The following is a 72,089-nucleotide window of genomic DNA, read 5'->3' on the forward strand; positions in this document are numbered from 1 at the left end:
TTGAGAGCATACTAAAAATGCAAAATCCCAGACCCTTCCCTTCCGCAGCTGACTCAGCAACTCAACAGTAATCAGTATTTTAATAAGCTTCACCTGTGGCCGAAGACAATAGAGGCCTGTATCTAATAGAGGCTTTTTTATTTTGTCCCAGGCCCCAGTCCCAACCAGGGTCACAGAGTGAAGGCCTCAGAAGATTGCGTTCAGCTGCATAGAGGAGCCCTGACTGAACTTCCTGAGATGGAACGTACCACTGCGATGTGCACTTGTGCTATTTTGCATACCATGGCACTGTGTTTGGGTCCCTCCATAGATGCTGCTTGGAGATGATGATGATGATGATTACTTCAGAGCAGTCACGGCTTCGACTTGAAGCCAGTTCCATTACGAACCTTAATGAATCTTAATGGCCACATCACGGAGATGTGCGTGTAGATTTAATGTGTGAAAATCAGCTGTTCCGAACACTCAGTGACAGCAACAAGAGAAAACATGAATTTGTGCTCATTTGAGTTCTGGGAGCACAGTCAAGATGAAAATGGTGGAGGTACCCCCCTTCAAGTTTAGTGGCTCAGCCAAGAAAGCCATTATTTTGTTTGCAAATGCTGAGATGGGTTTTCTAGGCAGCGTGTTAAGTGGGAAAGTCAGGAAATGGCTGTTTCTTTCTGGAAGTACCTGTTGGAAGACTTGGCTCTAAAAACTGGGAAGTTTTGTTCCATTTGGCTATTCGCAGGGTAGGAGTGGGGCGTGCATATTAAATGTGATGTCAATAGAAGAATATAATTGTTCTCTCCGGGTTGGTCTTGGCTATTTGTAGCAATTCAGTATCACGGATTGGATACAGTCTGCTGACCGCACACCAGGAAGGCACATACTTTGTGCTGCTTCTCCAGGCTGCAGGGAGATTTGCTTTCCTCACCACATAGCAGGAACTCTCCTGGGTTGCAGTTCTGCCCCAACCCGAGGAAGATTCAGGGCAAACCTACGCCGAAGGTTTTACACTCCACTGGGTGCCTGTGACTTCATGGCTCTTAATGGTCCTAGGATATCCATTCTGGTCAGGATCACTTTTCAGAAGGAAAACTACTTTCTTGAAAATCTTCTACATAGTATTTTTGGGTATTTGCCTTAGAGACCCCAGTGTGAGGAGAGCTGAGATGAAACTAGGGTTCACGGATGGCTGCAAAGGCATCTGACGACAGAGAAAGCAATGACATGTACATGCGCAGAAGGAACATGCAAGGCCCCTGCAGTGGAACCAAGGATTCCTTAGGGAACTTGGCTTTGACCTGAGGGGTAAGCATTGGAGAGGAGGTGAAAGGGTGTTCCCTGGAGGTGAAATGGCACATGTGTGCGTGCTATGATGGGATGGTACACGTGTGCATGCTATGATGGAATGGTACATGTGTGCATGCTATGACACAATGGCACATGTGTGCGTGCTATGATGCAATAGCACATGTGTGCGTGCTATGATGGGATGTCACATGTGTGTGTTCTATGATGGGATGGCACATGTGTGTGTGTGCTATGATGGGATGGCACATGTGTGCATGCTATGATGGGATGGCACATGTGTGCGTGCTATGAGGGGATGGCACATGTGTGCGTGCTATGATGTTGAATAGCACACGTGTGCATGCTATGATGGGATGGCACATGTGTGCGTGCTATGAGGAGATGGCACACGTGTGCATGCTATGATGGGATGGCACATGTGTGCGTGCTATGATGTTGAATATACATGTATGCATGCTATGATGGAAGCAATTACAGCTGAGACAATGCAATCGAACGTGAAGAGAAGGCAGGTAAAGTGAAGGAGGGAACAGATGACGGGGAGATAGATGGGAACTATCGCCACCATAACAAGATCTCAGTCTTCAGTCTTAACTTAGGTACACGTTGCTGCTACCTGGCCAGCTTTAACACATGAAGTCTCAGTTCTCGGCTGACTATAACTGCTCAGGGCTATAGTCTGGGTGTTCAGATTTTAAAAAGTCAATGACTGGGTGGCTCTCCTATGGGAAAATCTGAGAGCCCAGGATTAAAATGTTTTGAGGCATGACTGTTGCCTGTTTTCCATGTCTGGTAACCTGTCTGGCTGTTGTGTGGAGACTAGATACGTAGAGCAGAGGGGAGGGGTCCAGTAGTAAAGGTAGGAAAGGGTTTGGTAGCACAGGGAGGGGCCCAGGAACAGGGGGAGGCAATACTCATTTTGTTTTGTTTTGTTTGAGACAGGGTTTCTCTGTGTAGCTTTGGAGCCTGTCCTGGAACTTTCTCTGTAGACCAGGCTAACCTCGAACTCACAGAGATCTGCCTACCTCTGCCTCCCAAGTGCTGGGCTTAAAGGTGTGCTCCACCACCGCCCAGTAGACTCCTTATTCAGGCCCTGCTGGGGCATCTCATTCTCTACCCCGGGGATGGGTAGTTAGTCTAGAACTTTTATGATCTTAAGAGAAATCCCCCATCTGCGTTTCTTCCTTTTCTTGTTTTTCTCCCCAACCATTAACATCCAAGTTCCTTTCTCAAAAGTGAAATTGGTCTATTTCTCTTTGGGACTGTGCAGAACCAACCTCCTTTCTCTCCCTCCTGCCAGTTTGGCAGGAGTGCAGCAGGAGAATTATGGGGCTTGCAGTTAATGTTCTGTTCTTAACTCCAGATGCTTGGATTCGTAAGCTATTTCTCATATATTCATACATCTCAGGGTTGAATATACCCTAATTTGTCACCAACTTGTCCCCTTAAAATCTACCACTTTCTTGCTCACAAAAGTCTCTTTTTTCTATTTTATTTTAGTAAGCCCTTTCAGTTGCTAAGTCACAATGCTAATAGAAAACACCGTGCCAAGTGCAAGGCTTTGGTTTTAAAATATGACCTGTGTGTTTTCTCTAACAAATGATATTTAAATAATATATATAAAAGGCTACTTAAAGTTTCCTGTTAGCCTTGAAAAGAAGCGAAGTCAGCACTTGAGAGTTGAACTTGCCTCTTTCCTCTCAAGGCTTAATAAATGGTACTTCTTTCTTTGCAAGAAAGCGGGAAGCCTTGGGGGATTCCCCCACCACCCCCCCCCACACACACGTCCCCTTTTTTTCCCTCAAAATCCTTTAAGTTCTTCCAGTTGAGAACTTACCCCAGCACAAAGGCGTCCTTTCTCTGTCACCAGGCCAGCAGAGGCACCAGGAAGTGGCATCCCAAAATTCACTGAGCTGTGCGTGCAGCCTCATCCGCTGGCCTGTTAGGTGCCTCCCTGACTCCCTAGTCAGTCGGCAGGGAAGCAGCCATATTGTCCCCAATCTACAAAGGAAGAAGGGGAAGCACTATTCACATTTCTAGTAAAAGTGTGCCCTTGAGATGCAGGTCTTCAAAATCAAGGTTATAGGTTATAGCTTGGTTAAAGAGCAAAGGTGAGTTTGGGTGCACATCCCTTCCTGGAACCTCCGGATGACCCAGCCTACATGACTACATTGTCTCCGAATGTCACAACAGAGCCCTGAATGTACGAGAAGAGGCCATTATGATGGGGTCAGGGCGCCTGCCTTGGTAAAACCTTATTAACCACTGAACTGTCAGTTAACTCTCAGTCTCTGTGTGGCTTTGTTCTTCTCCACCTTGGGGATAAGAACTGCAGCTATGAGTCTTTGGTTTCTCTCAGTATCTAGCACAGTCTCTCACAATAAGATGGTTGAATTAATGAATGCCAGTGGATGAGTCACCATCAGGTCTTCTGGCACACCTGGTGGATAAACCTCTAGAAAATCCTTTAACAAGCCAAGAGCAGCTGAAGGGACAGTACAAAGGGGCTGCAAACTTCTAGCCTCAGGTGCCAGCTCTGTCACTTGGCCATCCATGATCCTTGCACAGTGTCGGCCACCTTCACCTGTAAAACCATGAATGACCTAATGCCCAGCCCAGAAGAATCTTGTCAAGTGACCCCCCATAGCCATATTCCTTCAAGTGGTAGCTATCGTTGTTAGGCTAAAGACCCGAATCATGCTTTGCCGTTGAGTGAGTGCTTTGTAAACATCCTCACCTGTGATGATTGACAAACATTTACGGAATACTGTGCTACACTGAGCATGAGCTTGGTGAGCACACAACTGTGGTCTCTGATACCCCAGAGCCTGCCCCACACAAACATGAGGTCTGCAGGACAGCCACCGTTTCCCTCATCCTGCTGAGGAAGATAGAAGGGATGAAGGGTGTGTCTGGAATTGGCAACTTCTGGTAGTGCTCTGTGCCTGCTTCCCAGGATGCTCTCATCAGGGAAGCCAGGCGGGATGCGAGGACATTATCCTGCGGACATCCCTAATCAGGCAGGTAGTGTTCCACGGGAGGTGGCGTTCTGTTTAAGTACGCTCATGGGCACGGACGTTAACGTAGCCATAGCCATTAGCTCTGATTTGTTTGATGTTAAATAAGCTTGAACAAATATGACGCCGCAAAAATTAAGTACTGCTGAGTTCCTCTGTGTATTTACTATTAATGTGTAGCCGAATGCTAACTCACAGAGACTGCAGGTGTATTATTTCTCTGTTCATGCGTCAGTCAGGATTAATGGAAAGTATACGAACATAGTAACATTACTTAAGAAACACCTCAAAGAGAAATCCCACCACCATCCCGTCACCATCATCTGCCCATGGGGTATGCTGCCCATCTAATTTGTTTTCTGAATTTCAAAGTCTCATTTTAGGAAAAAGAAAAATCATATGCATTTTGGTTTCTTGTTTGGTTTGAGTTTTGATTCACGGTGGTGTCTCATGCTTATGACTTACATAATTTTGTAGATAACGCCTACCCATTCTGTCTCGAGTTATGTTTGATTTTGACAAATGGCCCCTTGAAAGAACTCTAAATTTAGATTCAGATATTCCCAAACTAGAGTCCCCTTTCTTTTAGCCCAGGTTCCAACAAGTACTGTTTGCCATTTCTCCAGAGGCACTGTGCACGTTGGGGCCTTGAAAATATGGATCAGTCTCTGGAGAGAGTATTCATTCTAGGGTCTTGGTGGCCGCTCATAAGTATATTCAAACTGTGGGTGTTTGCATCCTGCTGAGATGATGGTGAAAGGGGTTGGGAAGACTTTTGGAGTAAATTTTGCCACCCATTTTCTTGTAGCTGTGACCAAGTTTCAAAACCCATTGAGCTTCTGCTTCCTTGGTTTTGGTGTGATGGCCCTGGAGGGATCCCTGTGTGTGTCAGATGAATCCATCTCTGTAAATCAGGCCCTGATGTTCTGGAGCTGAGGACAGCAGTCAATAGGAAAAGCCCAAGGGGCTCCAAGGTAGGCAGGTGAGTGTGCAGGGCTATCGAGGATGGCCAGACTGGGTGCTATGCGCCGGTTACCACTGACCAGTCAGTTCTTATAAACTACCGTCACCTTGCTTTGTCCCCTTTTCAGATGGGGAAACTCCCAAGTAGCTAGACCACATTTGTTCCCAGAACAAGTGGCATGCTGTCTCTATCATAGATGCAGATTGATGGCTTCTGGAAAGAGGGGAGAACTGTCAGACCCAATGTCCAGCAAACAAAATCCAAATATCTGCCTGGGAAGGAAAATAATGTGAACAATAATCAGGAAAGAAAATGGCATCGATTTGAGATTATTCACCTCATAATTTTCACAGATTACAATGAACAACCAGTAAATACCCCAAGAACTACATCCTCCTCCTCCTTCATCTTTCTCTCAAATGTGGATTTGGCAGGGATTTGAGCATCTAAGAGGCTGGGCACTAGCATAATCAAGTCCCCGCTGGCCAAGCTCTGGCTTAGTTTTATGACAGTGGGAGGAGCAACAGTGAGGTTGGAGATCCAGTGGGAGGAGCAACAGTGAGGTTGGAGATTCAGTGGGAGGAGCAACAGTGAGGTTGGAGATTCAGTGGGAGGAGCAACAGTGAGGTTGGAGATTCAGTGGGAGGAGCAACAGTGAGGTTGGAGATTCAGTGGGAGGAGCAACAGTGAGGTGGAAGATCCAGTGGGAGGGGCAACAGTGAGGTGGAAGATCCAGTGGGAGGGGCAACAGTGAGGTTGGAGATTCAGTGGGAGGAGCAACAGTGAGGTTGGAGATCCAGTGGGAGCGGCAACAGTGAGGTTGGAGATTCAGTGGGAGGAGCAACAGTGAGGTTGGAGAGTCAGTGGGAGGAGCAACAGTGAGGTTGGAGAGTCAGTGGGAGGGGCAACAGTGAGGTTGGAGAGTCAGTGGGAGGAGCAACAGTGAGGTTGGAGAGTCAGTGGGAGGAGCAACAGTGAGGTGGAAGATCCAGTGGGAGGGGCAACAGTGAGGTTGGAGAGTCAGTGGGAGGAGCAACAGTGAGGTTGGAGATTCAGTGGGAGGAGCAACAGTGAGGTGGGATATCAAGGAAATGGTTCCTCTAAAACAGCTCACTGGGACATTCACTCACGGCACATCCTGCACCATGCTGGGCTAAGGTTGCACCAGGGGTGACACAGAGTGGGGCTGACCCTGACAAGCAAGGGCATCGACAGATCCAACCATCAAGAGCCTTCAGTCCTCATAGATGACATCTCTCTGGCGACAATCCAGAGTGAGGCTGAGGTCTATCTATGGCTCTCTTAGGCATCGCCCAGATGACATATATCTCAAAATTAATTCTTGGACCTCTTTTCCCCACAATATTTGAACACAAGGGTTGACAAGTTGTTCTTACAGAAGACAACTTGGACACTACAGAGAAGGAAACAGAACAACATTTGTATTAAATGTGTGTTAAACCTTTAGTGTGCTGTTCTGTTCGCTATCCCACCTTTAAAGTGTGCAGGCCTAGGTTTTAAAGCCAAGCTGGACGCACTGCATTTTCTGTTTTCTAGGCGGATATTTTTCTTGGTTGTCACTGTGTCATGAACATTCTTCTCCTCATCCATCACTTTTGAGAAGTAAGGTTTGTAATGCATTGCAGGATCTTACCGTGGCTCCAGCCAGTGGAGAATAGGAGGACTCTGTTATTTGGGCAATGGCAATTCCAAATGAGGGAAGTGAGGTGCAGCGAGAACAGTTGCGTGCATGCAAGCGCATCCACCCGAAGTCCCAATTTGCTCACTGAGCAGAATCCATTGTAGAAGGCATCGTTGCTAGTCATTTTTCAGTTGCTGGTCATTTTGATCCCTGCATGGTTTTCACAGCAAATAAGCACGGAGTGACAGAGCCAGGCCTCAAAGACTTCAAACTCCTGTTCTCTCTCTCTCTCAGTGGGGTATTGCTATTTATTGGATGCATATACCTGTAAGAGGCCACCAGAATCCTAGAATTCTGGACATGAGTTCATATTTCCAAGGGCTGATTGTGCAAGGAGGCCACAGAGAGGTAACAATGCTGCTGACTAGAGTCTGGGCTGGAACAAACAATCCAGTTTCATCCACATAAATCTTGACGTTTAGTTCTTTTCACCCCATTACCCTGTCTTCCCTCCCCTTCTTCTGATGAATTCCTTTCTTTCCAAGAAACTCCTTACTTTTATGTGCATGTTACACACTGAGTTTAAGTAGTGTGCCTGCATGTTCTTCCAGTATTGCTTGATGTTAATATATATATATATATATATATATATATATATATGTTTAACTATCATCTTTCTTACATAAGTAAAAAAAAAGTTACTGTAAATGGTGGAAATAAGGAAAGTCTAATAAAAATATGGGGATTCAGCACAGGGCTGGCGGTGTTAAAATTAATAGTAAGTCACAAATAAAGTTAAAATGTTTCTTCTAATACAGGGCTTCACTGTTCAGCCAAGGCTGACCTACAACATATAGCCCAGGCTGCCCTTAAAATCACAATCCTTCTTGCTCAGTCTTCCAAGTACAGGGATTGCAGGTGTGTTCCCCTATGAGTGGCTATTGAAGTTAAAATTTCACAGACTCTGTCTCAGCCATTCATTTGCAGGTCTGTGCACATGCAGGAGCTACACACACGTGTGTTCTATACAAACTTAATGAGCATCTACTGTGATTAAGGCATTAGGAATATAGCAATGGATGAACCAGGCAAAGTCATTATTCATAAGATCCAAAAGAGAAAAGACAAATAAATAAATAGCTAGGACGGGAGGAGTTAAAATGACCTGCAGAAAAATTAAACCAGACAAGAGGAGTGAGGAAGGCTGGTGTTTTACATAAAGGAGGCAGTTAGTGTCTGACCAATAAAGTCCACATAGGACACTGACATCCAGGTGTATACCTTACTCTTATGTAGCTGTGATTAATAGCTCCCATAGAAACTACTTGAAGGAGGGCAGACTTATCTTGCCTGGTAGTTTTGAGGGTTCAGGCTATGATTTCTTGAGCCCAAGTGCTTAAGTAAAGCAACATTGTAGTTGAGAACATGTAGCAGAAGAGGCTGTGGACCTCATGGTCATGAGGAAGAGGCCATATCCAGGCATAACCCTCAAGGAACAGCACCAGTTACTTGACTCTGTCTTCTAAAAGTTTGCAGACCCTTCCCGGCTATAGGCCAAGCCTTCCACACATGAGCATGTAGGAGACATTTCATATTCAAAGTATAACATCCTGTCCCTGGTCCTTCTTCAAAGGTTCACGAACATCTCATAATGCAAGCTGAATTTCTGAGAGTCCCCCCAAGTCTTCATAATTCAATGTGTCCCCTAAGTCCAAATTTGAGGTCTTCTAAGACTCGGGGAACACGCTAGCTGTGCTTTGCTGTAAAGTCAAAGCATGCTCCATGCCCCCAAATGGAACGGCACAGAGCAAGAATTTCAAAGGGGGGGATGGTGGAATATAATGGATGGATGAGAGCAAAACACGACAAAAGGGTAGCACAGTGAACACCGCAGCCTGTGGTCACACACCAGAGTCTGGACACATGATGCCGTGACAGGACTTTCAAAGGGCTTGGGTCTCTCTGTCTCTGTCTCTGTCTCTCTCTCTGTCTCTCTCTCTCTCTCTCTCTCTCTCTCTCTCTCTCTCTCTCTCTCTCTCTCTCTCTCTCTCTCTCTGGCCTTGCCGTTTGAATCCCACATGAGTGGTGAGTCACTGTATCTTTCTGTAGCATACATTCCAAGCTCCTGGCATCCCCAAGCTCCACTGTAACTTACCCTCACAGGTTTACCCATCATTCTCAGAGGCCGCCTACAGCAGCAGCATCCCTGCTGCACAGTTTGGTCCCCCACTCGCTCCTTCCTTTGAAATCTGAGTGGAAGCCCTATAAATTCACTCCTCGTGCCTAAAAAACAAAATCAAATCAAAACCAACCAAACAAAAACAGCATCACAGGGATGATGCTGTGGTCTGCTACCAGCTTGAGCTCTCCTGGACCATTGCTGCAGTGGCCTTTCTGGGCAACTGAACCCTGGGAAAATGCTTCCTTAGACACCCTGTGCACACACAATTCTAGAAGCCTCTTTTTAGAGGCTTCAAATGAGTTAAAACCTTTGCACCACAGATCCTGAGATACCCTCAAGGTGCTTTTCTTAGTGTCCTGAATTAGTTACTTCTGCACAGCTGTTATAATATACCCAAAACAAACAACTTCAGTCTTAACTCAGTTTTGGTGAGTTCGGTTCATGGTTGCTTGACCCCATGAGCTGGAGAGAACACCATGGTGGTGGTTGTATGAGGCATAGGAAACTTTTCACCTCAGAGTGGACAGAAAGAAAAAGGTGAACACGATAGTGTAGACTGGGTACCATCTTCAAGCTGTGCCCTGAGATGACCCACATTGTACAACTAGGAGTCACTTTCTGTGTCTCTAAAATCTCTCAAGTTGTCACCGGTTGAGAACCAAACATTCAGCAGAGGAGCCTGGGGGAGTCATTTCACATTCAAACTGTAACAGAGAGGAGTGGCTTCCTAGCAGAGAAAGCAACCTGGCCAGGCCTAAGGTGGGTTTATGTGGAAGGAGGTGACTGGGTCTCAGCAGTGATGGGGTGGGTATGAGATCAGAGACACCATTAGGGTCTAACCACAGAGGATCTTACAAGCAACATAAAAGGACTATGGCTTCTCTTCTGGAGAACATGAGGATCCATCAAGTTTTATTACCCCACATAAAATGATATTATCTTGCATCAAGTTGTACTTCTTGAGCTCCTGAGCGTTTTTTTTTTTTTACAAAGCACTTAGTACCACTTCCTATCACATGTGTTTCTTTATGTCTTCCTCCACATGTTTGCATGGAGAGCCCGGGCTTTTCCCATTTAATCCACTGCCGGAGTCCCAAGATGTAATTAATGGGCATTGCTGCACTCTGGGACAGCACCACTCAGTCTCGCTGTCATGTCAAGAGCAGCGCAGGGGCGCCCAAGGGCAAGAAGGCCATCCCAGAGACTGATGCCGTAGTCGGACTGTGCCAGCAAGCCTTCCATCACTGTGACAAACTCCTGAGCTAATCCAGCTTATAATGAGAGAAGGTCTGTTTGGGCTCCTGTTTCTTCAAGCTTCAGCCTGTGATCATTAAACCCCACTGTTTTGGACCTGCCCATTATAGCGGAGCAAAACTGGTTACTGCATAGTCGAGAGCAGCCATGATTTGCTTCAAGAGCATGGCCTCCATCACCTGAAGACCTGCTTCCACTGCTTCAAGGTTCTGGTGCCTTCGGTAATGGCATGGGAGGGGACCAGCCTTCAACACAGGGACTTAGGGGGTGAGAGGCATTCAGATTCAAATCATAGCACAAGGCTTGTGTTGGGGGCTCAAACCATGCTGCCGTGAATTTCATCTTGAGGGATATGATATCAAGTCAGGGGAGGTTGGTTTGGGAGTGACTTGACAGTCACACGAGGAAAGCAGACTTGGTGACAACTACTGTTTCACATTCCAAACATCCTCTTCCTTTTCCAGTCACTAGGCTGTGGCTGCACCTGAGATGGCCGCCGTTAGAAACAGAGCTGCTTCTACACAGGTGTTGCGCTGTGCCCCGCTCATCCTGCCCCGCTCACCCTGTCATGACAACTGTGTTCCTAGTTCTGACTCACACTGGCTGGATTTTGAGAAAAGCTAAGCCTTCATATTCATTAATTTCCTCACTGTCGTGAGAAAATACCTGAAAGTATTCACTGAAGACAGGGTGTATTCCAGTTCACTGGGTAAGGGTAGAATGCGTCCTAATGGGGAAGGCAGGGAGGCAGGGAGCACGAGGTAGCTGGGCGCACTGTATCTGAGTCAAGAAGCAGAGAGCTGGGCAGTAGTGGTGCACGCCTTTATTCCCAGCACTCGGAAGGCAGAGACAGGCAGATCTCTGTGAGTTCGAGGCCAGCCTGGTCTAAAAGAGCTAGTTCCAGAACAGGCTCCTAAGCTACAGAAAAACCCTGGAGAGAGAGAGAGAGAGAGGAGAGAGAGGGTAGAGAGAGAGGAGGAGAGAGAGAGAGAGAGAGGACGGCTGGGGGTAATTGACAATTGACTCCCTTTCTCATCTCTTCCTTCTTACTCAGTCCAGAGCCCCCAGTGAATACAGGATGCTACCTACATGCAAAGCAGATCTTCCGTCCTCAGTTCCACCTCTCTGGGATATGCCCAGCGGTGCATCTTCCAAGCAATTCTAATTGCGAGGCTAATGATGAAGATTAGCCATTGTGGACTTCATTTGAAAGTGGACTTCATTTTAAATCTCCATTGAGAAGGGAGAAATCCGTCTTGTCCCTCCGTCTGACCTCCAGCCCACAGAACCCTGCCGGGCACACAGTAGTCCACACGTGATAATTATCTGCTGAAGAACGAGTGCCTGTGAATGTCAGTTCAGCGGGTCTTCATTTTGGATGCATGCCTGTAAAACCTTCAATGACTTAATTTTTGAAAAGAACAAAGAGAGGTTCATTGTGTGCTGTGTGCATTGGAATCAAACTTGTCTGTGACCACTCCAAGAGTGGAGACAGTAGAAGCCGTTCTTTCATCCGCTCAGACAGGTTTTCCTATACTTCTTACTGCTGGTAACTGTCCCTTGCCACAGCTCACAGAAGTCCAAACCAGGTGTCTGTCCTGCTCTGTCTCCTGGGCTATTTATTGTTCTGCTTATCAAAGATGGCCTCAGGCAGGCTGCCCTCCACACAGGCAGTGGCTTCAGTTTGACATCTTTGCGTTCTGCATAAACAAGCTGCTTAACTCAGCACTGAGGCAGGTTTTAAGAGGACTGTCACCCCCAGAGGCAGCTGGGACCAGTCTCTCTGCTGTCTCTGAGAAGGACAAAAGCCAGCAGAAGATCTGGAAGTACACTTGATGCTTGCCTGGAGGCTCCTATGTGGAGCACTCAGTATAAGCAAAGGTTTGAAGGAGGGCCTGTGATCGCAGAGATGGATTTCCCTCTGGCCTGTGATCACGACACAGCTCCTAGCTCTTCCATGCCAAGGACAGGCTACCCTCTGCCCACAGTCTGAGATTTCCCGACTAGGCTCCAATGCGGGCATATCTAGCTGCCTTTTCTCCTCTGGGACTTTGGGAAAGACTGAGCACAGGAAATTAAATTCCACCCACTCAAATTTCACACATAACGGAGTCTGCACTTAAGGTAAACATTTCACCCCTCAATGCAAACCTTCACTATTGACATAACAGCAAGCTGCACCTAAAGCTAAAATGAATTAAAGCTAGATATAATTAGATTTGCTGATTTTTGTCTCTTAAACACCTACTAGGTCATTCATTATGCTCCTATGATCTATGAACATTCTCATGTAGGGACAGGTGTATGTTTGAATCTTTCTCATGCTGAGACAACAACCAAGCTGTATGATTGCTTCTAGTTACTCAAGTGCTGGCCCGCGCATGCTCTGACCTGCTCTCCGAAGCATGCTGCCCATTTCCTCACTTCTGTCTCTACCCCATAGCTACTCTTCTTTCTTCCCAGAGTCAAGCATGCCTCTTCAATTATGGCTTCAGTCTTGCTGTCTCCTCTTCATCCATTTGTTTTCTTCTCGCTACTAGATGGTCATCCGACACTTAGCTCTTATGCCCTTCCTGCCATGGTCCTGCTGCATCGTGAGTCCCTGCAAGACTCCCCCTCCCTCTCCAGCCTGGCTGAACTTGCACTGCTTGGGTTTTGCACTGTGCTCTCTCCTTCCCCCTTCATTTTCCATGCCACATTGTTTCACTGATCAACACCCTCTCTCCTTTGTTATCCCCATATCTCAGACTCAGTGCTCTTGCTCATGCTTCCAAGATGGGCAGAGGCTGGATGCTTCTCCAGTGTACGTCCCTGATAGCGTGGCCATCTTCCTGATAGATGACAGAATGTGACAGACCCACCTACTTTTACTCATCTTTATAGCTCTGTTACTTGGTTCAAAGCCTGGTGTGCCACTAGTGCTTAATATACGTATAGACTGAATGGTTATGAGAATGAACACACAAATGTGTCAGACATGGCCCCACAAAGTGTCAAAGCAGGCATTAAAGTTACTCTCAGGGTAGCCAGCAGCAGAAGGGGCCTTGCTGCACGTTACATAGCTTACAAAAAGCTGTAAAGCCACGGCTGGAAGTCTCCTTCCCACCCTCTTGGACCAGGTCTCAAGGAATAAGGGAACATTTCCATCCCCTCTTTTGTCTCAGCTGCTTCTTCCTTGCAAGGGGAGACAAGGGCACCAGAAATAGTTCTACCCTGCCCTGTAGCAAAAACATTGAAATTGTCAGGAGGCCAAACTCATATAACCTGTGGTTGCCCAGTGAATTTTCTCTACAACTTAAATAGAACCATCAACAATGAGGAACAAATTGCAGTTAATCACCATTGTGTGGGAGCAAGGCAGCACACCAAACCGGGGTCAGAATCTTATTTCTTATAACAGCGACGTCCCTTCCCATCTGTAAGACTTTTGTAAGCACTATGCCTTCCGCTTGAATTTCAAGGTTTTATTGTGTAGGCGGGACTGGTCTGAACTTTCTACATGGACCAGGCTGGTCTTGAACTCACAGAGATCCCCCTGCCCTTGCCTCCCAAGTGCTAGGATTACAGGAGTGCACCATCGTGTCTGCTGCTGGGGAGAATATGGAAGGCACTGGGATAGCTTTACCAACACATACTGGACATGTTAGAAGACAGGATCATTCCTTCACCAGAGGTTTCTAAAAATACCACTATTGAATACTAGTATGCCCATGGCATTGTGCTAGGAATTTCAAGATATAATTTCATTTGATTTATCCAATATCCAAGAAGGCAGATGGTAACCGATGAAGTAAAGTGGGGAAATTCTAAGGTTGATATCCTTTAAGTGGCAAAGCCTGAACTGGGTCCTGGCTCTGTTTGCATGAAATAATTTGTTAATCCACCACTATGATATATAATATAGCATGAAATTAAACAATGTAGACAATGTTCATATGTTAAGAAAAGAAATACAGAGAACACTTAAAACACAGCCCCCCTCCTTTACACACCATCTTTGGTAGGTCCATCATTCAACACATGATGATCCTAACTAGTTCTTTCTGAGACCAGAGCTCAGGGAGATTAAGGGGTTGGAACTCAGCACCTACTTTTGCTACTGGTGAGAAATTTCCTTTTTCCCCTTTCAGATTCTTCATAAGACCCCAAAAGGCTTGTGGGATTCTTCTGGTGTCAAAGTGTTGGAACTAAGAAAAAATTGGTTGTAGCATGTTGTTCATTGTAATTAATCAAACATTTTGTGAGAGAGATTGCAACAGAATTCAATTTGCTAACTTAGTAAGGATATCTGTAAATTCATTGTGTAGTCAGACAAGCTACTAGTTGGAGTGAATAATGCCCAGTGATCACCTATCTTCAAAATCCTATAAAGAATTATAGATATCTGCACCAAAAATATAATGAAAAATTTAACATGTATCTCAGGGGCAGGATTCAAATTCTTCCTGAAGTGCATACGTGGCCACAATGATAGTGTTTCTCAGTCTTGGCTATGGCCCCAAATCATCTGGGAAGCTGTATTTAAACCACACAATGCCAAGAGAGTGCTATGGGTAATGTAGTTAAATATGCCTAGTGTGGAGTCCAAGGTTAATGAGAAAGATACATCTTCATAGGGGATGCTGATAAGAAGCCAGCAAAAAGCAATTCAAAACCACATTCTTTGAGCTTATGGACCCATGTGGAGGGAAGTCTTTTGAAATTGGAGATCCACGAGTTCTGAGGATGCCTGCATCTCAGAGGCAGGTTAGAGCTGAGGCTTGTCGTATTTTTACCATGCAGATAAGAAGGGAAGGCATAAGCAAGATCCAAAGTTAGCAAAATGTGATCCTGAGCCAGAGGGCCAAGGGTTGAAGAGCAGACTCTCTAGGCTACAGAGGAGAATCTAGTCAGGGAGAAGTAGGTGCAAGAACTTCACGAATTGTTTTGTTTTTCTTTTCTTGTAAGAGTGTGCAGGATAGCCTAGAAACATGAGAAACTGAGACCAGCATTACCAGTTAGAATTCCCTCTACCTTTGTGGAGTGCGTGGGACAAGGGCCATGTGTAATGATGAGTGTCCTGCAAGGGGGAAGCAGCAGGACACAGTAGTGGGTTGGTTATACAGAGCCAATGGGTGGGAGCAGCCTGTGCCCTCTATCCTTCTAAAAGCTGCATGATTGTGAAGACCCGGTCAGTGAACATCACACAATGAACAACAATCTTGTTATTAGTGGAGAGATGTAGGGATAAATGTGAGCTCTCTCAGAGAGCTCCTAAGTCTCAAATGTGAGGGATGGGAATAATGGTAGTTCTGTTCGTTGAGAAACTGGGTGGAGGAAGGTGATGGGAAGCAGAGCTGACTTTGAGGAGAAATGCCAGAGTGCACAATATATGTGCATTTGATTTAGAAGGGCTTAGGTACTAGAGTCCAACATTGCCCTGCCATGTCAGGTAGGTCATGCTTAGATGCTTAGTATGACTCTTTGAGAGCAGGCAGGGGCTAGATATGTGACCACTTTGGCCACCAATAAATAGCAAAGGCAAGGCCTTGCCTTTCAGGACCATAGACAGCTCCCACCGAGGCAGGTCTCTGCCTGGGTAGCATAAGCCAATGAGCCCTGCAGACTGCAGATCCTGCTTGCTCTCCCCAGGTGTCTTCTGGAGGTGGGGTATTAATGGATGCTTTATACACATATCTTATGTTCAAATAAATTAGAAAAGCACTCAAATAAAGTTGAAAGATTTCTTTATTGCTGGTCTTTTTAGCAGTCCCTAATATGCCCATTTTCTCTCTGGGATACCAATGTACTGTGAATCTTTTGCTTCTTCCTTTTTATTTTTTTCTTTTAAAGGAAATTGTAATCAGGCAAGTCTCAGCATGTGGGACGGGGACAGCACCATAAGAGCCCTCGATGATGTCTTTTGATGGCATAGCTCTTGGTGGAGTCGTTGAGAAAGATCTGAACTGAAAGCCATTGTATTGTTCCCCCTCTCCCCCCAAGCACTCCTAAATAACTAAAGGGACCTGTCTGATGTGTACACCTTCTCTCTGTCCAGAGGAGGGATTTGTGTTGTGGGATACTTGATCATACTATGATACTCTAAGACTGTGTTACTAAAACTAACCTTAGTTCAGAGGGTAGAGCCAGCAACTAGTAGATAAGAATTAGCCATAGAGAGTATGGAGGACCCAGGAAGATGGACAGAGAGACACACAGGAAGGAGTAGGGAGAGACTTGGAGATTTAAGGGCCTTTTTGGTTTGGGACAGGTGGAGAGACACTCCCTTGCTGGGTTTTTTGGCCATAAAGAAGGTCAGCTGGTTGCTTCCCAGCTGCTCTGATCTAGCAGGTGTACACTCCAGCATCTGACTCCTGAGTCTATTGATGAATAGTGCAACTTAGGCAAAACCAGCAGATCTGGGCATGTGGTGTCCCAGCTCCAAGTGTGTCTGACTCTCCGTGAGGAAACGGTGTCAACTACTTACTTTCTTGCCCTCTATACTCGTATCCCCCTCCCTCTGCATCTGACCCTTTGTACATTTCCAGTTCAATGAGCGCTTAGATTTTTTTTTTATAGCTTAAAATAATGAAGACCCTGAGAACTACCAGCTCTAAAAGCTGGAATTTGTTTTAAAAGCTTGTCAACCAGGCAGCAAAATTCCTGTTAAGCAATTGCTGACCATTGACGTTCAGCCATGGGCGTGCTTGGGAAGTGGGTGTTCATGTTGCTCTCGCAGTAGGTGGAATGAGGCCGCTATAACCCACTTGCCCTTTGACTGCTGATGGTGTCACTGGTTCCTGCTCATTCCTGGGGCATGGGATGGATTGCTGTCGGTCAGAAGCTGCCCCAGGGAGAGATCCTCGATTAATCTGATCAATGAGCATGGGCCAAGTTTGTCTTAAAGAGAATCGAGAATCTCTCTCTCTCTCTCTCTCTCTCTCTCTCTCTCCCCCTCTCTCTCTCCCCCTCTCCCTCCCCCTCTCTCCCTCCCCCCCCTTTCCCTCTTTGAGAGACAAAATCCTTCCCTTAGCCCTCTCTACAAAAACTACTGGTAGAAATTACCATAGGATACTGAAAGAGGAACAGATCTTCAAGTGAAGGGCTTTCTGGGGTCGGGAGAGCAGAGAGCTTTTATAAAGCCCTTCACTTGAAGAACTTGGGAACTATGGAACTTTCCAAAAGAAGACCTTAATTGATTCATCTCTGTTTCTCTTAAGATTGCTACATATAGGTCAGCAAAAATATGAAACACTTACGACAGCTAATATTGTCAGGACACAGAAAAATGCAGGCAGGATCTAGAGTCACCTAGGAGATACATCTCTGGCATGTCTGTGAGGAACTTTCTAGATTAGATTGTTTCACGTTGGAAGGCAGAGCCCCTTCTATGGTTGGAGTACAGATGTTTTGAAAGGGAACACTGCCAGAAGTGTGCCTGTCGAAAGTGCTGGTGCACGAATTTATTCAGCTCTGATGTTGTACATTTTAAAGTTTAGTATTTCCATCAGGAAACATCAAAACAGATTAGACAAACATACTTCTGCCTTCAGATGTCTTGCTTGTCAGGTGGCTAATATCTCTCAAACCGCACAAACAACAAATTTGACAGAAAACACAGTATTACCAAGAAAGCTCCCCCTCCCGCTTCATTGTGCTGGAGGCCCTGTGAGGGCATTCCCAATTGGTGAATGGTACACTTTCTTTGTTGGTGGATTTCATTTGCCTCTGGGAGACAGCTCCTCCATATTTTTAAATTACTATTTTCAATAACACTTTGGGGTTGACTTTAGCTTTGTTTTGTTTCAGTAAGCAAGATTAACCTAAAAAAAAAACTGAAAAGATTTATTCTACTTTCAGTGATGCTTTAAGTTTAGGTCATTAGAACTTTTAATTAAGTCCTGTTGTTCAATCTCTACTTTTTATCAGTTTTTAAAAATTGAATGAAAGAGCTGGGCAGTGGTGGCACACGCCTTTAATCCCAGCACTCGGGAGGCAGAGGCAGGCGGATCTCTGTGAGTTCGAGACCAGCCTGGTCTACAAGAGCTAGTTCCAGGACAGGCTCTAAAGCTACAGAGAAACCCTGTCTCGAAAAACCAAAAAAAAAAAAAAAATTAAATGAAAGCACTTCCCCCTCTCTTTTCTCCCTTCAACCCCTCCTATGCCTGCTCACTCCTGCTCACATTAATAGCTTCTTTTCTTTAGTATTGTTTTACACACACACACACACACACACACACACACACAAATGCATAAACAGAACTTGCTGAGTCTATAGTGTTGCTTAGATGTATATGATTTCAGATCTGACTACTTTGTATTAGGGGCTCATCCCAAGGAAAGACTAATTCTTCCTCTCTCGGCAGTCATTAGTTACCTATGGACCTTTGTCTAGGGGTGGGGCCCCAGGAAATTTCCCCCTTCCCTGTTAGCTTGTCTGTCTGTTCTTCCATTTCCAAGCTTGCTTAGGCAGTCGTATTTTTGAGGTATCATGGATGTAGGCTGGGCACCCCGCAATCAGTTTGTCTCTGCATTGTGATCAGTTGTGGTTTTTCTATAATTGCCTTTGCTGCTGCCAAGAGAAGCTTCTTTGGTATGGTTGTGAGGGCTACATTTATATGCAGGTATAAGAATAAGTTTTCGGCCTGGCGGTGGTGGCGCATGCCTTTAATCCCAGCACTCGGGAGGCAGAGGCAGGCAGATCTGAGTTCGAGGCCAGCCTGGTTTACAAGAGCTAGTTCCAGGACAGGCTCTAGAAACTACAGGGAAATCCTATCTTGAAAAACCAAAAAGAAAAAGAATAAGTTTTCGGCTGGCAAGTGGTGGTACATGCCTTCAATCCCAGCACCGTGAGGCTGAGGCAAGTGGATCTCTGTGAGTTCGAGTCCAGCCTGGTCTACAGAGCGAGTTCCAGGATAGGCTCCAAAGCTACAAAAGAAAAGAATATGTTTTAGAATGAAGTTATGTCTAATAAAGTGGCAGTAGTAGTTTTTTCTCTAAGAGCTGTGACCTTACAAACTCGGTGGCTGCATTTCTGTCACTAGGCACCATTTCCCCTCTTGTAAGGGGATCTTAAGTCCAATTAGACAGTTACTGGTTACCACCTTTTGGGGACTGGAGAGATGGCTCAGCAGTTAAGAGCATTGCCTGCTGAGTTCAATTCTCAGCAACCACATGGTGTCTCACAACCATCTGTAATGAGATCTGATGCCCTCTTGAGGAAGAGACCTGGTCAGTTTGTCCTCAGCGACTTAGACCATGAAGCCCAATATGAACAAGTTCAACAGAACAGACATATACGGGCTGCTCCATGAGTGCTTCAGCATTGCCTGGGCTTATGTTCCATTTCATTCATTTCGGTTACCACCCAGATTCGAGTGGCATTATTGTACCTGTAAGGATGTCTTACCTTGCTGGTAACTGTGGTTTGTAGCATCCAGTTGAATAAACTATTGATCGCTTCCCACTCTTTGCAGCTTGTCTATCGAACAAAAAATCCCAGGGCTAGCCATAAGAAGCCTCTGTTCTGTTACCCTTGGTTGCATCTTAGAGACTGAAGGTAGGTCCTTAGTGCTGAAAGATGCCATAGGCTTTTCACATCTGACTCAGAAGATCCAAACTGGATCTAACCTGAAAACCTCCTTGCTGTCTAGCTTTCACAGTGCCAGGACTGTAATAAATCCCTTTTCTGCTGGAAAAACTAGTTAAATATTCACTAAGGCCCCAAAGATGTAATCATAAAGTGATAACCAGAGGCAATTCTTACACAGGTAAGACAAAGTAAGCCATTATGTGGCTTTGCCTTCTCCCTTTAAAGGACGGCAGCAGCAAAAAGCCCGCCCTAGGGTCAAAGTTTTCCATTAGTGTGACCTTCTGAGAGCTAGGGCTCTCTGTTCATTTCTGTGCAGCAATTTTAGTTTGGAGGACTAGAATGGTTTTGATACAAATATATCTCAGCACCTTAATTTTAGGGTTTGCATTTTGTCCTATCTCTGCTTCGAATGTATTTTGTTCAAGAAGATGCCATTGAAATGAGTTCAGCGCATTCATCTTCCAGGTGGGGGTATCTCTAGCGGAGCCATTGCATATTCACCGGGATTCAACGGCGTTCCATTGCCACCAGGAGCCTCTTCCACTTTGCTTGCAAAATGGGAAATACAAAATTGGTTATCTCAGTTCTGAGAACAGATAATGTGTTTTAAATTACAGAAAAGGTCTCTCAGGCCGGGGCATCCACTCTTGACAGCCACACAGGAACCACCCAAGGAAGGAGCCAGTTTCAGGTCCCTCACCATCACGGAGGGAAGCTGATTCCCTCTCTACCTCCCATCACCACCTTCCTCATGAAGATGAGCTGATGAACCTGAAGATACCATCATTCCAATCGGGCACTAGCCCCAAGACAAAACTAGCCAAAGAGAAAATAGGAACCAAGTGCACATTCTAGTTTGTAAACCAGTAAGAGATAGAAGTATTAAGCAGTGATTTATGTGGTTTTTTTTTTTTTAGAAGTGATAACCAGAAGCATGAAATAGGATAAAATAAAACTGGCTCGGAGGAGGCTGGTAAACGCCCCATCTCATAGTTATCACGTTGACAAATTGTATGTTACATATTCTGCCATAACAGTAGAAGCATTAGATGCCACCAGTTAGTCACGGGAAGTACCTGGCCGTCAATAAATAGTCTCTGGCCTCTTTAAGTAGGGACCATAATCAAATTCAATTTGATTTTTTTTTAACTAATTTTTTAAGATCTTGAGTGCAAATTTAGTAGCCATCTTTATCAGGCAGTGACACTTCCCCCATATTTCGGATTTCAAGGCATTCCGATGGTATATTATTAATCAAGAATGAACAACTACTCAGATTTCAAAGATAAAATGGCGAGGAGGAAACTAGCCATGCACGTATTCTACCCGCTCTCCCATGAAGCAGTGTAAGTCAGGATTGGGTGAGGACCGTGTCATTTTGTTAACTGACAGACATCTGAGCAGTTGCTGGTCCTTGCAAAACTGCGACATCTGTTCGGGAAGTGTAGAGAAAGTTAGTCCCATGTCCCAGCCTTCAAAGGTAGGATGTAGGATGGAGAATAAGTAGAGCTAATTAATCTGTGACACAGGAAAATTATTTGATCTAGAGCCAGGCATGATATTTAGTGACTAACGAACTGTGATAGCTTTAAATGTCAGCTTGCCACAATTTGGAGCCACCCAGGAAGACAGTCTCAATTGACCAGTTAGTTATCTTTACCAAGTTAGTGCATAGTCATATCTATGGGGCATTATCCTGATTGTTAACTGGCGGAGGAAGATCCATATTATAGGTGGCACCGTTCCCCCATGGAGGGAACCTGGACTTTACAGGACAGGAGAAAGCTAGATGAGACCTGGCAGGCAAAAGGGGAGCATTGGACTATTTCTGGTCCTGATGGTGGATGTGATGCCTTAAGTTCCTGCCTTGAATTCCTCAGGGCAATAGACTGCAACCCGGAACTGCAAGCCAGATAAAACTTCTCTTCCCTAAGTTGCTTATTGGTCAGGGCGTTTTATCGCAGCATCAGAAACAAAGCCACAATAGTAAGGTTTATTTTATGAGCTAAAGACATTGTATAGTCTAGGTTCATGAGTTTCATGGTTTGCTTCTGTTTTGTTTCTTTTATTTCTATAGCATGGGTCAAAGGTCACTGAAGAGTCCAAGAATAAATATGGATGTCCCAAAAAATGAGGAATATATATATAGTTGCAAGTCTGGGAGAATGAGAACAGACCATCAGCAGCTTTTTCCAGCAGATCAAGGATCATTCACTCACAGGAGCCTGTTTTCTCAGATGTTTGGGAAGCTTAGGTCATTTTACGACTGCTGTTTCATTTACAAGACCAGAATGCCCCCCTATAAATTTAGAATGGTGTCCTGGCCAGTCCTGATAAACGGACAGAGGTGACTGAGCTAACCTTTAGGAGGACGAGATAAGGTGACCTTTGGGGTCAGATACTGTCTCCGTTATGGACAACTGGCACCACAGCAGGGGTATTTTATGGGATACATCTGGTCAAGAGACTAGCTGACCGGACTAAGATCTCAGACCTCCTTATCACAAGCTGTCAAATTGATGAAGTATACCTTGTGAGAAACCTGGGAACAGACAAATGGGACTGTCCCCAAGATGACCTAAGCCCCTACCAATAGAATTACTGTTACTAAGCCCCCCTCCCCATGTAACCTGTAAACCTATAAAAGCTGAATAAAGAGTTGGATCGGTGTGATCAGTTGGCGAGACCTGCTGATTCACCCACAGACGCCTGTAAATTAATAAAATAACCTCATGCTAATTGCATCTGTTGGTTTGGGGTCATCGAGTTAAGGGGGAAATCGCCACCCTTGAAAACGAGGGTCTTTTCAGTCACATTTCCTACTTGTCCCTCAGGATAATGCTCAGGAATGTTGCTATAGCCGGTTATTATGCCAGTGGCGGAAGTCAAATCTCATTTCTTGCTCTTACACGCCAACGTGTGAAAGTGGTTGTATAGTAGAAATTCCTCTGCGGCCACACATGGAAATAGTGGAAACACCCCAGGGCTGAGGGGGTCTGTGGAACTGGCTCCAATCCCATTTGCTGTATCTCCCGGAAGGCTAGGCACTGGAGGAGAGGAGGAGGAGGGATATTCCTAGCAGCTGCCATTCACAGCCTCATGCTACTCCTGCGCTTGTACTTCTACCTGAAGGCTACTGACCCTGAGGCCAGGAGCTGAGGCCTTTGCACAGTGATCTGGGTGTGGCCTGCCAGATATAAACCTTCTCCCCAACTGAAAAAATGGCTCTAAGGGCTCAATGTCCCAGAAATTCCTGTACCCGTTTTGAAGAGAGGAAAGTCTCCCCTGGTTTACTGGAGGGCCTTAGATTGACAGAGGACTTATCATTTAAAGGCAACACCAGCTCACAGTGAAGCAGACCCCCGCCCCAAGAGTTGAGGTTTCCTCCTGGGCCCTGGACGGGCCCAGAACCACACCAGAACCCTGTTTTCCATAGAGATCCTTTATTAAGTGGGTGAGAAAAATTAACATGCTGCTTTCGGACTGGGCAGAAAACAGCAGCAAATACTTGCGGGTGTGATTGGTAGAGGAGAAAGGAGAGGATCTGTGTTAGAATGGCGAGGCGAAGTGGTAAAGGAGATCCAGACAAGGGAGAAGGGAAGGGGACAAGGGAAAGTGGGGAAGGGCATTTGTCCTGGAAGGACAAAGGAATGCCTCTGGGTGGAGAGGTGACAGACTTGGCACATAGGCCAAGGTGGTTATAAAGGTAAAGGGAAAACCCCTGTTAGGGCGAGGGGTTTAATTTTAACTGGTCGCATTAATTAGGTGAGCCAAAAGGGCTTTGTTTGCTAGCCTTCAATACTTTGAAAGCTGGACTTGGGAGTCAGCCTTGGGAGGAGAAGTGACCACATAAGGGAATAGACTGGGGCTAGCTTCCAGGAATACAAGTGTTTTTAGCAAGGCAGAGGGGAATGGGAGAGGAAGGGCAAGCGCTACACTACCAGAGTCGAGTGCTCAAGAGGACTGGTGTCCCTTCACACAGTAGCTCTCTGAGGAAGGGCAATGGGCCTTGGAGATCTCACTTGGTGACTTCTTGTCATGGCCTTTTGGGCAGACCGAGTCACTGGTTTGTCTTATAACAGAATTCAATCTCAGGTTTGAAGACAGGAGAGGCAAAGCAGGCTGAGGTGAGCCCAGAGGCACCCCAAGTGGCAAACTGCTTCCAATTATTCAAGTGTTGGATCTTGTGAGGTTGTAATCTTCTTAAGAAGAAGGATAGATTATTTTATTTCTTCTATGAGAGCTATCTTACCTATATGATGCTTAGGAGGCTGTCTCTCCCTCATTCTCTTGGCCCCATTCTGTGGGTCTGGAGTCAAGCTTGGAAATTTATATGTCTCCTAAGAGTAGGTTTTCTGCACCTCTCAACTAAGTAGGTACTCTTCACAACCCCTGCCCATCTCTTTCTTAGAAATTGAGGTTACTTTCACAGTGATATCTCAGTGAGTGTATGATTGCCATAATGTGTGTGTGTGTGTGCGCGTTGTGTGCAGGTTGTGTGTGTGTGTGTGGTGTGTGTGTGTGGTTGTGTGTATGTTGTATATATGCATTGTTCTAGATATTAAGCCCAGGGCCTATGTGTGCTAAGTAAATTGTTGTACCATTTATCTCCATCTCCTGGATCTCATATGATTGGTGTATTTGCTTTTGTAGTCAGACCTATATAGGCTTTGTCTGTTTTTCTCATGAAACTAAACTGAATATTCGGGAAGTTAGGGATAATCCCTACCTTCTCTACCATTTTTATTTGGATCCTTATGCTGCATAGCGCTTTCCCCTCTGAAATAGAAATATTCCATTCTAGAGGCTCATAAGATTCAGGATGTAAATGAAACTTACTAGGCCCAGGAAGTAAATAAAGTCTACAAAGCCAGGAAATAGAGTAAATTTCAAGGCCCGGAAGTAATGAAAGCTCAAGTAAGCAAACTTATAAGGCTCAGGAAGTAAACAAACTTACAAGGCTCAGGAAAGTAAATGCAACTTACAAGGCTCAGGAAGTAAAGCAAACTTACAAGGCTCAGGAATCTGCTTAAAGTGTTACCTAGAAGTAAAGATTGCTGGGGAAAGGAGACTTTCCTGCTGTCCAACCTGCCTGTAAGTTGCACAGGGAGCTTCAGGGAGTTTTCAGGACCTGTTCACGCATGTATCACTGGGATCTTCCATGATACACATCACCTAGATGTCACCCTTGCCTCCTCTTAAGTGACCACAATAAACACTGTCGGCTAAGCTGCACTTGGGGTAGAATTGTTTCTTTATTGCCTGTGTACGTGAATTTATGTATTTTCAGATCTTCCAAGAAAGAAGGTCAAGCACCACCCTGAAATATCCTGCCACACTGAGAGAATCATGTGTGATTTGTTCTGTGAAAAAAATCAGAAATCCCGTTTAGAAACAAGCCTTCCAGAGATTCCAGTGCAGTGTGCCCACTGACCACACAGAGATAAATATCACAGTATAGTTCTGCCTATTTTTTAAATCGGTAGTTCTCAGTTTAACTCTACTTAATTCAACCTACATTCAACCTACATTTATAGCAGTGCACAGGGCAGGAGCTACAACCTGTTCATTTCACCTCAAACAAGGAGTCCTAGATTCTTGTGCTCCTCCTCCCACACTCTTGGGCAGTAGTCAGGGAATAAGCACATACATTAAAACTCTGATACTCCAGCATAACAAGGGTCCAGCCAGTGTGAATGCATGTCATTCTTTCTCTGTAGCATCATTCTACATTTGGAGTAGTGCATGGGTTTTGGGAAAGGACATGAGAAAATTCACAAATCTCTGTTTTTATTGCTTACTTTACAGTGAGCATTAAAAGCTGTCTATATACAACAGAGGCAGTCTCTTCATCCAAATGGACCGTTCCTTCTCTCAGTCCCTGTACCTTCAGCTGAATAAACAAAGACAAGCAGAACTCCCAAAGTATCCTTTCTAAGCTGGTACCTGTCTGAGATGGTCAAGAAGTCTTCCTGCCCTCATAGACAGACCACCCGTACTACCCATTGGTCACTGAGTTTTTATGAAGCTTGGTCAGTCATACTACCCCGCTTTTGCTTCTCTCTTACTGTCTGGATGGACTTCTACCTGACCACTCTGTAGCCTTCTGTCTCAATGTCTGTCTCGATACCATTTGGAGTGCACGTAGTCTTCCCCTCTAAATGAACACTTCTTGTTTCCCTGCCTACATGAGGTGCTCTAACCAAAGAGATAGAAGCAGAAAGTTGGGTAGATTTTCTAATAAAGTTCATTGAAAGAGAGGCGTGCCTCTCCTGTGTATTTATATCTCAGAATTATTAAGGAAAGGGTAAGGCCCAAATGCTATTTTTCCCTCACAAGCCTAGGCAAATTCCATCATGAGAGAACAGATGTGAAAATACTAAATTATGAGACAATAATCTGATTCATCACATTCCAAATGTTCCACTTTTACCCAAAATACCCTCTGCTTGGTTTCTAAATGCCACCTAACCGCCCCCTCCCCCCCCCCCCCACCAGTGTAGTCTAGCTGCATTGAAAATAATTCTCATGCTTCTTAGTTCGGTGCTACATACTGGTTAAGACCTCGAGCTCTGGACGCAGGCAGAACCGAGTTTGAATCCTAGATCCGCCTCTTAATCCCTCAGGAAAGAGAAATAGCCTGACTGAGCTTCAAGTGCCACGCCCGAGAAAATTAGAACCCAAAGCACCATCACTTCAGAGGACTCCCTGAGAGGAGGAAATGAGCTAATGCTCCTGAAATGCTTGGCCTGCGGAGGGCAATGGTTGCTCCTGTCAGCGAGCAACCCATCAGTCATGTCAGCGCACACCCTAGGAACGTCTGCTTTCTTCAATCCTGAGCCGTCCTGAGGGAGCCCGTCCTTTTGACCCCCAAAGGGGCAGGACAGCTGGTGACTTCCCCAGTTTCTGGGTGTGTTTTCAGGGTGCTATTTGGGAATGTCATTGGCTCGCTCTTGCTTTCAGCCTCATGGCGCCCGCTCATGGCACTAAAAGACTGAGCGTCTTTTGTCACCAGAGCCCCTCAACAATAGCATTGTGGATGCCTGGAGAGGACTGCTCATTTAATTGTTTGTGCAGTGAGCTACATCCAGCCAGTGAAATGTAGCACTCGTCATTGGAGTTTTGACGGTTGTGTGCATATCAAACCCAACAAGACAGACTATTTCTGCCATCCTAAAAAAGTCCCACATACCTCTTTTCCAGACAATCTCCTTCCCAAGGCAACCAGTTTTTTTTTTAATTTTTAAAAAAATGTTACATTGATGGATAGATTGATTGATGGATGATGGATTGATATTGATTGATTGATTGATTGATTGATTGATTAGGTGCCATAGCATGCATGTGGCGGTCAAGGACAACCTTGGGGAGTTAGTTCTCTCCTCCTACTGTGTAGGTTCTAGGGATTGAACGCAGGTCGTCAGGCTTGGCCGCACGCACCTTTACCCAGTGAGCAGTGTTTCCCTGGCACTCCTTTTCTTTCTGTCCTCATCACTTCTCCTCCTCCTCCCCCTACCCTCCCCCATCGTTCCTCCTCCACCTCCTCCTCCTTTTCTTTTCTTCTTCCTCCTCCTCCCTTGCCTCTTCTCTTCGTCCTCACTCTTCCTTCACCTCCCGTCCTCTTCCTTCCTCCTCCTCCTCATCTTCCTCCTCCCTCTTGCAGCTCTTCTCTTCTGCTTCTACCCCTCCTTCCCCATCACCACCCCCTTCTCTCCGCGCTTCTTTCTCCTCATGCCAAGGCTTCTCTTCTTTTCTCCTCCTCCTCCTCCTCCTCCTCCTCTTCCTTTTCCTCTCCTTTGAGGTTAATAAAATGGCTTGTGTTATTTCACTTTGTCCCCTTTACTACCTTAATGGCCTCACTGTTTGTGTGCTTCTTCCGGTTGTATCTCTACCTCCCTACCATCTATTTTCAAATGGAATATACAACCTCACATTCAAGAAGAACCTCACAGATGTACTATTTCACTTAATGCCTCCACATACTGTGTGTTTCTTGTCATATATTTGACTTCTATATATCGCTTTAAGCAGCTGGTAATCTTTCAGTAAATGTTGCATTGCAAAATGAAATTTAGAAATCGAAGAGCAAGCACTGTCTTCTCTGAGAGTCCTCTTCCCTACCTGCTAACATATGCATCCACGAGGCTTCAATTTCTCTTCAGATTAATAAAGATCTTCAGTATTTCTCCTTGTTTAGGTCTATTGGAGACATTTTCATGTTTTTTATTAGAGTTTTTGCCAAATACAAATACTGTATTGATGGAGGGCTAGCGAGATTGCTTGGTGTTTATGGTGCCAAACTGTAACTCTAGCTCCTGGAATGTGATGCCCTCTTCTGGACCCTGTGGGGTACTGCGTGCACATACATAAACCCAAGCATACACACAATTTAAAGAATAAAAACAAATATTTTTAAAGAATTCTACATTGATAATATTCTCTTGTTATTTTGTTTCCCTTGCTCTCTAAATCCAGAAATGTAAAGAAATTACTTTATGTTCTCACCATCAATTATTAAGAAAAAAAATAGAACTGATACAGGCTCCATCTGAATTTTTTGACTCCTTTATCTATGTTCTCTTTTCTGCTGGTTTAAGCTTTGTTTTTCTCTTGATTTCAGCAACCTGACTGTAATATATCTTGGCGGAATTTGCTTTGTAATTACCCTGACAAGAGGCTGGAAGTAAACCACATGTTTTCTCTAGCTGTAGTTAGGATGGCAGGCCCTTTCCCACAGATTCTTCTAGTAAGTCTGCTTTAGTTGTGTAAGTAAAGACATCGAAGTACAACAGCTGAATGTGTATATTGGATGCAAAACCAGAAAGTCCGTTGTATGTCACTTAGTCTCTTTTTCTTGGTCCCCTTCCCATAGACTATTGGGACAGTTGTCAAATCAAGGTATATTTTCTTTTTTCTTTTGAAGCAAGGAAAAGGAAGTTTCATGACATCAGGAAACCCAGAGAAACCATCTAGAAACTCTTGCTTTTGCACCCATTTTCTTCTTTCTTTTAAAGAAGTTTTTAAAAATTTAATTGTGTGTGTTCTTCTGTAGATATGTGTGTGTGAGTGTGAGCCTGTAGAGACCAAAAAAAGGCACCGGATCCTTTGGAGCTGGAGTTGCAGTGACTGTGAGCTGCTATGTCCGCACAGGGACAAACTCAGGTCCTCTCCAAGGGCACTGTTGAGCCATCTCTCCATCTCCACCTTATTGTTTTTCTTTTCTTCTTCTTTTTTTTTTTTTTTTTTTGGTTTTTCGAGACAGGGTTCCCTGTAGTTTCTAGAGGCCTGTCCTGGAACTAGCTCTTGTAGACCAGGCTGGTCTCGAACTCAGAGATCTGCCTGCCTCTGCCTCCTGAGTGCTGGGAATTAAAGGCGTGTTCCACCGCCGCCCGGCTCTCATTATTTTTCTTAACAAAAACAGCAGCCTATTTTCACCAGGAAGCTGGGCATGGCCTGTAGTGTGGCTGTTTTCCCGTCGATCTGTGTCTGGGACTCCTAGGACCGTCCCCATGTCATAGGCACTGTGGGTTTCCTGTACACCTTGGGAAGGATTCTCTCTTTCAACGCACAGATCCTCCTTCACCATAATGTTTTCCCAGCAAAATGGGGCCAAGTGGGCTGCAAGTAGGTAGTGGGATCTGCCACTCGTGGTAGTGATGACTTGAAGCTGAGCCAACTGGGTGGCAAAAATAAACGTGGCAGCTGTGTTTGGCTCCGAGAGTGTTTGCAACCAGTCTGCAGTGTCCTTTGGCCACTGGGAAGTGAGATGGCTAGAGCTGATAGCAGGAAGCCTGCTATGCCCCATGGCTCCCTGATGACCTTTAAATGCCAGCTTAGGACCAGTGGGGAAAGGCATCTCCCATAGTGAGTGCCTATAATCCCAGCGCTGAGGGGCAGAAACCAAGAGGATCCCGGAGCCTGAGGAAGTTTGTAAACTCTAAGGAACAGACCCTGTCTTGAAAAATAGGCTGCAGAGTAATAGAACATACCTGATCTCTGCCTCCACAGATACACAGACTCACAGACACACAGACTCACAGACACTACACAGACTCACACAACAGACACACACCCACACACACACACACAGAGAGAGAGAGAGAGAGAGAGAGAGAGAGAGAGAGAGAGAGAGAGAGAGAGAGAGACTTTAAAATGAGTGATGGATGAGCACTGGCAAATTTGTCTGACTCTTCCCTTGGGCACAGGGACCACTGATAAGTCTAATCTGACACCTGGACCATCTGTCATGTCTGCTCACAGGGCATCCCACACAGTGCCCCTCTTTGACCTGCATTCATTCACCAGAAGCTCCAGGAAGCTCAGCTAGCTCCCCAGATTACATTTCAAATAGTGGAAAGTTCCAGAATGCTGCTTGCAAACTGAACCAGGCTTTGTAAATGTGAGCGAGGATTGTGGTTGGCTTCTTGGCCTGAAAAGCACACTCCCAAATTCTAAGTTTCTTGGTGTTTCAAGTGAACATTCTGTTCGGTGAGAGCAGTGGCCTCTGGCTGCAGCAGGCATGATTCATGGGAAGCTCTGATGCGAAGCAATTTCTTCCCCAAGCACCAGGGCTCCCCCTCCCTCCATCTGAGGCTGCAGCTCACTTGCATCCGTTCACAGTTTAGCATCTTGGTGATCTTAAATGCTTATTCTCTTCTACCTTAAACCCTGGCTTCTCCTGACATGTCAATTTCCAAGATGAAAAATATGTAACTGGGGCAGCCTGTCATAGACTCACTCCAGGATGACAGCAACGCAGGGGTGTCTGGGAATCGCCGCACAGGCCAATTCAGGGAACTGCCTGAATCACCCTGTCTCTTCATAACTGCTTCATTGACAATACAGCAGGGCTTCAAAACTAAGTCACGTGTTAAAGGGAAAGACGTGGATCCATGACAGAGCATTGCCCAGGGAATTTTAAGATTAATCTAAAATATCTGTGGTTGGACATTCCTGCAGATTCTCCAACTATACCCCAGCATCTCTGCCATGGACTCTTCTGACCATGTAGCCATAGGCTCCCACGAGGTTACTGTCATGCACACTGCTCTGTGGAATGGTCGGGGGCAGGGGGCGACCTTCTGCTCACTGGCTGTCAGCAAGCCTCCTGGTACAGCCTAGAGTCAGTGTGAGTCGGTGAAGCTGAAACAACAGTCAACACACGGCACTCTTGCTGTGCTCGTCAAGTATCCCAGGGCATGCATGTCATGAGGATCTGCCACACCGTGGGGGAAAGTCGAGGATCTCACAGACTTTGCATTTTTCTCACATTTGTTTTTTATCTTTTGTCAAACCTCTGGGTGTGTCCCTGCCAGCCCAACTTGATGGACGCCAAGTCCCAGATCACAGGTGTTCAGCCCGTGCCTGTTCTTATCACTCAGGGTAAATCAAGACATTTTTCAAGTGTGTGTGTATTTATTTGCTTTTTATTTTATCTGTATGTGCATAGACCTGAAAGTATATAGTGTGTGTGTGTGTGTGTGTGTGTGTGTGTGTGCACCCAGGCATGCAGGTGCCCACAGAAACCAGAAGAGAGCATCACATTAGTTCTAGGTAGTCCAGAATCTCAGGATGTGGGTGCTGGTCTCTGGTCCTCTGCAGGAGCAGAGTGTTCTCTTAACTGATGAATCATCTCTCCAGCTCCCTCAAGTACATGTTTGAGCCTCATAGATCCCTACTGTATTCTACCGTAACTACATCAATATCAAGCCATTTTCTCCAAGTCCATCTCTTAAGACCAGAAGGAATTAAAAAATCACATTGCTTCCTGAAGGACACAGTTATCATCTCAGTGATAAAGTGTGTGGGTGTCAGAGTGGCCCACCAGACCCAAACAAAACCCAATTGAGAATATAGATGGCTATGATAAGCATTGTGTCATGGGTAAGAACCCTCAAATCAAGATTATCATTTAGTCTAATTAAGGCCAGAAAAGTCATGGGAAGGAGATTACATTGAAAGTCACACCTGTGTGTACAGTGATGAGCTTTGATAGCTTAGAAAAAGAATGCTGGGCATGATGGTTGATTAGGGACGCTTGCTGTGTTGTGCACTGTTACCAAGGGGCATTCAGGGGCAAAATTCATGCCCTCATTACACTCTAACACAGGGATTTTGCTTTCACTTAATACGAAGTAATTGAATCAATTTTCTATGTGTTTTAGAGAAATGCAGGAGTAAGAAACAATTACAATGTTACCTACTAGAGAGGTTTTTTTAATAAAATCATTTCTGTTTTGCTTGATTTATGACCAAAGAAAATACATATCTGCCCATAACATTCCTAGGGAGAAAATAAACCCAGTACGAAGTTCTTAACGCTTGTGGATTCAGTTTGCAGAGGATGGTTTTAACACAGCAGTAATAATGATGATAATAGTTCTTTTAGTACCAAGAGAATCCAAACTGGAAAGAACTGACAAACAGGAAGCGCTTTGTTAAGCCCTGAGATGCCATAAAACACTAATGCTTACTGTGATTCCACAAAAGTGAACTCACAAAGTGTGTGTGTGTGTGTGTGTGTGTGTGTGTGTGTGTCTCTCTCTCTCTCTCTCTCTCTCTCTCTCTCTCTCTCTCTGTGTGTGTGTGTGTGTGTTTGTGTGTGTGTCTCTGTGTGTCTCTCTCTTTCTCTCTCTCTCTCTCTCTCTCTGTGTGTGTGTGTTCCTGTGGAGGCCAGACATCAACCTTGAATGACATTCCCCAGGAGCCCTCCACCATGGTTTTGGGGACCAAGTCTTGCTGGCCGGCAATTCCCTGATGGGTTAGGCTGGCTGGACAGCAAGATCCAGGGATGCACCTGGCTCATCTTCTCACCATTGAGAGTATAAGTGAATGATCTCTTTCTGTTTTTTGCATACATTCTAGGGATTGAACCCTGATCCTCAGACTTGTGGGGCAAGTCTTTTACCAAGTGAGCTATCTCCAGAGACTCTTCACAGAAGGCCTGCACAGTTGGCAAGAAAAGGCACCAGTGTTTCCAGCCCAAACCGGCTCATGTGTGGGTGTATTTCCCCAGTAGGAAGCCTCAATCAGATGAACCACCCTAGTAGTTAGCTCTCATTACCTTCACAGCTAGAAAGCCAGACCCTTGTGCTCTGCTTCAGTTTTATGAACATCTGGACTGGTCCCTTAGTGCAGGTCTTTGCGACCAGGGACACATTTGTCCATAGGGAAGACTTGGCAGTGCCTGGAGACCATGGGGATGGAGGATACTCCTGGTATCTGGTGTGTAGAGGCTAGGGAGCCTGCTTAGCATGCCTTACTGCAAGGACACACCCACAACAAAGAAGTGTCTTGTCCAAGATGCCAACAGTCACTGGCCTCATGAGAAAGCGGAACTCGGCGGAGCTCAGACTTCACTCTGAGAGCAGCCAGGCTTGCAGGAGAACAAGGAATAATGTTTGTGGGAAAACAAACCCAGAGATCAATCCAAACGCTTCTCCTGACAGGCTTGACAAGTCAGCTAACAGCAAGGAGAGCCAGGGACTGAGAAACTCCAGCTGCAGAGGAATGGATCCCAACAACAGTTCGGTGTGGCTTAGAAGGTACCTGCTCTGGGGCTTTAAAAAAAAAAAACATTTCTTGACCTGGGGCAGGGAACAGTTGTTAGCCCATGGCACAGCAAGGAAGGGCATAAATAATTAAAAGCCTAACTTGAGGGGCCAGAGAAATGCTCAGCAGCTCAGGCAGTTTGCAGCCCTTCACAGGACCAGAGTTTAGGTGCCAGCACTCAAACTGGGCAGCTCACAACTGCCTCTAACTCCAGCTGCAGAGGATCTGATGATACCTTCTGGCCTCCACAGGTACCTACATTCACATTCAAATAAGCACACAAAACCATGCACACATGCAACACACACACACATACACACATGCATGCACACGTGCACACACACACAGAAAATTAAAAAAGAAAATAAAATTCTTCAAAAAGAAACCTTGATATTAGAGTTGGTATTCCCTTTTAGTGAAGTATTTGCTGAATTAGCAGGAAAAAGAAAACCTTGCAAAATGAGGAAAAGTAAACAAGAATTCCACTCTGTACTTTAGGGCTACAGAACATTTATTCTAGGAGAGGCCGTGAAGTTCATCCAAAAGTGGGGCTGAGGGAGGGTAACTGGACCTGAAGTGTCTATGGAGACTGTTATGAGTCTTTCTCTGTCCTGCCAGCTCCCAAATAATGACCTGGAGACTTCTTTCATTAATTATGAGAATTTGGCCTTTAGCTTATTGCCCCCCACATTCTCTTACAACTTAAATTAACCCATTTATGTTAATCTGCATTCTATCACATGCTGTTACCTCTCTTCCATCTCGCACTTCCTGTTTCCTCTCTGTGTCTTGTTGGCTTCTCCTCTGCACCTCAATGATCTCCTCCTACTTCCTCTCTCTGCCCAGAAGTCCCGCCTATACTTCCTGCCTAGCTATTGGTTGTTCGGTTCTTTATTAAACTGACCACAGCAATAAATCTTCAGGCAGTGTACAAATATCCCACAACAGAAGACCGCTGAGGGATTGTCAGCTAAGCTTTGAGTTATAAGTAAGAAGGATGCTAAATAAGAATATATAGCAAGCATTTGCTGAAGCAAAATCCATCACTTTGGGCCCTGATGTCTTCATTTAAAGATCAGGAATTGTTGCACAGTTTGTTGGTATGATTCTGTGCGAGAGAGACCTTGGCAGGTGGGAGCCCATGGTGGGTGAGGAACAGACACGCCAGGCAGGCAGAGCTTTTGTGGGAAGTTTATTAAGAGAAAAGGGGGGAAGCGAGGAGGGGGACTGGTCTCTCAGGACAGGAACGTTGGAAGAAAGCAGAGAGACAGAGAGCGACAAACACAGAGAGAGATACACAGAGAAAAAGGAATAAAAGGTAGAAGCAGGCGAAGTTCCACCTTTTAAAGGGACAGGGTATTGCCTGCCTTGTGCACAGGCCTGATGCAGGGGTGACACTCTGTCAGGTCCTCAAGGGGCGGGGCTGGGGGTGCAAGGATGCTAAAGTTTGGTCTAGGCAGTGTGTTGTGAGCACCCTGCCTCTCTTTGCACTTAGAGAGCGCAACACAGCACAAAAGTCCTACTGCCTGAAAACCCCTGGTAAAGTAAGACATCGGTTAATAGTAGTACAAGTTAGAATTTATTAGATAGGATTCTTTACCCTTAAGAAATCAGAACGGCAGATCTCTTAAGCGATGGGATTCAAATGTGCCGGTAACGGAGAGCAAATGACCAGGGTCTGTCAACAAAAAGACATGGAAAGTCTGTTATCCTTGTGTGAGTACTGTGCAGGATATTAAGGAGACTGATCCCACTGCTGGGGGCTCGGATGGGATGAGGATCTAGATGGACAAGGAGTAGCCCCTCAGTAATCTCATCCTGGGGATGTTAGACCTGGACCAAATGGGATGGGATAATTGGTCCATAGCTAGAATTGCCGGTAAAGGGAGAAGGGACCTTTACCTATTTTGGAAATTGCCTTCTGCCCTCTGAGCTATGAACCCTGTGCACTCTTTAATGACACCTGAAGCTGAAAGCCAAGGCAAAGGAACAGGGGAAATGGTGATCCACTGTAAGAGAAGGCTGAGTAAGGCCTGGCGTTCATGCTGACCTAAAGCATGTTCCAGTTGGTCCAGGAATCTCAGCACAGTTACAGTCTCTTGGCACTTATGCTCGTGGCCAGACCGGGTGCTCTTTCCTTGCTAATGAGGGGCAAATTAAACCAGTGCATAGGAAGCTCCCGCAGCTGTGTGCACCTTTCTTGGGTACAAAGTCCTCTTTAGTTTACCAAACAGCTGCTTACAAAGGTTTATGCTGAATCTTTGCTCCCGAGACATATCCGCTATCCTAGGCAGAGGTTGCTTCAGGTGAGGGGCTGGCGTTAAATCATGCTGTGGAGTAGCTCCCATACCCTCTGCCCACTCAATAACGTGAGTCAGTTTGCATCTGTGGGAAGGCGTGAAAAACTGAACTTCGTGGCAAAGAGCTGAAGCCGTGTGGACATTTCTGGAGGCTGCACTCTATTATTTTTAACAAGGGAAAAGGGATAATAGCATAATCCTGCCTGGTTCTCTAGGACTCTGGGAGCTGCACGATTTCCATCCCTTTGTTCATTTCACAAAGAACAAAAAGCAGATTCAGTTCAGAGAAAGAAGACAGTCACAGTTCTGTCAAGTGTCTGGCACGGTGAGGTGAAAGGTCACCATTGCTTGAGGCTTGGATTCAAAGGCCTGAGTCGGGGCCTCAGGACCCTTGAGTCTCCTGCCCTTTGTCTTGTCACAGCATCTTCCCGTGGATAGTTCAGAGTTCATGGATGTGTGTGGTATTTATTTTAAAAATAGAGAAAGGTAGGGAGGGATGGGAACCGGCAAAGTAGATTGTTTTATTCGAATTAGGGATGCAATAAAAAAATGTATTCCCAAACATGGAGGATTCTACATCTTTACAAAGATCTGGCTGAAGGTCAGAATTAAATGAATCGTGATTTCTCTTATCAGCTGATCAAATGGTAAGGTAATCTCATTTGTACATTTTAAATCCCCACAAAACACCTCCGAACTGGAGTAATGCCAACTTTCCTATGATGCTGAGAGTTCAGAATCTTTAGTGACTGAAGAGCATACAAAGAGTACAGAGGCTGCTTTCTAAAGTCCACCTGCAAATACAACACACACACACACACACACACACACACACACACACACACACACAGTGGACCAAGATGAGAAACCCATCTCTATTGATTAGGTTAGGTCCACGTGGACTAAATCCTCAAGTTAAAGATCAGCGATGCTTAACTGGGTTGGGACTTAAAACAAGAACTTTTTTGAAAGCAAGAATAAGTCCTTTCTGTAATAAAGAGGGGGCAGAGAATAGGGGGCAGTGTTATGGTGATCCCCACCAGAGATGACCGCTCTGAGACAGTTCACAGCCACATGAAAGTGTTTGTTCTAGACTCAGGTGTTTGAGACCCAAATGTTTAGAGTAAGAATTTTTTTATGCCAAAAAAAAAACCCTCATCCTAGTGTCTCCCACTGAAGCAACAGGGGCAAGTTTTGTGCAAGCAAATGGTTTAACAAAAGCTAGGGTATCAGAAGGCTTGATGAGGAGGGGGGTCTGCACAGGCAAGGAGTTTAGCAGGAGCCAAGATAACTTAGCTGGGGCATCTTGACCTTGGCTTCCTAGAAATAGAGTTGGATAATTTTCCATAGGGCTTCCCATCAAAGATCAAATCCTAGCTAAACTTAAAGTCAGCAAGAATAGAAGATGTAGGAACCTCTGTCCTCTCTTTCCCTGTCAAAACAGTGGCAGGATGGACACGAGCAAAGTACATGTATGAAAGGCCATGATGAAGCAAGTGTTCTATGTACTCACTAAAAGTAAATTTCAAAATGAACAAAAAAAAAAGTCAGTGAAAGCACCCAGAAGTGAGATAACTGGCAGAGAACTCAGCAATAAACACCAACGCCATGGCACGGGGTGAGTTCATATTCTATTGATTAGTCTCAAATATGAATGGCAACATTGGCCGTTCTTGTGTGATTGGATATTCTATTATCTTGGCAATGATAAACAGTTTTGTAACAAAACAGTATAAATGAGCTAAGGACTGCTCTAAGCTCATTTTACTTTGATTGTGACCTGCCAGGGTAGGGGAAAAAAAATTAAAACGTATAGACTCATACATGCCTTGCAAAAGGAAGGCATGAATATCAGGAAGAAGAGGGAAGGGCTCCCCCTGCAGCCTGGAGGAGCTAAAGAGCATCGTGTGTTCCTGAGAAAGGTCCCCTCTTCTCTAATTCAAAAGCATGGCCAGAGGATGGCAGTAACCAGAGCGCTTTACAGACACCTGTGAAACTGGCAAAGAACATAATGAAGCTTAATAAAAATTATACATAGTATGACGTTAACAAAAAAAAAACCCAGTAGTTACAAAACTGGGAGGTGAGCTGGGTGTGGTGGTGCACATCATAAATCCTGAAAATCAGGAGGCAGAGGTAGAGTTCTCTGTGAGTTCGAGGCCAGCCTGGTCTATTCAGCCCAAATGTTGTAGACTAGTCTATTTAATACATTCTCTTTGTAATATATATTCTCTGTGTCCATTCTGTTCCTCTAAAGAACCCACACACAGATTAATGCAGAAGTGCGTGCAGTCATCGGTGCATGATTAAGCTAGCTCTCAGTAAAGGTAGGAGAGCTGCAAACAGTTTGGAAAACAACTCCAAGCATTTGAGAGTGAAAAGGAGGAAATCAAGAGAAATGTGGGTGTGGAGTAAACCATTTTCCCAGAGTAAAAGACAAGTTGTGAGAGGCTGTTAGATATACACAGAAATCTTAACTAAAATTGCAAAACTGGCAGAATGCCCCATGCAAATGAGCCCTGCATGTAAAACTAGAAGTCCGAGAGCATTGACTCCAGGTTGGCATAGGAAGGGATAAATGCCTATCACTGATACCTGGGTAACAAGGGCCATAGTCCCACATAACTGGCTGTCTGGGGCACAGACTGCAAGAGACACTATCTTGAATGGCTCACAGAATAATCTTTTATTCTGAGGCCAGAAAAAGAACGCCATGAAAAATTGGATTTTGAAAGAGTCAGTTGAAAGGTTGAAAGAAGGAATAGGCAGCATGGTTTGGGTCTCGGTGTTTGAAATTGATAGCCGTTTGCAATTACTAAGAGGAACACTGCAACCACCCGGCCACCTTGCAGTCTGGATTCAATAAGAAGAGTCTTACATTCCTTCTTAAAATAAAGCATGTTTTACAAAGGGGCCTACGGCAGGGGAACATGGAGGCTGGCTTTAGAAATGAGTGTTGAATGCCTCATTCACTCTGCTTGTGAGCCCTGGGATACTGGAAGCCGTGATGGTTAAGACAGCCCACCCCAGCCATCTCTTGATATGTAGGAACTGGTTTCCTGCAAGAAATGACCCTTCACGTGAGATTTGGGTAGGACTCACAGATACCGTCTTCTTCGCTGGTCACGGTGCCAGAGAGAGGCGCGGCATTTCCAGTCCTGATCTGATAAAGGAGCGGCTGTGATCGTCCCGAGCGAACATTTTGTCATTCATATTTTGACAAAGAATCTCTCCTTGCCCCAAGTCCCTGGATGTCTAGTCTGAACCAGAAAACAACTCCCTTCGTAGTCATCTCAAGGATCAGATTGACCTCAGAGCAAAGCATCCTGGACCTGCTGGCTAATTCCTCTACCCCCCACCTAGCTGCATTTAGACCTTCTCCCTGCAAAAAAAATGGAGATCCCATGCTCAGATCTCCATTGCAAGCACCTACACCACAACACACCCTTCCTTAGCTCCTCGTTCCTCTCTGTAACCCTTCTGGGTAGCATCTCTCCTTTCTCAGGTCTAGAGATGATTTGTATTTGACAGCTAGAAAAGCAAAAAGGAAATAAGAGCGAGGGAGTCAGTCTCTGCCTAACTTCAAGGCCCTGGGCTCCACTGCCTTCTCTGCTTGGAGTCTCAGAAAGAACCTTTGGTTCTACTTGGCAAGCTTTTTTAGGGTGAGGCTACTGGGATATTGAGTCAAGAGAGCATGGGACCAACACGAGCCCTGGTGTCCGTTCTCACATCTGCCGATCACAACAGGGGTCACGTGACTGAAGGTAAGTCAGAAACTCCTGTGCTTCCGCAGAAACACCTTAACGGAATCTTGGGTCGTTTATTTCAGTTCTACCAGCTACCACTTTTGTGACTGATTGGACTTCTCCAGTCACTGACACTCTAGCCCCTAGGAGTGTTTTTCATCCAGATCTTTTATCTAGATTTACGGCAATAAGTGTGGCTGTAATCTAGCTGTTCTCTATGTGGGGGTGTATAATGATGTGTGTGTTGACATGAGTGTGTGTGTGTGTGTGTGTGTGTGCGCGCGCGCGCATGCGCGCGCGCGCATGTTCTTGTGTGAGCATGTATATATTTGTGGCTAAACAGGTCTGGAATGTCCATGAAGATCTTTCTACTCAAAGTGTTCTTTCACTCCTTGCTTCAGGCTTCAGCTGTATTGATTAGCTCTCCTTTGTCTGTCCTTCTGAATGGCTGTGAACAATTTCCTGGCCCAGGCAAGGGGGTACATGAGTTCCATGTGTCTCGGGGGGCCTTCTCTGTGGTTTTCTCAGGGAGATGTCTTCTGCTGGCTAACTTCTTCTTTGTTTACTGAAGTCACAGAGATGCTCACAGGATCAGCAGGCATCTCTGTGAAATGTTTAAATCCTCAGAGACAGCATGACCACATGCATACCCATATAGACCACAGGCCAGAAGCCGTGATTGAGAGCTTGCCATTGTCCTCTCTCTAAAACCCTCTACAGGTCCTGAAGGACCTTGCAGTGGAAAGTCACTGATCTGGGCCAGCCACTCAGTTAACTGACAAGGGAATCTCAGACGAGTTTCCCTCTCCTGACTACCAAACTGATGAGGACAGAGCTGGGACTCTGAGTCTTCACTTCTCCTCACACGGGGCACCTCCTTCATGGAAACTGCTTCCCCTGCTCAGTTCATCCTCATGCACCCGCCCTACACCACAAGAGCCCCATGCTTGACAGGTGCACAGGTTTTGTGTGTGTGTGCAGGGACCTCTGATCTCATAGACTTTGGGACTGAATTATTCTGGAAGAATAGAATGAAGCAAAAAAGGAGGCCAACGCTTCAATGGTTGTGTGCATGTGTGTGTGTGTGTGTGTGTGTGTGTGTGTATGCATGTGTGTGTGTGTATTTACAAGTGGCTATGCACATGTGTACTGGTGCACATGTGTGCTGGTCCATACGGAGCCCAGAGGTCAGATGAAATTGGATGTTTTCCTCAGTTGCTCTTCACCTTGATTGTCACAGCCTCTTGTCTAACCTGGAGCTCACTGATTCAGCTTGAGTGACTGTGTAGCATGTCCCAGAAAGCTGTCTGTCTCTGGTGATTAGTGTTCCCCTTCGGTCTGGGTGTACAAGCTCAGATCCTCAAGCTCGGATGACAAGCTCTTCACCTACTGAGCCAGCTCTTTGCCCTGCCTCCCTTTTAAGGTGCTGAGGACCGTCTGTGACTCTCAAACACCTTTAAAATGCAGCTCACAGAAATGTGATAGAAATGTTTGTTGTCTTTTGACTGACAACACACATTCTTTATTTGGGGGCCAAACTTCGGTCGGTTTTTTAATGTGGATTTGTTTTTGAGAAAAATTGGTTGGCCTTCTTACCAACCTCAGAATGGCTCTGGAAGCAGAACAGGGGCAGAGATGTATAAGAATTTGAATAAAACCTTAAACTCCAAATTGCATCATTAGTAATATACCCTGCAGGCCACCATTATTGGCTGGCAAGATATTCATCAGTACCAGGAGATTATGAACTGAAGAAGAGCCGCAAAATTTGCAACCTAGTGGATTAAAGAAATCCATCAGGCTGATGGAGCACTGTGCCCAAGAGAGGCCCGGAGTCTTAAATAGTTCAGCTTATTGTATTTGGCTTGAATTTGCCCGTTTAACAAGAGAGTCTCTCTCACTCACTCTCTTATTCTCTTCTTGTCTTGCTCCTGTCCTGCTTCTGCTTCCAGAATCCAAAGAAGGGTGTCGTAGAGTCTGTGATGCAGGGGCAGTGTGGTTCTTTAAATTGTCCCTGTCTGTGCTGCAGGGGCAGTAAGATTCTTTAGATTGTCCCCTAGTCTGTGCTGAAGGGGCAGTATGGTTCTTTAGATTGTTCTTGAGCTATTGGCATGTCCTACTTCCTGCAGTTACTTTAGTGCCTATGATTAGGTCTGGTCAATGGGTGCTCAGAAGAATTGACAGGTGTCACATTTTAATACACTAAAGTGTATTTAGTTTTATTATTTTTAATTATGTGTGTGTATGTGTACCTGTGTATGTGTCTGTGTGTCTGTGTGGTGGGGGTATGTTCACATGAATGTCCTGGGAAGCCAGAAGCCTAGAATTCCCTGGAACTGGTATTACAGGCAGTTGTGAGTTGCCATGAGGGTGCTGGTAATCAAACTTGGGTCCTCTGGAAGTGCAACAAGTGTTCTTAATCATTGAGCCATCATCCCAGCCTGGGTGTCACTTCTAATGTGAAGCACTGACGAGCAGGGGTGAGACCTTGTACCCACAGATGGCGAGACCACAGGGTAAACAAAGTGTCATTTTCTTCACATTCTAGCAAGGGCACAAACCACTGATGTCAACATGGCGCTCTTGGTGTTGATTCTGGTTGCTTGGTTGGGAACTGTTTACCAAGTTGCTCCGCAGTGAGACTGCCCTGTTTTTACTCTCGTACTTAGAACTTAGACAGGAAGGCTCCACATTCAGTGGACTCACAAAGGCAGAAAGATTGGGTTCCCTGAAGGAGTAACTGGTCCTAGAGAAAAGCGAGACAGGGAGGAAGTCTTATTTGGCTTATAGTCTTGATCACAGTTCATCATCAAGGGAAGCCAGGGTGGGAACTCAAGGCAGGAACAGAAGCAGAAGGATAGAAGAAGCTTCTCACTGGCTTGCTCTTGTTGGCTCACAACAAGTTTGATGTTTATATCACCCAGGACCACCAGCCTAGAGGCAGCACATCCCACAACCATTTGGCTCCTCCCACATCCATTATTAACCAAGAAAATGCCCCACAGACTTACCTGGCCAATATGATGGAGGCATTTTCTCAATTGAGGTTCTCTGTTCTCAGAAGACTCCGGCTTATCTCACATTGACAGCAAACAAACAAAAACAAAAGACAGTTGACGAGCAAGCCACATCAATTAGTTGACTATCCCCTGAGTGTGGGATTTGTCTGCTTCTCCATCATTCAGACCCTGGTTCCTGTCAGTATGGACCAGGGTATATTTAGTTTACACTTTGAGCTACAAACTAATTCATTTTCTTGCTCAGTTTTCCTTACTTTGGCCACAGGGAGCTCTTTAGATGGCTTTGTAACCTTTGATAGATTCCACCATTGTGGGTGTCTTGCCTGCTCAAGTGCTTTCTCAAATCTTGACAGTTAGTTAGTCCAGGCATATATTCCTCTTCTATATTTATTCACTCTACCTTGGAATCAATGTTTTTCCAAGGAACTCTCATTCCTCTGACTGGAGAATGGCCTTAGAAACCAAGACCTGGAAGAGCTAGTTCCAGGACAGGCTCTAAAAAAGCTGCAGAGAGACCCTGTCTCGATAAACCAAAAAAAAAAAAAAAAAAAAAAAAAAAGAAAGAAAAAAAAAGAAACCAAGACCTGGGAGCACAGTTCTCTAATGATTAACAAGGTAAACAAGTTTATAGAGCATGGAAATACGTATGCTTATATAATCTGTATAAACTCATTTGTAAACATATTTACAATAATACTTCAGATTTATTTGCTGTTGAAATAGCCATCATGGATGCTTAATTTGACACTTTGAAATTTATTATTTTATAATTTGGTGGTGTGGGGGGTGTAAGAGATGAGGTTTCATACAGTCCAGCCTGACCTCAAACTCACTTTGTAACTGAGGATGACCTTGAATTTCTGTTCTTGCCTTTGCCTCCTGAGTGCTGGGATTACAGGTATGCACCACCTAGCTTTTGTGGTTCTGAGGATGGAATCCAGGGCTTTCTACAGGCTAGGCAAGCCCTCTACTGACCAGGCTGCATCCTAGACACATGTGTTAGTCTTGCCATCTCTGTTAAAATAGTTCCTGTAGCTGGGCATGGTGGCTCATACCTTTAATCCCAGCACTCTGGAGGCAGAGGCATGCAGATCTCTGTGAGTTGTGAGTTTGAGGACAGCCTGGTCTACAGAGTGAGTCCCAGGACAGTCAGAGATACACAGGGAGACCCTGTCTCAAAACAACAACAACAACAAAAAGTATTTTCTGTAAGCATCTTTCCTACAAGTTTTACATTTACTCACTGATTTGATTCATTGTCATTTTGGGGAACTTTTGTGTGTATTTGAAAATGAGTGCTCAGTCTTCGATGGGACATCTACATATATTCCCCTTACCCCACACCCAAACACAGTTCAGGGAACTTAGTGGAGGGGGGCAGAGATTATAAGAGTCCGAGGACAGGGAGGAATGCTGAGAAATGCTGTTTCCTCGGCGTGAGCTCTAGACACGCTCACAGCATCTGCGGTTACCTCCACAAGATTAAAGATCCAGCATAGATGGGGTTGATGATCGTACTGAGGAGCACTGGTGGCTTCTGGGAGAGGCGAGTCACTCATTTTGGAGGATGTGACCACTGGTGTGATTCCCTTGTAGACAGCCCCACATCCATGCACGGACGGACAGCACTAACTGGACTTAGCGGGTTATTTAGAGAAAAGACCTGAAATTGGAAGTAGGTCATGGTGATGGGGTTACAGTGAAGTAGGAATGAGGAAATGGGGGTGAACATGATCATATGTCATTGCCTACATATATGAAATTCTTGAGAACAATGACACATTTTTGAGAGGTGTATGTGTCCTTGCCACAGGCTCTGGCTCCGATTTCATGTGTAGCAATGCTGCTGTCCTAACAATGGTGCCGGAATCTTCTGGACTTGCACTGACGCTTCCGTTGGCTCATGCAGTAGGTTGTTAAGAGAGTTAGATCAATTTCTCTTCTGATTGTAGAGACTGAGAGTTGAAAAGACTCAGATATTAAATGTTGTCACCCTTGTACTTTATTGTAGAAAGGGCAAATCTATAAAATGTTCTCTGTTGGTATATCTCAAAACAGTTTCCACAGATGCCCAGTTCTTCGTATTTGCCTGAAATTCTTACTATTTGCTCAAAATTTAACGACAACAACAACAAAAAAAACCCACCCCAAATGTATCAAATTAATTGAGGAAGGAGACACATTTGACAAGGCTGTCTTTTCTGGTCCACCATGCAGACAATGAATCTCTTTCCTCCTAACTTTTCCTACGAACTGGTACTAGTGAATTTGGCTCAGACTGCAAAGTTCAAGTTTTACTAATTTTTGTTTATTTGTTTATTATGGCATTGTATAGATGCTGTGTTCCTTAGGAAATAAAGCTTCTTTGCGTGTAAGTAGATTCACTGTGTACTAATTGGGGTTCAGGAAAGGCTGCCTTTCAGCGGCTCAGCTACTTCATCAGTCACTTAACACCCAGCACGTGTAAACATGAATTCCTATCTACAGATGCTGTTTCTAAATTTATAGCTTCCAAACAGCCATTAATTTTGCTACCATATGGGTCACAAGAGGCGAGCTGATAAATCTTGCATCTGCAACAGAGTAATGCTTTCACAATGCACGTTTATTTCCAGAATCCATGTGTATTTCAGCCAGGCTATGATTGATCTCCCGCGAGCACGGAGCTGCTGCATGGAGGGAATCAATAACACACTGGACCCCCGCCCCTGTTCTTCATAGATTGTCAGATTGTCTCCCTGAGTTGGCAAAGGAGACCCCATGGCACCTCTGAGTGCATCTCCTCCCTATAACAACTTACTTAAAAAGGCAATGCACAAGGAAGCTTGACCTTTAAGTGGACAACATCATGCACCCATCCCATCATTGGGCAGTGAAGCCATCTGCCATAATCAAGAGTGTGATAAAACACTCCCTCCACCCCTGGAACAAAATCTTTTTTCCAGAATTAAAATAGTACCTTTTTCTTACCATCAATAGCAGTCTAAATCATCCTCCTGAGATATTTCCTGCTAACATACCCCGGTGACACAGTAAGAACGAAATCGATGGTCTTCTGGTCAACCCATTCTTGGTGGACTGTATTTCCATGGTATGCGAAAAATGTAATTTTAAATATTTGGTAGAATAAATATAAAAGGACCAGATAATCTCTCTACACAGAACGGAAGGATTTCTATGCTCGTTCGGATGCTACTCCCTCTAGGAGTTTGACGCCAGGTGTGGCTCCCTGTCTTATTAAGAGTAAATTTTGAATATCTTGCAATTAAAACTGTTATATAAATGGAGGGCTTTCAAACTCCATGAAATGTAGCTTTGTAAAATATGAAGGCTGTTTCCACATTCTCAGAGAAACTGGGGACCAAAAACATAGATGCCACAGTCTCTCAGCACTGAACTAGACAGGCCTCAGCTTTTCTGTCCCCCAAGTGTTTTTCTTTTTCTATTCCCTTTTGCTTCTTCATATGATGTTTTCATTCTCTCTCTGTGTGTATGTGTGTATATGTGTGTGTGCGTGTGCACGTGAATGTGTATACATAATTGTACATAATATGTGTACATAATTATGCATGGAGGCCAGACGTCAACTTCTGGTGTTGTTCCTCAGAAACCATCCACTATGTTTGTCTCACACCGAGACCTGCTTGGGATCACCCATTAGACTGGCTGGCCAGTAAGTATCTGAGTCCACCTGCCCTCTGCTCGCCAGCTGAGATTACAAGCACATCCCACAGTGTCTGGCATTTTAATGTCAGTTCTGGGACTCAAACTCAGATGTTCATGCTTGGTTGTGAACTGAACCAGTTCTCTAGTCCCCGTTTTGGGGTGCATCTTGCCTGTTAGTTTTCACAAGCCCAACACCAAGGCCTTCTAGAAAACACCAGTGTACACTGGTCAGTGCTGTTCCTAGTCTGTGGTCTTCTACTTCAATGCAACCTCTCGCTTGCTGAGATAAAAGTCTTTGTCATACAGACAGATGTCATGCTACTTACAAATGCCACCAGACGCTGCAGATTAGTGTGTTCCACCATGGGTTAAGGTTGGTGGGGGACTTGGCATTGACTTTAAGGGAGAAGAAGCTGCTCCCTCTTCATCAGCTTCGGGTGCTTCCACGTTGCTCCTGTGTCTTTCCTCAGTGGCTTCCTCAAAAGGACAGATGGAATTCTTTCAAGAGCATCTTGAGGTGGACCACACTGAGTTGGCTTCCTTGCATTTGCATAGAAATTAAAGGAAGACCGTATTTTTGCTACAGAAATAACTTCATAATAACAGCTTGATATGAACTAATTGCTTCCATGGCTTTGCAGGCACCCGTGGGAGTTATTCCATTAGCACTGTACGATGGCAGCAGGCTGGGTGAGCTGGAGAGATGCCCTTCCCCCACAGGCATGCACACTCCCTGCAGTCCCTGCAGGTAGATAAACTCAATGTCCCTAAGTAGAAGCCCTATCAGAAAACATTCTTTGTTACCTTCCAGGGCCAGAGGGCAAAGGTTAGTTGAAAAAAATCAGTGTTGGACTGGGGAGCCCCAAGTTTGAGTCCCCCAAACCTACATAAAACCGGGCATAGCAGCAGGTGTCTGTGATCCCAGTGTTCCTTCAAAGAGAGAGATAGCAGGTGGAGGCATGGGAAGTCCTGGGAGCTCCCAGGGCAGTTAGGCTGGCATACAAAATGGCAAACAACAAAAGAGATCCTTTCTCAAACAAGATCGAAGGCAAGGGTCAACACGGGGGCTGTCTGTCACATTCACAGGGCACCAAGGCACAAGAGCAGCTGCACTCACACACGCTCATGGACACACGTGCACGTGTCATACACACACATGAAAATCAATGGTTTAGCTAAAGGTGTGCGCTGAGATCTGTGCGCTGAGACTTCACACACAGTATGGGTGCATGTTTACACACCTGGCTTATTTATTGCGTGAAGCCTCTGGAGTAAACCATGGTCATCTTTAAAGAGAAGTCGAGACAATTTCTCATTGGGGATGAGAATGATAAAGCCCTCATGCTTCTGTTGAGCAACCCAGGGCTTGGCCTGAAGATTCAGGTGAAGCCACGTGGACTCCTTCCAGGCATTAAGACAGCTGCAGGGAGTAAGACATGACCGAGCCACAGCTCAAGGGAGTGGGTCAAACACACATCTGGACCTACAAAGGAAGGCTACTTGCTTAAATGATTTGTTGTTGTTGTTGAGTGGAAATATTACATATATTAAAAAAATAATTGTGCTCTTACCAATTTGAGAATGTGTTGACTACCCTAAAAGTCAAGGCTTTGGGAATACTAATTAGGATGGAGGCATAGAGGGGGAGAGAAGAACCCCGAAGTCATACCCATCTTTTCACATTTAGGTGGGAGCAGAGCTTTGGGCTTCCAATTTGGTAACCCAGAATTTGCTAGAAAAAAAAATGAGCTGAACCTAGTCTGTTTGCACTTTTAGAGCTAGCTGATAACACGACTAGATAAATCCATTTCTAGGGGTCAAAGGTGGAGGGGTGCATTAGGTAGAGTGGGGATGTACTTTAGACGTGGAGGTTAACACTGTTCTCATAGAAAACCCCCAGGATCCTTCTTATCCTACTGCATAAGTGAATCTATCATCTGAGTAGCCATGGCTTTGACCAGTGTTCTTATTGTAGCAGTGGTGTGTGGACAGATTCTGGAACCAGTATAAAGAAACTGGCATAATACATCTTCGGTGTTAAGTGGTATGTGTTGTCTGGTAGAATCATGTGTGCCATCTAGTGGACAAATGGGGCATTTTTGTCTTGGTGTCCTGTCTAGAATGTTACGAGTTGTGCCAGCATGGGCTGGGGAGGTAGACCAGTTGGAAAAGTTCTTGCTGCTCAAGCACAGTATGAAGAGCTGAATTGAATTTTCAATACCCACATAAGAAACTGGGCTTTCTCTGTGAGGTCAAGGTCAGCTGGTCTACAAAGTGAGTTTCAGGACAGCCAGTAACATGGAGAAACCCTGTCTCAAACAAACAAGCAAACAAACAAGAAAGAAGCTGGGCTTGCTGGTGTGTGCTGGGGAGGGAGACGGGCTTCTTAATTGATGAGGCTTCAGTCCCACTCCAATCTGTTCTTGTTTTTTTTCCTATACACCGTGTGCGCACCACACACACACACACACACACACACACACACACACACACACACACAGAGAGAGAGAGAGAGAGAGAGAGAGAGAGAGAGAGAGAGAGAGAGAGAGAGGCGGGCAGATGGACGGACGGACAGACATACAGACAGACAGATAGAAATCAGTAGTGGTATCAGCAGTGGAGTAGTGGAAACAGAACTCAGCTGTGGGAAGAAAGCTTTGGTGTCCTGCTAAGAGAAGACAGGGGCAAGACATCTGCACGTTGAGTACAATGGTAGCCCATTCCAGATCCACAAATATGGGCCTCAGTCACACACAGTGATGGTGTAGCAAAGAAGCTGTGGCCTGTGTCCTAGACAACCGTTGAGAGGTGGGCAGTGACTCCTGGAGGCAGTGCCCAGGCATGTCTTGTCGCTCCCGTATTCCAGCACCTTCCACACAGTAGCCACTTGGGCTTGAAGACAGGTTGGTAGTAACCAGTTGCCTCTGTTTCCTCGATGAGAACAACTGACCTGCAGGAGGAGGAAGAGAAGGGGCACTGGTGTGCAGAGGGCTTGAAGAGGGAGTGAAGCAGATCTGAAAAGAGTCATTCCACCATCTACAGGAGTCCTGTCCGGGCTGAAACCTCTATCATTCTGCAGACTTAGGACAAAGGGAGGAACACTTAAGTCTGCACAAGGCCGGCGAGGGAAAAGGCATGCCACCATGTTCACCACATCAGCCCTGCCCTTTGATAGCCCATCACCACCCATAGCCTGCTCTTTCCTGTTTCTGTGGGTAAGAGCTGGTCCACCTCAGCCTCAATGTCTACATCCTTGAGGTGGACCTAAGGAAAGAATCTCCCCTCACCTACAGGGCTAGGGAGCTAGCTCAAGCACAAGAGTGCTCGCTGTGCCAGCATGAGGACCAGGTCTGACCTCCAGAACCCACGTCAGAAAGACAAATGTGATGTAGTGTTGGGGAGGTGATAATGGGTGGCCCTCTGGGGCTCGCTGGGCCAGCGAGAGTCTGACCAAAAAAACAAGCGGGGCTTTCTTGAGGAATGATACCCGATATTGAACTCTGGACTCCAAACTCCACCCCCACGTGTACTCATACATATTAGAACAGGTACACACATATACACACATACACACACATGCACACACACACGCACATGCACGATGAGCGCCTTCAGCACAGTGCTTGCCAGCAGTACTCAGTCACGGACCCAGCACATTGTCGGTGTTGACCTGAGAGCAGCCACGGGGATTTTCCAGGGTGAGCCCCTCTCCGAGCAGCCCACCCCTGGCTTAGATGGAGCAAAGTGCTTCCTGCAGCTCCTCGGGATGTAGCATCGCCTCTGCTGCCTGGTTTTCTGCAGCTAGGATGGAGCAGAAGAGAAATGGTTCTAGAACTCTCCCCCTCCCCATTTCTTTGCATCTGGACATTGACTAGAATGTCCCCATTCTGAGTTTTTGGCATACCTCTCCCTTCTTTCTGCGAGTACCTAGAGGAGTGGGGGAATTGCTGTAATTAAAGCTAGGTTTAAAAACACCAGCCCTGGGAAACTGGCTGCCATCTTCCAAACAGAGATGAGCTGGAGCCTGAGAGATGATGAAGTGCTTAGATAAATGCGATTTATCACGTGAGCAGAGAGAAAACATTAGGAAAGGCAAGAAATAGGTCATTGGCACTGCTCAGCAGCGTGAAAATTGGAAGCCGGACTCCTGAGCATTCTGTAGGGTAGAGCATGTTTGTAACTTTAAACATTGTAATAAAATATAACCAGATACACACACACACACACACACACACACAGAGAGAGAGAGACACACACACACACACTCCCTCCTAACAAAGCGCGGGGCTCTGAGGTATGCCAGCCACAATGTTTAGGATAGTCAGATTGCTTTCCACTTCTCTGCCTCTCAACGCTTTCCCCACAATCCTTACTTTTCAAAATCCGGTGCTTTCCACGGTCACTGTTGGTTAATGTGGCATCGTGGAACACTAAGATGAAAAATCTAAACTTCACAGAGCTCTGGGGACCTCTCTCCCAAACAGAGGAAGAAATCTTTGTTTCGGGTTGCTTTTATGGCCAGTTTTAAGAACAATCAAAACAATGTTTGGGAGGGAAAAAAAGCTGAAGAGCTACTAGGAGGTAAAGTGGAGGGTGTGGGGGAGGCCTGGAAACGACTCCAGAAAGCTGCAATCCATCAGGAGTACAGCAAAGTGCTTTTCCTGCAGGCTCGTGGGTCACTGGTTCATGCGATAAGAAACAAAGAGAGACCAGAAACTTGGGCCCTGACTCAGCAAACTCATTGTCCCATGAGTTTTCTGCAGTGTTGTTTGTGGGGAGAATGGGAGACAGGCATGAACTCTGCAGAGAAGATGGAGAAATGGATCAACCCAATCCATCCACCAGGGAATTCTGGTCCAGGCTGGCTCAGCTTTTTGCCAACATTACCTCCCCAGAGAGTATTATTTTCCTAACCAACCCTCCTCATAAAACCAGAGGTACATGATGCAACATCTAGGGACTGTACATACAGTCCTTAAAAAAAAAGTCAAGGAAGCTTAGATCCAGCATAGCCTAGCTCTCTTTAACACAGGAGAGCACAATTCAATTCAAAATGGTACCATGGATTTCCCCTGTGGATAGGTAGATGGGCTTCCTTTCCATATTGAACTAGAAGGATGATTGTTTGCTGAACAGTCCTGGGTTCCTCTGGACTCTATCATAAAAAGAACCAGAAGACTTGGGTCACGTCCCCATGTGACTGTCATCCCATCTTACTTATGTGTCTGCATTTCCTTTTATTCTCTCCTTACTCATGACCCTTACACCAGCTGTAACATCTGTCTAGAAAACGCTTCAGATATCCAGGGTTGTATTCTGGTGTTATCTCCTTGATGACAGCCACCCTGACCACTCTGGCTAGCTTTGCCACTGCCTGTACCTCCTGTGTTTTGATTTCCTTTCCGTGTTCTGTCATCTTTAAATCCTGCTAATTTCTTTATGTGTGTCTTGTGTCTCCATTCATATGCTCTACACACAATTCTTAGCCTATCAAACCTAATATTTTAATACGGTGTATCTCTCCCATCAATATTATGCATCGTTTTGCTCATATTATAAGAGACCAATACTTGGCCCATAAGTGGTACCTGATCAATAGTTAGTTAATTATTTCTGTTTTAGTATTCCTTGATCCCATATTGCATGGTGGATTTTTAACAATCAGAGCTTGAGTTGTTTTTTTATTTGAAAGGATAAAAGTAAGATAAACCAAATTTTGTTAAAACGGGTAGCTGAGGTAGTATGTGGGAAAGTTATGCATACTACGGATTAGAAAAGTTAAGATATTGAAATTTACAGAATCATATAAGGTTTGATTTATAATTTAGACACAGTAATAAATTAACACCAATAACCAATAAGGAGGAATAACCATTCAAAGAATGATTATTAGATTGTATCATTGCTCTTGTTCTTCAAGGTGTTGTTAAATAATATGAAGGTTACTTGAACCCAAACACTGCAATGTTGGTGCATGACCAACGGGCAGGCATGGTATACAGAATGACACACCGGACAGAGGGATGACTCCTGCCCTAGTTGAGATAGAACAGCAGGGTTCGAGAGTTTGTCTCTCTACTCAGAATGGTATGTAACTCAGAACTTATGAAACCATCCAGAGATATCTGGAATTTTCCATTTAATACCCACAGATTGCTGTTTACCATGAGTAACTAAAACCATAGAAGACAAAGCCACTGATGAGAGGGGCCTCCTGCAATGCATTTGAATAAGAGGTCTTTTCCAGACAATGTGCCCCGAGGGGTATTTTGTGCTTTATGTCTTGCTGGAAGAAATTAGATGGATAAAGGAGAATGTGACACTCAGCATGACATTAAGAGACAGGTCTAATGAGGGGACAGAGGCAGGAATGGTCACAGGAGTAAAGAAAGAGAGGGTCACCCACACTGGACTTCTCAAAGATCACATCTGGTCCTTCTATTTAGTCTCATCCAGTGTCTGCCAGGTCATTATGAGAGCAATCACAGCAAGCAAGTCACAAGGGGGGGGGGGTGGCTGTGGGAGCTCCTTGGTCAAGAAAACATGGCTGAAAACTGATAGGAACTTGAGACAAGGTCATTATCTGGCTCAGATAGGAGGCCAGCACTGATGGGTCCCCCTGCTGCGGCCATGCTACATCCAGTGCCCATGAAGAGTCCTTGCTCTGCCTCCCTGCAAGCGGCCATCACAGATGAGGTAATTCTAGCAAAATAGACACACTCAAGCTGTTGGTAACAGGGTCAGAATGATTAATTTTTGGAGTTAAGATCAAGATTGCGCTGAAGGATCCTCTGTGAACTGCAAAGGATGGTTGTGTGCCAATTGCTATTTTTTATCCCAGTTTTAATATTCATTTAATTTGATGCCATATGTTCATTAAATCACAAAATACCAAAACACAGATGCCTTGTAGAGATTATCTGACCATTCTCTTACTTAGCACAAATTCTACATACATCCATTCTATCAGAGTTAAGGATCAACTCCGGCCCAGCAAGAAATAAGGTCAGTGCCCTAATGGGAGAATAGCAAGTCAAACATGGAAGACAGTGGAATGTGAATTATGAGTAAGGTACCTGTGGGTGCTTTGGAAACATAAAAGGTATTTAATTCAGGATGAGGGTTCTGGGTGACATTATGCAAATGAGCCTGTTTCGAAGCCAGATCCTTAAGGCAGAGGGATGGGGGTGGAGAAAGGCTTCCAAGGCCACGGTTTATTTTGGATTAGTTCAGATGAAGAAGAGAGGTAGACAAAGTGGTCAACAAAGGGATCTTGGCAGGCTGAGAAATATCAATAGGATTACAAGTTACATTTTAAGCAAATGATTCTGAACTTAATCCTGGGGGCAAAAGTGGAAGATGTGTATATTAGTTTGTATAAAAATTACTCAGCCTACAATGTGAATCCAGGAATCAATCTAGATGAAGTCCAGCAAATAATTGGAGGGAGTCTATGAAAGGCAGAGTCGTGACAATGAGTGTGGAAACCTTGACAATGAGAAAGTCCCCAAATAGGATGAAGCTATCCTATACTCCGAATTCCCAAGAGAAGGACTTGGTTTCCTTCATGACATTCCTGGACTCTTACACTTTTTGTCCTTCCTGAAGGAGGTAGAAGGTGATTTAATTATTGAAATTAGAATGATGCTTGTGTATATTCAGTTCCATTTAACTTCATCTCTTCTTCTGGAGACTGAACCTGTTTCTGAGAACACAAGGTCCATGCTTCTTAACCCTGGATCATGCCTACACAGGAAAGCCAGGAAGGATGTCCCTCTTGCTGCCATGACCAAAAGGGTTACCTTGACAAGCTGACAAGTCCAGTATTTTCAAGCCCATTTGATCCACACACATAAAGCCATGCCTTTTACCAAAACTCTTCTCAGGAGAAAGTAGCTTCCTGGTGCCATGTAGTGCCATGTACAGGTCTTGTTTAGGCAGTCAAATAGTTGAGGTAGCATGAGTGAAGCCCTCCAGGCATTTCTAGAAACAATCTCACCGCAGATGACCTGGTCCACTGGACCATACAATCTTTCTGCCTCCCCCCACTTCCTGAGCCTTAGGTGCAGGAGTTATATCGTAGATGTAGCTTTTGGGGCTGGGCATCCCACAGTCAGTTTTATATATGTTCTGACAAGTTGTGGCTTGCTGTAATGACCTTTCTCTGTTGTAACAAGAAGCTTCATTGATGACAGGTGGGCACTACACTTACCTGTACGTTTAAGGGTAACTACGTACAGTGCAGTTAGACACCTTGCTGGTTTAGTAAAACAGCCACAGTGGGCATTTCTCAACCTTTTCACCTATAGGGGTCAGTATGGAGCTCCAGAAATTCATCAGTTTTGCTTATCAAACAGTGACTCGGTTGAACAAACACCACAGATATGTACATTCTGACACATTCCTATTGCCTTGGAGTGTCTGGTGGTTTATGGATCAGACAGCTGGAAATAATGTTTCAACAGATAAAGGACATCTCCATGCCAGCAGCTTCTGCCCCAGCCTCTCTTTCCTCGTACTCATCTCTCACCTCTCCCCATCCAGTCTCTCTGGGCTCCATTATTTTGACATGAAGCACAGGGTTTCATGTGAATGTGCCCACCATTTCCACCCCACGACAGCATAGTCCTGAGCAGTAGCACCAGGCAGGCCAGTGGGCTGCACTCTGTGCTCACAGATGAACCCAAAGAGGGAGGCACACTATGTAAGCAAAGCTAGTAGGGGCCGGCCCTGGATAAAGAACACAGTCTATGGATGGCAGGGAGGGCAGAAAGGACTAATTGTTCTACCTTCTGAGACACGGGCAAACCCAATAGCAGGTCTTGAATGGTAGCAACCCCCACCCCAGACATCTGGGGGACAGAGATGGGTCAGTCTGACAGACTTGGGTCAAAAGCACTGAAAGACAGCTCTAAGACAGGGACATTAGATTTTCTTTGACATATAACAAACACAGAAAAATACAACAAAAAACACAGCTTAGTAGTCACAAGCAAAAGACCTTTATAGCCACCACTTGGGCCAAGTTCGACTGCCGCCCCCTCAAATAGCGTTATTGCCCCCTATCAAATACCTGTGCCCTTTCCTGACTGGATGCTACATGTTAATTTTCATAGCAATCACTTCCTTGGCCTCCATGGTTTCTTTGCTTGGCTATACGTCCTTGAACACTATGACTTGCCATGCTTGTTGTGTTCGGTACGAAAGAAGACCTACCATATATGCTCTGCATGACACACGTCTTCCCTTCTACATCATAGCTGGAGGACTCGTTCATGCAGCTGTGATGAATGCATTTTCTCTTCTGACTGCTGTAGTGCTTCACGATGCAGCTAGGACACGCTGGTCCCTCTGCTGCCTGCCCCCTGCTCATTCACCAAGTCCGCACAGTGCTGGTGGGATCCTTCTTGTCCCTCTGTGCTGGTCTACCTCTGCAGAAGTTTCTCCAAGGTGGTTTTCTGGTGATAAAGCGTCTGGATTTGGGGGTGTGTCTTTCAGGTTTAAGGGAAACAGCAAACTTTTCAAAGGGAACCCACTTAATCTCACCACGAGTGGTACTTTTGAGGCAACCCCTCTCCTCAGTGCTCACTGCTGGACCCCAATATAATCCCCATTATCTGAAAACAGGGAGCTTCAGTTGGTATTTGGAGATCATTTTCACACACAGGAATGTGACATTTTGTCAGGCTTTTAGAATCTAACTTTTTCCATTTAAAGGATGAAAGAGCATCGTGCCGTGTTAGTCAAAATGTCACTCATCTCCTTTGGACAGGCACAAGGGCAATTTGATTGCTACTGGAGAGATATTTTTCTTTCTAAAGTTGTATCTACAGAAGTGCAATTGTCACCAGAGAATAAACAAAGACAGATGCCTGAAATAATAGTGTGGTTTTTCTTGGACTCAGTCGGTTTGCTCTGAATACTTCTGTGAGAAACAAAAGATTTAAGCAGTGTATTCTACAGAGGATCTGAGTGAACACCTGGTACTCTTTTCTGGTTATAAGAGAATAAAGCAATCAAGAAACACATTCTGAGAAATCTAGGGCTAAGCCTGTCTAGAGAATTTTCTCGGGGGAGGGTATAGCCTCATTTTGACTGTTTTTACATGATGCATGATCAGAACCAAAGCTCTTTTGTCCAGGTAAACAGTGGCACTGACCTGCTAATTCTCTTTCTCTCACTCTTTCCCTCGCTCTATAAGCCTTGGCACACCTTGCATACCATACGTACTCAATGGAAACCACGTGAATACACAAAAAGACATACTTTTGAAATTCTGTGTTTTAAAGCCTTAGCCCAAGCTACTGGCCCTAAGAAACATGCTGTGGTTTCAAGACATTTTTCTGGCTCACACCTTTTCAAAGAGAGATTTTTATTTTTAAAGAATGATCCTTCCAAAAACATCAGTTACTAAATTTGGTAAAACATAAAACATAAAGGAAATTCAAAGGCTCACTTGCCTTTCCCTTGCTTGCTTGTAGGATGCTGTCCCCCATGTGATTTCTGACATCAGTATTTGGAGGATAATACCCTGAGTCATCTAAGAGACGATCCCGGGTCTCCAGGAGATACCCGAGCAGGTTTACCCAGCTCCAAGGAGAAGCTGATACCAAGGAAAGAACTATCTGCCAAGAGGGCAATAAATCTCCTTAATGCATCTCTCTCAAGAAGGAGGACCACGTTAAAAAAAAAAAAAAGAAGGACCACGTGAGCATCAGAGCCATGAGCATACAAATTAAATCAGAGGCGCTGTCCTGTTGACTGATAGATACTGCAGGAAATCAGATAATTGACCAGGCATGGGCTGATAATGACATATTCTTAGCTCATTAGAGGAGGAGCAATAGGCTGAATCCAAATGCAAAGAAGCTATTCACAGAAGCCATTGTAGAGAAATGGGCAGGTACCTGGAGAGCTAAAAGGGTCTGGGAGTGGAGAGTGGATGTTATAATATTCTTCATAATGAATCATCTGCCTTTTCAATGAGCTCAGATCTCAAGGATTCAGAGATTTCTTCAGGTTTGTGTATAATATAAAAAGCTAATAATATCCAAGAGAAAAATTAAAGAACCAAAAACACTGGGCACATTATTCCAAGAGCATCTTTACATTTTGGCCAGAGTGTCCTACAAGTATGACTTGAGTCTAGAATAATCAACTTCTTTGGAAGACATTGTAGGCCAGACTTTATGTTGAACATGGATCTCAGAAGTCAGCTCCCCGAGGGGCTCACTGGACCCACAAGAACTCATTGGAATGTTGTACGTTCTATCCATGTTTGAGAATACAGTTTGGACAATTACCAAGGCAACACCTCCATCCATCCTCACTCTTATATCTTTTCTCAGTCTTCCCCCAACACTTACTACCCCTCTGGATATTCTCTTCTCGTTCACCAATGGCACACAGGGTTTGGGAGAGAATTAGAAAGCGGGCAGTAAGGATCCTCAGATATTCATATTTCCCTCCCTTTCTTACTGGCCCTTTCTTGCTTTCTTTTTCTCACTTGCCTCTTCCTATTTACTTTCTTCCTGTCTCTTTCAGCTACAGATCCACATGGAATTGACTGTTCTTAATGACTTGACAATAAGAGCCCATTTTACCTTCAAAACAACCCAAAGCAGGCATACTATCATGATTCCCAGTGTACCTTCAGGGTGTTGTGTGTCTTCATCCTGGTTAATCCTATCTAGGACCACCCAGAGATGTACCTTACAATCTCCTGGGTGCTTCTTAATCCAATCAAGTTGACCATGAAGATCAATTAAACAACTCCACCCCTTGTCAACCTGACATCTAAATATGTTCTCTTCAACCATTATCAGTCTATTCCTACCTCCCCCAAACTAATATCCATCTAGTAATGCGGAATGCATTTGGTCTATTACCAAGAGTCTGAACTTAGTGGTTCAACATTGTTCAAAAGTCCAAGTTCAAGGTCTCCCTTGAGATTCAAGATACATTCTTCATTGTAAACTCTTGTAAAATCAAAAGTCAAGTCACACATTTCTAATATGCAGTAGCAAAGAATAAAGCAGTCCTGCTCCAGAAGGGAAGAGTAGGAGAATAGCAAAGGAAGATGTGTTGAAAGCAAAGCCAGGCCCCGGAATGTGAACGTCAGCTCCTATGGGCATCTGGCATTGAGGGCATAGGGTGACATAAGGTAAATTCACAGCCTTTATGACCTTGTGAGGTGATGTCAGCATGGTCCCTCCTTTAGGCTAGGTCTGCTCACTCCTTGAAACCTTTCTTTAGCGGACATTCCTCATTCCTGTCATCTGTAACTTTCCAGAACCTCCACTGCACCTTAAGCTTCACTCTCATGCTTCAGTCCCTGCCCCAAGGAGCTGCCCCCAGGGGCTCTAAACCCTACGCTGTCTGGCCTCCCAGGCTTTCCATTAGAATCTGGGTGGGATCCTCCATGACACCCTAACTATTTCATTGTGCACACCTGAGAAGTCAACACTGTGTGGATGACTTCAGGGTCTGATTGAATGACAGCTGGGCTGCCTAAACTCCAGCTCTAGAGCAGAGACTCTGCATATCTTGGTAGATGACTGACTGCAAGAAACCACTTCCGTTCTTCCCTTTCTAGTTGGCACTGTCCAAACAAAGAGCTCTGGTGCTTTCTTCTCAAAGCAAAGTCTTCCAAATGAGTGAAAACCTTTGTATGTTTGAGTCTGTGTGGGCAGGAGTCTAGACAAGTCCTGAAATGTCTGGGCACTCAGCAGAATGGCCCATTAAGCTCCACTTACAGCATCTTTGAGCTGTTCTAGCCTGAAACTCCAAGCTCTTCCAAGTCTCCCTCCCCACCAAACCATTTCTAGTGACTTGTAAAACCAATTGTCAGGCACTCATAGTAAGGAATCCATCTGAGTACCAATGTCCTATGTGGATTTGACATTTAACTGCTGTGGAAAAAGCAGTTTAACTGAGGGAAAAGACTTACAGGAGAAAAGACTCATCTGGAACACCCTCATGGTCTTGGATGGTAAGGTCTTCAAAGTGGGGTGGGAAGCAGAACATCTCCCATCACTGTGGCCAAGAATAAGAGAGGGGGAAGAGGAGACACAGTTAGCTATGTTGTTAGAAATTATACCACAACACTCTATATTGACTTTCTCCTATTCCACATGGGCCCCCAACCATGGGAAAGTGCCAAACATATTCAGAACATAGTTAACCATCTGTGGAAACCACACACACTCACTCACTCATACATGCACGCACACACACACACACACACATGTAAGCATGTATACATGCATGCACACACACATACATACTTTATTAATTATGAAGGTGCTTCTCGGTCCAGCCCCATTGACAATCAAGAGGCCATGTCACGTAGACCTATCTAAAGCAGAGCAATTCATTCATGACCACCTTCTTGCCAAACAAAAGGCTTTTGTAATCTTTTTCCTCTACTACTACATAGCTGTCCACACTTCTGACGATCCTGCCACAGAAGGTAGCCACTGTGCTTATCGCTTAGATCTCTGTGGCCATTGAGATATGTTGTGAGGTAATGTGGTCTTAGATAGTTGGGTAAACTATTAATGAATGAAACTCAATTCCATGTCTGTCAGTGTCCATTTCCTTTGTTGGTCAAGGGGCCTGAATAATGGCTTTGGGGTGAACTTGGTGATAGGGCACTGGCCTGGAATGTAAGAGGCATTGGGTTCGATCTTAAGCACTAGAGATAAGGAGGGGAAAGGAGGAGGAATAAAGAAAAAGAGGAGTAGGAGAAAAGAGGGCAGAAAAAGAGAGGAGGAGAGAGAAGAGGAACGAGAGAAGAGAAGGAAGGGAGAAGGATAAAGGAAAGGCAGAGGGGAATGGAAGATAGGGGAAGAGAGGGAGAGAGAGAGAGAGAGAGAGAGAGAGAGAGAGAGAGAGAGAGAGAGAGAGAGACTGAGAAAGGAGGAGAGATAAGGAAAATGGGAGAAAGGAAGAAAAAATTGTCTTTCCGAATAGAAAGCATCTTAATGGGTATAAAGCTAATTTTGCGTGAGAAAAAAAAATTTACCTCTTCTGAATAATGACATCATTTGTGGAGACCCTATCCCCTATCCATGTAACTCTTAAAATTTAAGGACCTGGATAACTAGCTAATATTGATATTGGCATCAAAAATATAAGTAACCCTGATGATATAGTAAAGATTTTTGGGTGTTGAGGGACTGAGGTTATTGGGAGGTGCTTCTCATCTTTACCTAATAGCTCTGTAGAAAATGAATCTCCTGGGGGATGTTTCATGTCTAATTTGGTCTGTGAGAGTCTCCTAATTCTCTGCAGAGGGCTAGTGTGAAGGTCACAGGGTATTTATTTCTGCTGAAGATTTCACAGCTTCCAGAGTGAAGAGATAGTTCTAACAAAATAATTTCAGATTTCTTTACTCTGCCACCAAGCCCAGAGATCACAGGGCTCCACGTGATCAGAAACAGGGATGGTGTGACTTGGCACACCCGGGAGAGCCCAGTGAGAATACACTTAACATTTATGTGGCGCTCTACCACATTCAAAGTACATCCTCACATATTAGGCCTCTGCCTTATCGCAAATCCCAATCCCAGCTTGCAGAGCAGAAGATAGCAGTCTTGACCGTCCATCATTTCTTACCAGAGTCTCCATCGGAAGCAAAGCCAATCAAGGTTAACCTACAGACTGCACCCCAGCCAGGGACTAAGTTCCTTGCTCTAGCACGTGACTAGTTCCTTGAGGAAAGTGGATTGTAGCAAAGCATTGTGGTAGAGGCATGGTGGGTGCTCTGTCCACAAACACCGTGGAACTGCAGAGTGGATAAACTTTTAAGCCAACTTAGAGAGTGCATTGTTCTATGAGAATGACATATTTGAAAAAGGATTTATTCTTGTCAATTTTTATTATAGTCAATGCTTTTAACTGAGACCCATCACCTGTCCTTGACACTGGATGCTCTCTTGAAGCCAGCTCCCCCAGGGCTGGACGAAGTATTTTTGTGTACTGTTAAAGCTCAAGGGTACTTCGGCATCACTGAAAAATTTTTAATTAGGACATGATCCAGTAAGTTGTAAGAAAGTGGTTCCTTTGGATCCAGAGTGAGTATGGAGAAAATCTTTGGGGATGTCAGTCCAGTGATAGATACACACACACACACACACACACACACACACACACACACACACACTCCATAATACAGAAGCATGGAACCTGGTAGCCACATGTCAATCATGTGATCTTGTTTTCCCAAATGTAGGTGACTAAACAGCTGTGACCCAAGCCAACCCCTTGCCCCATCTGTCTAACGGATAAGTGGAAAATGACAAAGAAGAACACTGTCAGAAATGAGGAGTCCAAAAATGTGGGCTGTAAAGACTCTGACCTCATCCTTCCTTCCTCGAGGCCTGGCCGCCAGCTTCTTTGAGGTCTGCTGCCTCAGGCTCCTGCAGTAACCTCCAGGACTGAGCCTCCAGTTGTTTGTATGAGCTTCTGACACTTAGATCCAAAGAATGCCTACTGATTGGGAACCCAGACAAGTGACACATACCTCTTGAACACACATGTAGGACAAACTGATGAGCAATTAGTTGAAAAAATTAGTCAATTTCTACAGATTATTATTATAGATTGAAGCACTTATTTAAAAGTAAAACACTTCCCTGATCTTTTGAGCTCTCTTAGAGAACAGTTACTAGAAACTGTCTCCCCTCTTTATGTTTTAAGTTATGGTAAATTTCACAGACATTAACATCCAGAAAAGTAGATATATTGACATTTGGGGGACGAGGTTTAATTTAAAGTTTGTTTTTTATTTTGGTTGATTATGGAGTATTATTTACTTATTACAAAAAAACCTTGACATTATCTAATAGTTATATGCCAGACATTATGCTTCAGGGCTTTCCTTTCAGTTTATCTAATGCCAACAACAATTTGTGAGATAATTAGGGAATGATTATTGCTCTTTAGAGATGAGAAAATGGAGCATAGGGAATGAATGTGGTGGAAACTGATGTGTTTATTCTGAGTTGTTTTATTACCAATGAAGACTCCAGAGTCAAATATTAAGTGTAAACCTATTTGATCAAAGAAGCAGTGGAGGAAGAATTGCTGACTTCCTCTCCACACTTCCCAGACTAAAGAGGCTGTGAAATCTCTAAGTCCCTTGCTACGCCTTCCTGTGTGTCTTCTCTATCTCTATTGCTGGCTTTTTCACTGCTAATTCAGTCAGCTAGTTACTGGCTCCACCCCTGATTCCAGGTTAACATTAACACAGTCTTGGGTGTCACAGTGTGATTAAATACCCCACAACATTTCCCCCATTTTGTCTAAATAAAAGGAAAAGTTTTAACTCTAACACAGTAAAAATACATACCATAAGAACAATTATCAGGTAAGAATTACATTCACAATGTCCATTCCATTTGTATTTGGCAAATTTGGAGAAAATACTCTATTATCTATCCTATCTTGGTGAGTCTAAAGTTTTATATCTAAACCACTTTCTATCATAACTTTTATTACCAAGCTGAAAATACCTTTTTAGACATAAAAATGTTTCTTAGATAAACAACTTAAACTTTTATGTCTCTCAACCTTTGTAAACTTTACATCTCTTTTGTAAGTTTCTTTTCTTAACTTGATAACAAAGAAGACAGTATAACTATTTGTCTTCAACCCCCATCATAAATTTGAAAAGGATAAAATATTACCTGAGTAAACAGGAAGTATAGAACAAACAACTTTCAAAACTATGGAAATGACAGAAAAAGCTGGCTGCCTGGCCCCAAGATTTCTTTGCAATTTTGGCACATCCATCTTAAGCCTACAGGACTAGAATGTTTGACAGACTTTTCTGTGAAGCAGTAATTTTGAAGAACTATCCTACTTTGTTTTGGCAAAGTTTGGCAGTCACCTTCTGTTGTGTCCTGATTGTCCAATTTGGATAGAATGCTGTCAACAGTCAAGGCAAGGGCAGTTTCTTACCCAGTGTCTAGCTTTGCAACAATAAAAGCAAGCTCCATATGGAGGTTCTTCAGTGCTCAGCATCTTCTCTGAAGTGAATAGGTGATGCCAGGCACAAACATGTCTCACTGTCATGAAAAGCCTTATCTTAAATACCATTTTTTGTAGATCTCTGAAGTGTTTGGAGACCACCTATCTATCTAAAAAATGTCTATCTGACCTTTAAAACATACCTAACATGACTACAAGTTTGATTGTTACAGATAAATAACTACTTACCTGATTTTCCTAATTATCCTAGTTTGTAATAATAACTTTCAAGAATGAGAACCTTACATTTTTGACTGAGTTGTATCAATATAATACCTTAAACAAGAAAAGAAACATATATACCTGTAGTGATATTTTGTTTGTGATCTAGCAAATAAAGCTTACCTGAAGATCAAAGTGTGGAGACACTAGTTAGTCATAGAGGCCAGGCAGTGGTGGCACACACCTTTAATTCCAGCACTCAGTAGACAGAGGCAGATGGATCTCTGTGAATTCAAGGCCACCATGGACTACACAAGATTGATCCAGTCTAAAAGAGAAACAGTGCCAGGAGGTGATAGCTTACAACTTTAATCCCAGTACTCGGGAGTCACATGCCTTTAATACCAGCACTAGGAAGGTGGAGATGGGAAGGGATATTGTTTGGTGGAGAGAAGAATATAAGATGGGAAGAGACAGGATCTCTCCTCATTCAGTCTGAGGATGTGAAGAGACTGAATACCCCATTTGGTCTGAAGATTTTGTAGAGGTAAGAAATAGTGGCTGGCTGTTCTGCTTCTCTGATCTTTAATATTTTATTCCCTAATATCTGACTCCAGGTTTTTATTATTAAAACTAATTAGAATTTGTGATACATATACAATATGTTATAACAAAATAATCTTAACTTTGTATTAACATACAAAAATATCTTCAACAATAGTAGAAACAGATATACAGTATGTTATAACAAACAATATTAAATTTGTATCAATACCAATGTAAATACATACCAATGTAAAATATTTGAGACAAGTAGTCGCTTTTTAGTTTCAAAGTAAATTCAACAATCTACCCTTTGGGGGCTGGAGAGATGGCTCAGTGATTAAGAGCATTGCCTGCTCTTCCAAAGGTCCTGAGTTCAATGCCCAGCAACCACATGGTGGCTCACAACCATCTGTAATGAGGTCTGGTGCCCTCTTCTGGCCTGCAGACATACACACAGACAGAAGATTGTATGCATAATAAATAAATAAATATTTAAAAAAATAATCTACCCTTTTATTCTATCATTTTTATATACCCGCCTTTTGTCTTTTCAGAAAGAGATCCCTGAATCTAACATCCTTTGCTTAGTTTCTCCCCTGAGCATGATCAATAACAATTTGCAACCAATCCTCCAAAATGATGATAAGCATCCATAGCCCATTGAATTACCAAGAACCACCATGCCACCTCTCAGAAATGGTGGCGTTGTGTTCTTAAAATTACTTCCTGTTGTCTGGGGAAAATGACATCTTTAGGGGACCCTGAAAAAATTGAGATAATGGTCAAGTACTGGGAGAGCTAACTGGTGGTGGTGGTGTGTATGTGTGTGTGTGTGTGTGTGTGTGTGTGTGTGTGGTGTAGTGCTTGTGTGTATGGTATATGTGAATGTTACTGTATATATGATGTGTAGTATACTATATATATGATGCATGCCATATTGAGCTAAACCTTCAAATATATATATATATATATTTGAAATATATATTTATATATACTTTTTCTCATAGTTGTACGTACTACAAATAATATATAACACATTTGGAGCAAATGCACACAACAAGAGCAACGCCTCCTTTGGAGACTCCATCCAGATCGGTCTGTGTGACTGACATGTGAGTGAAAATGATTCTGCTCTCTTGTGTTTTACTTGCTGAGAATGAGGAAGGTGAGGGTATCCAGGCACCACTTTTACTGCCCCAGGGAAAATAAAAATTTGCAGGCAATTTGACATTTAGGGAAGTGTTCTCTTGTCACCAACTTCAACATCAGCCTCAGAGGCAGGTGGTGTAGCACGACTAATCAAGTCCCAAAGACAGATATTGGGGTTCAAGCTGAAGATCAGAAAAGCAAAGCAGTGAACTATTAGAGAGCGCTTACCTCTACCAAATCTTCAGACTGAAAGAGAACGGGTTCCTGTCTCATCCCGCCTTATATTCCTCTCTAGTCCTTATATTAAAGGCATGTACCACCACCGTCCAGCCCCTATGGCTAACCAGTGTGGCTGCTGGGATTAAAGGTATATGCCACCACCGCTCAGCTTGATGGCTGATTAGTGTGGCTATTTGCACGCTGATCTTCAGGCAAGCTTTATTTGTTATATCATAAACAAAATATCACTATAAGGTCTTCTGAAGAATGTGAAGTGTGGTCCAGCTCAAAACCATGCTATATACCCGTGTACAAGAAGCAAGAGCCTTATAAGGCTCCTCTCGGTTGTTAAGTTGAAAATTAGGGATTATTTTCTTATTTAAATTTTGATATCACTAGGAATATATTTTAACTCAAAATTTTAAGCTAAAAACTAGTAAAAGTTACCTTTTCTGTTAATATTTGGATGAATGTTCTATCTTTTTCAGCATACCTATATAAAAAGCAACATTTTATAAATATGAAGTCATTCTATCCTACCAGCTACTTCATTGTATTTACCCGTGTCAAGCAGAGGCATGACCGTCTCCATCGAAGCCTCTTTCCCTGCATATCCATCAGTATCTCAGAAGCCCGAGGTGCTGTTTCCCTTGGGAGTGAAGAGAAGATTCATTTCTTGCTTTGGTAGAGAGTCAAGGGCAGGTGTGGTTACTGTTATTTTAAAAATGTGCTTCTCCTAAGTTCTTCTCCTATAACACAACCCACCAACAGTGGGGCACATGCTACCTCTTAATGTCACACAGTTCTAACCCCTGCTGTTTCTGTAGAGCTCCTGAATGTGGCCCCAGAGCTCACGTTTTCTGTGGTGGACCTGTCTCCTCCCAGCGCTGTGTGTTGTAGGAATGGGGAGAGGATGGTAGTTTACAAAGAAGCCTGTTGGGCGTCTACCCAGGACTCCTTCCTACCCCTCCCCAGATACTGTGTAGAGTGTCCTGCCTGAGTGTCTCCCTCATTAGAAGCTATACTGTGTGGGAACAGCAGAGCATAGGGATTTGGCCCACAGGGCTCTGCAGTTGGGTTGGCATGATGACAAGTCTAGCTTTGCCTTCTGCAGTAGCTTTTGTAACCCTGGCTAGACATGTGGATTTGTTTCCCAGAATCTCCATTCCCACACGAACTGATGGGTAAAAAGGGTAAGAAGCTGGAATCAATACAACAGTTGTGGGAGGGAGCTCGTTAGCGTGTGATACACAGGTGGTTCATTGTGGCTCTGAGTCTCATGACTTTCTTTGGGAAGCTGATTTCTAGTCACCATAGGGAAAGAAGGTAACACAGACCAGATAAATGATTCCATCTAAGTCTAGCATGCTGAACCAGCGTATTTACTATGGGTACTTATGGGAACACGAGTGATTCTAGACGCTATGTCCCTGAAAAGCCCATCCAGAATGGGTGAAATGCAGGAGAGCTGCAACTTGCAGGCAGCTACACCACTGAAGACTCTGTTCCCCAACAAGATGGTATTGCTCAAGTGACTTCAACAAAGGACCTTGTGAACTTTGTTAGTTTCTTGGGAACATCACACACCTGTGAGCCTCTCTGCTTTCTCCAGGTGAGAATGTTCAGTTCTGAGGAAACAGGAACACTGGATAAATAGATCAAGGGGTTGCATGGGTGTATCTGTGGTTTTTGAGCATCTTCTCAGTGGTGAGCATAGCTTTGCATCCCACTCAGGATCTAAGCGCTGTGCAGGAGAGCAGAGATACTGACAGACGTATGCTTTCATGTCCAACATCATAGTTAAGGAAAGGCAAGAGTTCTTTATCTCTGACAATAAACTCTGAAGATAAATGAGCCAAGGCTATGGAGTATTAATGAGAATTCTCCATCTTTGACTATAGCCTTCCAAGGACGATGCCGTGACCCACAGGATAAGCCAGAAGCACAACTGAAGCAGGATTTAGTTGAGTTGGTGGCCCCAGAGATCTTGAAGATCCCATAGACACTCAAGATGGTAATGTTCTTTGAAGTCATAGTACTGGTACGTTCAGGTGCTGATTTCTTCTGATTTTTATTCTTAAAGATTTTTTTATTTATATGCATATGTATGCATGTGTGCATATGTGGGTCTATTCCACATGTGCTCAGGTATCTGGAGAGGCCAGAAGAAGCTACTGGATTCCCTGGAGCTGGACTTAACAGGTGGTTGTGAGCTACCTGTTGTGGAATCAAACTCAAGTCCTCTGGAAGAGCAGCAATACTCTCGGTTGTTGAGCCAACTCTGGAGCCTCTTCCTTCTGCTCGTAAGGACTCTACAGCTCCATAGTCAGAGGCTGTGCTCCAGGCCTGGGATGGACCTTGCTCCCCTCCTCCCACTCTAAAGCTCTGCAACTGTAAGATTAATTGGACCATTAAGATGAATGGAGTTACACACACAAACTCATTTTCCCACGGTCAGTGTGCCCCTTTGAAAAGTGTCTGTTCAGCATTAGGAAGTTATGTGTTTCCCAACACCTCTCATGAAATGTGACTCAGAAAGCAAAGGTTTATAACAGTTTTGTTTCATGCTGACACACTGAGCCTTGAAAAAAAAAAAGATCATTTGCCCCAGAGCCAGAAAAAAATAAAACAAACCAAAACCCCAGCCAGTTATGAAGTCTGAGGATATCACAATTGACTTACTGCTGTACCTATGTAATTCCATGTAACTGGCGACTTGCCTTTCTAGAAAGATTATTAATCCTGGTAGAGAATTTCCAAGGGAATTGGATTTATTAAGCAATTAAACAATTAGGCCTTGGAGTATTTTCAAAGATTACAGGCGGATGAAGGACCCTGCAAAATGGCCTTTGAAATGTATCGGAGAATGCAATAGGTGGAAATAAAAACGTGCATAACTTTGTTCAAATTGAGTTTTTTCTAATTATCATTAATTGACTGTTTTCAAAAAAACCATTCTTCACATGTATTATATATGCAAATCATCTTTATAATGTTTTCATTACATATCCTCTACAATAAAGAAAATGAGCCATTTTAAAAAATAATCACTGTCAATATTTTGCTTAGAGTTACAGTAACGGCATTCATAGCTTGGTTCTGACTTTTATTGACTCTGGGATCTGGGAAATTCACTTACATTTTCTTCAATACTGAAAGACCTGGATAAATCCAGACCCCCCTCCCCCAGCAGGAAGAAAATAACAAAAAATCTAAGCAGGAAGCGAAGAATCAGAAATCTAGGATTAGCCGGTTCAGTGACTGTGTTTCAGGAGCTAGCTGAAGATAAAGTTAGATTGTAATCTTGAGAATAATCTTGGGAGGCAGGGAGTTGCCCCCTTGTGATCATCACTGGTATTTTCGGAATTTTCTACACCCTCCCTGCCCCTTTCGGGTCACTGGGCTGTGGTTTCTTCCCTTAAAAACTCCTTCTCCCGGTCACTCTGGGTCGAACTCTTCCCGTGTGGGTTATGAGTCTCGGCCCCAGTGCACTGGTTCCCATCTCACCTCATCATTAAACCTCGTGTAAGGTCTCTCGTGAGTTACTGGGGGGGGGGGGGGTCGTGTTATCCCGAGACTTGAGTGAGAGTCTTCCCACACTGGGGGTCTTTCAATACTTTTTTTCATCTATGTAATTGGGTCTTAAAATATTACTTTCCTTACAATGTGTTGGGAGGATCAAATTAGATAATACATGTAAAGCCTTTAATTAAATCCTGGCATTTGGTTAGTCTTCAATAAATAGTAGCTATTCATGTATCTTATATAGATGGTATACAATTAAAAGGGGTTTATCAATGCACTCTTTTGCATCCAACTTGTTATTTTATGGCATATGTTAAAAAAGGGTTTTGTGAAAAGAGATGCTCATTTCTTCCTTGTTTCTAATTGCTATATATATACCATCGTATGAGTTTTTAACAAGTTTCCAAATAGGAAGCTAAGTAAAGCTGTGTTCCCCTGACCTAGCCCTGCTGGGTCAGAGCTGACTGTCTTTACCTTTGTAGAAACCCTGTGAGGCAACTCTCAGCCTTTCTGGGCTCTTCACAATGATAGAAGTGCTGTGAATTCAAAGCTCTTTATCTGTGGTTCTGCTTTTTGGAGGCTTCCCAGGGAAGCAGCTTTAGGATGAACCAACACCTTGGCCATTCATCAAAACTTCTGGAGGAAGGTCAACTTCCTCCAAAGCAGCTGGAAGTCACTTAAATAACCAATTCAAATTCATTCAGAAAGCACCATAGTGTGAGAGGTGGGAGTGCCCTGCTTGTTTCAGCCTTAACCCCAGGGGGACTGCGGAGAACTTACAGCAACATGACTTCTCTACTGCAGATGGTGGGAGGCTGGCTGGTCCTCCTTCACAGCGGAAAGGATGGAGGCAAAACAGATGCTTGGACTTCCTGTACTGAACTCTTTACACTTCCATGCTACCCCTTTCCACTCTGATCTCATCAAAGAGAGAAAGTGGTAGAAAATAATTCCATTCTCATACCATTGATCTCTTCTGTCCTCACTGTGTGGTCTTGGAGTGGGGGAGGAGTGGATGTTGTGATGGGAGCGGTGGGTTGCATTCTGCCACCCGGCTAGCTTTACCCGAAATAATTACACGGAAACTGTATTCTTTTAAACACTGCCTGGCCTATTAGTTTCAGCCTCTTATTGGCTAATTCTCACATCTTGCTTTAACCTTATATTTAGTAATCTGTGTAGCACCATGAGGTAGTGGCTTACCAGGAGAGATCTTAACCTGTGTCTGTCTCGGAGAGGAGAGGCATGAGGCATCTGCCTGACTCTGCTTTCTTTCTCCCACAATTCTGTTCTGTCTACTCCGCCTACCTAATTTTCTGTCCTATTAAAGGGCCAAGGCAGTTTCTTTATTAACCAATGAAAGTAACACATAGACAGATGACCCTCCTCCATCATCTTTCTGCACCCCAGAAAGCATAGGCCTTTTCCCCAGCTTCTGAGCATCACCCAGACTCTGCCCAGAGAGTCTGGCAGGCACTGAGATAGAGGAAGTCCCAGCCCCTGCAGATTTTTTGACCTTGAGTTTTCAGAGGACAAATAGACCATCTTCCCTCTTCCAACTAAACCGGCCAGCTTTGACTCTGCATCTCTTTTGTTCCATCCCCGCCCCCAAAGTTGTCCATCTTTTTATTAATCTTTCCAGAGGTTCCCTGAGTATTAGAAGATAGAGCAAGGAGGACAAAGGTAAATAAATACATTTCCCACATATGCAAAGTTCCAGGAATTAGAAGATAATAAACTAAAGTTCAAGCATTTATTTTAACTTTCCCCGAGAGAGAGGGAGAGGGAGAAAGCAAGAGCTTAAAACTCTTAAGAGCCTTCTCTGAGCTGCGCAGAGTGGGTGGGGAAAAGATGATCTGACTTAATTCCTACATAATAATGAAAGTAATTGTCCTGTGTGTGTCATTATTTCTCCATTATCTTAATGCATCAGTTAATGAAAATTTTCCCAAGCTCATTCGTGCAGCTACAGGAGCTAAGCAATCAGATGGCAGCCTGCACCCTGTGGATACAGCCTGGCTTCACTGCAGATGCGGGCCATCATCAATCACAGTGTCTCGATACTGCTATTATCTCGGTGGGCTGCAGAAGCCACCCTAGAGGGAAAGATGCCTCTGTTCCATCCAGGTGGGCTTTTTCCACACTGTCTCTCACTTGTCATGACACTGGGAAAGGCACCCTATTCAGGAGGGGACCCACTGGGCTGGGGATAGCAGATTGGCAATTCTTGGCCACCATGAGCACCAAGGGATGATGCATAATTCACGCACGGCATATGGGCACAGATTTCCTCTGTAGAAGGGACACAACTCTTTCCAGTGTGTGAACATCTTCAGGCTGTCTCCTCTGCGTACAGACAACAATCTCACAACTACGCTGCTTCTCTCCCTCACCCTTGGATAAGAAGTCTCCTCCCAAAACAGTGGTTCTCAACTGTGGGTCATAACCTCTTTGGGGCTTGAATGACCCTTTCACAGGGGTTGAATATCAGATATCCTGAATATGAGATATTTATATTATGATTCACAACAGTAGCAAAATTATAGTTATGAAGTAGCACCAAAAATAATTTTATGGTTGGGGGTCACCACAACATGAGGAACTATATAAAAGGGTCACAGCCTCAGGAAGGTTGAGAACCACTGCCCTAAAGGTTCCTATGTTGAAGGATTGGTCCTCAGTTTGGGGTCCAATCATTGAGAGGTTACTGTGTCATGAGAACTCTGATTGAATCAATGGGTGAATCCGCTGATGGGTTTCTAATTTGGTGATATTACTTGGAGGTCGTAAAGCCATTTGGAGATAGGACTTGGTTGGATGAAGTCTCTGAGGGCATGCCTTTGAAAGGTGTCTGGTCCTTGTAGCTGGATCTCTCTGTCCTTGCTTTCTACACGTCTGCACCATCAGGAAACAATCAGCCTTCTCTGATGCGTGTTTCCCCTGCCAGAACGTTTTGCCCCACTTCACACACAGATGGACCCGACTGGCTATGGACTGAAACCTCTGAGACTGTGAATCAGAGCCAACCCCTTCCTTGGGCTGCTACCCTCGCATCCTTTGTCACTGTGATGAAAAGCTGACTAATGCAAACTTCTCCCTCCCAAAGGGTTGAAGTGATACAGGGGCCCATGGAGAGATGTCAGATGGAATGCCTCCCTAGCTGGCCTCACGGGGGAAGGGGGTTAGAAAGATGGAGCTGGACAGCAGGCCATGATAGGGGACCTGAGATGATTGGGCTGGGACTG

The sequence above is a fragment of the Arvicola amphibius genome, chromosome 1 (genome assembly GCF_903992535.2).
Source record: "Arvicola amphibius chromosome 1, mArvAmp1.2, whole genome shotgun sequence".
Taxonomy (NCBI): domain Eukaryota; kingdom Metazoa; phylum Chordata; class Mammalia; order Rodentia; family Cricetidae; genus Arvicola; species Arvicola amphibius.